Source organism: Cibotium barometz, chromosome 1, assembly GCF_041138505.1.
Source record: "Cibotium barometz isolate CiBa-2024 chromosome 1, ASM4113850v1, whole genome shotgun sequence".
Taxonomy (NCBI): Eukaryota; Viridiplantae; Streptophyta; class Polypodiopsida; order Cyatheales; family Cibotiaceae; genus Cibotium; species Cibotium barometz.
The window spans coordinates 36,930,752-37,002,840 of record NC_141046.1 but is presented as its reverse complement, the minus strand read 5'-3'; the positions used below and the strand labels follow the sequence as shown (position 1 = coordinate 37,002,840).

General features: G+C 38.1%; 1 pseudogene across 1 annotated transcript; it reads left to right on the top strand.

Annotated features, from left to right (window-relative positions):
- Nucleotides 1-34,785: 34,785 nt before the first annotated feature.
- On the top strand, nucleotides 34,786-39,312 carry LOC147641948 (PHD finger protein ALFIN-LIKE 2-like; annotated as a pseudogene). Its single transcript, XR_015266484.1, has 5 exons — nucleotides 34,786-35,009; nucleotides 35,122-35,154; nucleotides 35,673-35,895; nucleotides 38,141-38,272; nucleotides 38,727-39,312. The product of XR_015266484.1 is annotated as a PHD finger protein ALFIN-LIKE 2-like (transcript).
- Nucleotides 39,313-72,089: the final 32,777 nt, after the last annotated feature.

Sequence of the window (72,089 nt, the reverse complement as noted above, 5' to 3'; positions counted from 1 at the left end):
GCCTTCAAATGGAAGTACCGCAATTGTATGGAATCCTTGACTTGCTTGAGGCCTAGACATGATGATATTTACCTTAAATTTTCAAGGATCGTGACTACCCGTATATACCGAGGGTATAACTGTAGCTCTTTACTGGTAGTATATACGAGTAAATCTAACACCTTGAAATTATAAGCAAAAATGCTATCCAAATGATGAATTCGAATGTGGTTGATACGATTTTAAAATTCTAGTTGAGAACTGATGAGTTGATTTGGATTCTGATTGAAAAACGATGATTCTTAAATTTTGGTTGAAAAGCGATAAGCTGAGCAAAACCACAATGAGGATGAATGGGACGAGTCCCTGTGATGATGTTCATAACTAGAATGAGGATAATGACTTCAGCAAATCACTACTATGAGATTAGTGGACTGTGCTGACAAATTGCTACTGTTAACACTTGACCCAGTGGATCAAGTTAAGGGTTGACAAATTAAAAACCTGTATAATTGAAATTCCCATGGAGCAATGTTCAGATGGAAATCTCGATCTACTGGACCATTATGAATGATATGATCTGAATGAATTGTTATCTGATGATGAGATCTATATAAGGGATCTTTATCCCAGGATTCTGTTGGGTTCACCAGACTATAAGGAACCCTAGAATCAATTGGATCTTAAGGGAAAGAGTTGTCCACTAATTTGCGAGATGAGGACATCTCGCATTTTTTAAGTGGGGTAGGATGTAAGATTCCTCCCTCCACCTTTTGAGGTGTGCAGGTATAAGAACCTTCCCTTCTGATCTTATAATTATTCCCCTCTCTGAAATAAAAGAAAGATCCTATTTAACCCTGTTTTAGCTTGGAGAGAGAAAATGTCTAGAGGAAGGTAATTCAAAATTGAGATATTTTTAAATATAAAAATCCTCCTAGTGTCTAAAATGGTTTCCCCTAAAACAGAAATTCAGAACTTTCCAATGTGCAATTGGAATTAATTAAAAATAGGTATAAAGAACCTTAGCCTAAGGGTCCAGATTTTCAGAAAATTTTGGATTATGGTGGTCTAATTAAGGTTCCTATGGACCAATAAGATTAATCCAAATGTAGGGAGGAGATAAATTGAAGAATAAAAGAAAACCCCCCCAAAAATAAGTAAATGCTCACATAAGATGAAGAATGGACTAAGGACCAAAGAAAACAATTAAAAAACTAAAATTTGACACCTCAGTGTGGGGATCTCCCCTCATGGAGTAGGCGCCTTTTTCTTATCATTACCCCCAATTTTTAATTAATAAAATGATATATTTTCATCTCTCCTCTCTCTAAACTAGATCCAAAAAGTAAGCTGAACTGACCCAAAAATGGTCAAAAATTCACTAAATTGATCTAGAAAATTCTAGAATCAGTTTGCTTGGTTAGAGACTCACTTTTTCCTATAAATAGAAGCCTCCCCCTTTGTAAAAGCTTAATAGTTTTTATGCACTGTTACTCTACTCCTGCCCTGAGCCATATATATTGAATTTTTTAATAATTCAATTGTTTTTGGGTCTAATCCTCTCCAAACTGAATTGGTGGCCACTCTTACTTCAAACAAGAGTAGAACACTCAATCCCTAAAGCCAAAGGAGAGCTTACAAGCTCCATGTAAGCTAATTTTTTTACTTGTTTAATGAAAAATCTATGGTTTTCTTAATTTTTATGTTTTGCAAATGTTGAATTAAATTCAAATGCTATTTCTTTCATAAAAAGGCTAGCCCCTTCTCTTTTTACATTCCAACCCTTCTTAATCCTAGAAAGTTTAACTAAGTGAATAATTAAACTCTTCTTACTCTCTTGAATTTAAAAAATTATGTAGATTAGAGTTCTATAAATTTAATTTGGGTTAATTTAAGTTAAATAAAGAATGAAAAAAATGAGAAATGGTCAGCCATACAAAGGAGGTTATGGTAAAATTTTCCATTATTTTTGTGGAAAAGAAAGTTTGTTTTTATGTTATTCCAAAAGAGTAATTCCCATCATTTTTGCATCTAAAAGAAATATTCTAATTACTCCATGTACATATTCACCTATAAATATGCATGGATATCACTGATATTCTTATTAAATTTGATTTTTATGCATAGAGAGATGCATAAAGGAATTTTTTTAATTACAAAAGTATTATTCTCATTAAATTTGATTTTTATGCATAGAGAGATGCATAAAGGAATTTTTTTAATTACAAAAGTGTTATTCTCATTAAATTTGATTTTTATGCATAGAAAGATGCATAAAGATTTTTTTTTAATTACAAAAGTGTTATTCTTATTAAATTTGATTTTTATGCATAGAAAGATGCATAAAGAAATTTATTTTTTTAATGCATAAAAAGATGCATAAAGGGATTTTTTAATTATAAAAGTGTTATTCTTATTAAATTTGATTTTTATGCATAGAAAGATGCATAAAGGAAATTTTTTAATTACAAAAGTGTTATTCTCGTTAAATTTAATTTTTATGCATAGAAAGATGCATAAAGAAATTTTTTTCTTAGAAAAGTGTTATTCTCGTTAAATTTGATTTTTATGCATAGAAAGATGCATAAAGGATTTTTTTTAAATTACAAAAGTGTTATTCTCATTAAATTTGATTTTTATGCATCTGTCATTAAATTTGATTTTTATGCATCTGTCATTAAATTTGATTTTTATGCATAAAAAGATGCATAAAGAAAACATTTTATTACAAAAGTGTTATTCTCATTAAATTTAATTTTTATGCATAGAAAGATGCATAAAGAAAATTTTTTATTACAAAAGTGTTATTCTCATTAAATTTGATTTTTATGCATAGAAAGATGCATAAAGAAATTTTTTTATTACAAAAGTGTTATTCTCATTAAATTTGATTTTTATTCATAGAAAGATACATAAAGGAATTTTTTTAATTACAAAAGTGTTATTCTCGTTAAATTTGATTTGTATGAATAGAAAGATGCATAAAGGAATTTTTTTAATTACAAAAGTGTTATTCTTATTAAATTTAATTTTTATGCATAAAAAGATGCAGAAAGAAAAAATTTTAATTACAAAAGCGTTATTCTTATTAAATTTATTTTTTATGCATAGAAAGATGCATAAAGGAATTTTTTTTTTATAAAAGCGTTATTCTTATAAAAATTAATTTTTATGCATAAATAGATGCATAAAAGGATTTTTTTAAATAAAAGTGTTATTCTCATTGAAGTTGATTTTTATACATAAATAGATGCATAAAGAATTTTTATATCAAAATTAGAAGTCTCTTAAATTCTATATTTAAATTCTATGAGTATTTGATAAATAAATTATTAAATACTCTAAGAGAGAAATTTCTATCGTTTTATATTCACACGGATTGTGAAAAGAGAATTCAGAAAATCTATCGAGATCAAAATATTCAGCTAAATGATTAATCTATTCCTCACTAATTTAGAAATCAGTTAAGTGAATATTCAAAGAAAGAAATTCAGTAAAATAGTAACTGAATTATCAAACCTTTTCGAGAAAGATAGATTAGGAAAAATCTTATCCAACTCGAACCTTGAATCAGACTTTGACCAAGACCAAACTCTTTCGTCAATTTCAAGGAAAGAAGGTGTGACCAGTTTAGAAAAATACACTCAAAACTCCCGCCAAATCTGAAACTAAGTTTGAGACCCTTCGAATTGATCTGTGGTATAGAATTCGAGGAATTCTAGTATGAAATTCAGAATTCCGATCAAAAAGTTTTCGGGATAGTGATTCAAGAAATACTCCTTGTATTCAAAAGAAAATCAAACTGAAAACTTGCATAGATAGATGGAGAGAGGTGAAGAAAGAGAGAGGGAGAAGGATAGATAGAGGTGGAGAGAGCATGCATGAGGGTGTGGGTTGAGAGAGAGAGAGAGAAAGAGAGGGAGGGGGAGAGAGAGAGTGTGTAGAGGGAGAGAGAGAGGGAGAGGGAGAATGAGAGGAAGAAGGAGAGGGAGAGAGAGAGGGCGGAGTTGGTTACAGTGGGTTTAGAAGGGGGAAGGAGGTAGTGAGAAAGTGAGAAATGAGCATAAGATAGGTGGAGAGAGGGAGAAAGAGAGAGAGGGGAAGAGGGAGGGAAGGCATGGAGAGAGAGAGAGAGAGAGAGAGAGAGAGAGAGAGAGAGAGATCAAAGGGAGAGCATATGGTGGCAGTGAGAGAGACAGAGGGAGAAGGATAGATAGAGATGAAGAGTGCATGCATAAGAGTGTTTGAAACAAGGAGGTAGAGAGAGTAGAGGCAGAGGGAGAGAGAAAGTGTGTAAAGAGAGAGGGATAGGGAAGATAGAGACATGAGAGTGGACGAGAGAGGCATTATAGAGAGAAGAGACATGAGAGTAGGACAACAGAGAAATGAGAATAAGATAGGTGGAGAGAGGTGGAGAAAGAGAGAGGGAGAAGGATAGATAGAGGTGGAGAGAGCATGCATGAGGGTGTGGATTGAACGAGAGAGAGAGAGAGAGAGAGAGAGAGAGAGAGAGTTGAGGGAGGGAGAGGGATAGAGAAAGAGGGGGAGGGGGAGAAAGAATTGGTTGCAATGGGTTTAGAAGGGGTGAGGAGGTGGTGAGAAAGTAAGAAATGAGCATAAGATAGGTGGAGAGAGGGAAAAAGAGAGAGAGGGAAAGACAGAGGGAGGACATGGAGCAAGTGAGAGAGAGAGAGGATATGGTTGCAGTGGGAGGAGGGGGATGAGGTGGGATGGGATGGGTAGGACTTAGGCGAGGTGGAGGAGGGGGGAGGAGAGAGAAGACAAGGGTATAGAGAGAGATTGGTTGTGAAAAAAACCCTCTCCAAAGCCTTCTCGGAAAAACCCTCTCCAAAGCCTTCTCGGAAAAACCGCTTGGTACTCACACTTCCATCATAATTAAAATACACTCCACCGCTCATTTATATGTTCCCATGGGACAAGCTGTGATGATGAGTAATTCTCATGTTTTTAGCTCGAGAACCCATTTGATAAACTTAAGTACTTAAATTGACATAAGCTACGCATTAAACTTAAGAACACTCCAAACGGACTTCGTTTGATGCTAAATATCCCATTTCAGCATACTCGTAGCAGCAGTGTCGGCTCATCTTCTGTTTGCCATATACTCCGTATTGCTCCTGTTCCGGAGTTCCCAGAACAATAACATCATGTTGTTCAACAATTGACTCCAACAACTCTTTCTCCTTTTCATATTATTATGCTTGAAATTCCACCACCTCTTTCTCTAGCCTGTTTATGATAAGAGAAAGTCAGTCAATTTCCTTATTGAGCTCAGCTTCTTTGTAAATTATCTTTATCCTGCTGCATCTCTATGTCTTCCAAGCGTACCTCTCCATATTTTCTGCCTCCACTTCATTGAGAATTACAAATATATTAAAAAGCGGGTATATACACAGAGTTATTATTCCGCAAAACCTTATTTTAAGTAAATCCACGCCTTTTTGGGTTTTCACAAATTCTTGAAGGAATATGCGTTGGTGCTCCGCTTGCTCCTCCTCATACGGTATCCAATGTTGACATTTTTATTCAGAAGCCAATAACTCAGTTTAAAACATGACATTTTTATTCTCAACTATGAAGCCAAATAATCAATCTTAAAACCTTGATATACCTTATTGCTATTTTTGTGCTATATAGCTCAATATCAGTACTATATAGCACACAAATGTGCATCAACACAATTATCCTTTATCACTGTTTGTGTGCTATATATCTCAATATCTATACTATATAGCACATAGATGTGTATTAAGATAACCGTTCCTTTATCACTGTCTCCTTTCCCAACAACATCTCCAGGTTTTCAATAAACAATCCCTTAGCAAACAAGTGCTCAACACAACATCCTAAACAATACCTCTCAATAGGTGGAAATTTAGCGTTTATATCTCTTAGTGGCCTTGTGTCTTTTTATTTGGACAATCTCTTGCCCAATGGTCACATCCACATTCAAAACAAGGACCCGATTGTGCTTCATACTTTCTCCCTTAAGTGTTTGGTTTATAACCTGGGTTAGTAACAATGAACATCAATGTGTTGCATCCATGCTAAATTTTCCCAACAAGGGATTCGTTGGATTATCGTAAAATGGTTCCACAGAAATCAAGAATGATATTGAACCCTAGAAAATCTAATCCTACCCTAGTAAATAGTCCAAATCAACCTTCGAGGCCTTGGCACACTGCCAAGGCCAAAAACAGTGTTAAGCATAAAAATTACAAAATGTAGCCCTTACTCACTCATGTGCTTGTGTACCTAAGAACAACTCAAATTTATGTCAAAATCATCATTTTCATGTGCAATTCAACCATGCATACGAATCTTACTTACTCTACTCCTAATGCGTAAATGAAATGGAAAGAATGAGGATGGGGGAGTGGTCTCAACTGCCCAAGTAGAGTGTGAAATTTTGAGCTTCACCCACTACTATCTGCTCAAATCTTGTATGCTCCTAACCTTATCCTAATAAGCCTAGATGTAGCTCTGTTACTCGACATCCTTGTGATCATACACCCATACCCAATCTACTCTATCCCAATGGTTTTGCAATCAAATGGAGCGACTTAATGGTAATAGACTTGGTTATGTGTGTACTTAACTAGTTTAGTTGAATACCTCCCCAACAGTGGTGCCAATGGAAGAGGTTTGTTCCTAACTCATAGCATAATGATAGCAAGATAAAATACACTCAAACCATTTTAGACCTTTCTGGTCCCTCCAACCTTACAAGGACACCCCCTACACATACCCCTCTAGTTCACCCTTCTCCATCTTGAGGAACCCAAAACATATATCTTCCAAGTGTCCTTCCCCTTCCTAGGTGTCACTCTCTTTCCATTCTCTCCCCATCTAGAGACACCCACACTTCCCAATGGCACTCTCTCCCCATGCTCTCCCCGTGTATAGATACTTATACACCCCTACCCGCTCTACGAGCCTCATTTTCAGTCCTCAAAGCTCATGTTAGGCTCTCTTCTTAGAGTGTCCTATAGATTTTCTTCCCCCATGTGAATAGACTTAAAGCCCACCCCCAAAGAGCCTCAACCATGCATAGCCCCTCCTTGTGTGAGAGCCCTTAGGCTAAGTCCACCCTTCTCCAATGCCCTAATGTGAAGAGACTTAAAGGTGAGCATATAGTTTGTTCATACAAAGTAAGGCTTAGGATCTTAGAGTGACCTTTTGACGGGCCAAACAAGCTTTGTTTCAAATTCGTTTGATCCACTAGAATCCTCTCTTTCTCCTAGACTTGATCCCTAGTCTTTCACAAGTATGGCACCAAAGTGCCACCAAAATAAAGAATTGCTCGTCAACCAAGGTGGGAATGATGTGGCTCACATCCATGCAATCAACATCGCTCCTCTCAAAGTGAATCCTAGAGTAAATGACAACCAAGTGTGCCATATTTTTAAGTAATCCATTCTTTTGGGCCATAAAGCTAGGATTTAGCACCACACCTTGCCTTTTGGATTGAATAAATCCTCTACGAGATTAAGATTCCATTATTAGGAATTATTATTCTTATCGCCTAAGTGTCCTTGTAATTTAAACTATGAAATAGTAATGTTGCTTCTAGATTTCCTTATTGAGTAGAGTTGTTAGCTAAGACGATCATTATTGTCTAGTGTTGCTTTTCCCATCACTTCATACGAGAAATTCTCTTCTTCTTTATCAAATGGTTTCGTACAAGTATACTCTTAATGCTCTTCATTCTAAAGTCATAAAAATAGTCAGGTCCTTAGATCATCTATCAAGAAGCATTGAGGTTGCTTGGGAGTTTGGTGCCCCAGTTGTGGAACAATGAGAGAACAATCAACCAAGTTCGTGGATCATCCTTGTTTCGATTATCATTGACTGTCAATCTACTCTACTTATTAAACATAGAATGTTGACTCTAAAAGGTTTGTAGCCTTTTGAAGAAAACTGTTTTACCCTGCACTACCCCCAAGAGTGCTCGTCATGGAATTTTTGTGATAAGACACCTACAAGCAAACAATTGCTAGGTGGAAATATTGTGTCTAATATTTCCATAATCTTGGGAATCCTACCTAAGCTCCATATGAGCACGTGGCAACACCATTTCAAGAATTCATAGGCATCTTTTTGGCTAACTACATAACGTTGGGAGTTAATGGCATAATGAGCCAACTCCTTATTACTGTAAGGAGGAGGCTATTGCCCAAATTGGGTTTCTACAACTTTGAGTCTAAAATAAGAGCCCTGCTTTCATCTATGTTTCACTTTGGAACAAACTATTAAGGCCTAAAATTAAAGCCCTGCTTCATCTATTTTTCACTTTGGAACCCATGTAGGGTGTGACAGCCACCATGAAACTTCAATAACACCCTCAAAGAAATGCATAAAACATAGCTTTGTTTTCATTTCCCTTAAGCAAGCACGATGATGTTTTTCCTTTATTTGAAGGTGCTTATTCTCCCATCCAAGATGATAACATTTGAGTCCTTTGCACTTCTCTTAACTTCACACACAACCATGATTTATTATTACATAGCTTTCATGCTCACTTCATGTCAATCTATAAAGTGATAAATCACCTAGACAATATAACTATTGATTAGAAAAGTTGCTACATTCAAATTTGCCATGTGCAAATTATAAGGTCCGAATGTCCTATCCTCACTTTCTTCCCGAATGATACTAGGTATAGCTAATGGTTTATGGCTCCTGTGAGGCTGAACTTGTGTAGGAAACACTGTGTCTGGAATTTTGATTCTTCTCTAGGGTCTGCTGGCTCCAGTTCTCTTTGTGTTTCTTCCACCAAACCCCTTAAGTGTTGCACTTCTTCAATCTCCTCAACTGGGTTTGGGTAAGTTCCAATCTTTTTCTTGAGGGTTTTTGGCCCACGTGGCTTGTCTTGGGGAGTCTCAGTTAGTTTGGGTGGCCGAGAGGGCATTAGCTGACTTGGTTGTGGGGCCGGGGGAGTTTCCTTTTGTTTCCCTTAATTTATGTATTCGCTTGATTCTCCTTCATTGAGCTCCCGAGTGGGTTCCTCCCTTAAGGTAGTGGCTTTGGTCCCCATGGTTTCTATTGAAACAGAATCATCTTCAGTATCATTCATATACACGAGGTCATCTCTTGTCCTATATTAGTCTTCGAACTAGGTTTGGAGCTTGTGGCATTAAGCAATATCTTCCGCCGTGTTTTCTTTTTCTTTGCTCGAGCAATTGATGCAGTATCCCTCTCTTCAAGAATGTAGTTTGGATTTTGAAGCATTGACTGTGTGACTACATTCGTGGGTACAACAGGTGTGGTTCCTCGTGCCTCATTGGGTGACCTTGACCAAATTCAATGGCATAATCTTGGGTGCACTAGGATTATGTGGACATTGAGCAATCAAATGATCTATGCCACAACGATTACATGTAAGTACCGGCATTCCCGATGTGCTCCCTTGATTTGGTTGCATTTGAGTAGCGATCTTTTGTAGCCTATTAGGGCATTCTGCTACACGATGCGGTCCACCACAACCGTAGCATTGCAGAGGTGGTCCCCTCGCCAAAGTATTAAGGTTTTTCCCTCTTGTGGCGAGAGCAGCAGCTTGATATACAGGCTTGACTTGCCCGAAATGATCCTCCATGTAGTACTGGGGAGTCATTTCAAACGTATCAATCCCATATGAAACAGTGGGGTCTATCTCCTCTTCATAATCCCCACACGCACTATGTGACTCACAACCCATCTGGTTTATAGGGATAATCCTTGGATGTGGAGGTTGTGGTCCTAGCACTGGCAGTGGTAACGACATAGACTGGCCTACATTTGGGTTCCTTGGAACTATGTGTTGTGACGGTTGCTCGATAGGTGGTGCAGGCATGAGTGCGGGTACGTGAGGTGTGTTTGACCAGGCTAGTGGTGCCAGATTTGCTAACATACGCTTAAGTACTAGACAATCCTTAGATTGATGGCCATACTTACCACATGCATTGTAAGTCCCATTGAATTTGACTCTGAATGTGGGACATTCACTCGTACTATGTGGTCCTAAGCAAACCGAACACCATTGTTGCTCTCTTCTTGGATACATATGGCTATTTTGAGGAGCTCGATTATCCCTAAAGTATTCTTGGAGAGTCTTAGTAAGGTCAGTCACACAGACATTTCGGATATCTTGGAGAGCCTTAGTAAGGTCAGTCACACAGACATTTCGGATATCTTGGAGAGCCTTAGTAAGGTCAGTCACACAGACATTTCGGATATCTTGGGCTCCTTGGCAATAGGTTTTACCGTCATTGGCTTGTGCGCCCAGATACTTGGCGAACTAACAGATTTTGTCTCCGAAGACACCTTTTTACCTACAATCATCAAGTTTTCTTCTAACTAGATTGCATTGGCAGTGACTGCTTCCCACGTCGTAAGACCTCTAATGACTAGGCCATTGTATATGTCCTCGTGGCGCAATCCTCGGATGAATCTATCAAGCAGTTGGTTGTTATTGAAGTGCTCATCGGGAGCGCAGCAAGAATTTAGATGCTTTAATCGACTAATAAAGTCTCTCACACTGACTCCCCTTCCTTGCGTTCAGCTTTTTTCGAGTTGAGATGCTACTCCCCAAAGCACACCCTCACGTATGTATTCTTTCAAGAACAATCTCTTGAGAGTGGGATAGTGAGTACGCTCTCATAATGTTTTTGGCCTAATCCTCTCCAAAGTGAATTGGTGGCCACTCTTACTTCAAACAAGAGTAAAACCCTGAATCCCTCAAGCCAAAGGAGAGCTTACAAGCTCCATGTACGCTAATTTTCTTACTTATTTACAAATTTTAAATCTATGGTTTTCTTGATTTTTATGTTTTACAGTTGATTGAATTAAATTCAAATGCTATGTCTTTGAGGAAAAGGCCAACCCGTTCTCTTCTTTACATTCCAGCCTTTCTTAATCCTAGAAATATTAACTAAGAAAGATTAACTAAGGAATTAATTAAACTCTTCTTATTGTTTACTCTCTTGAATTTAGAAAATTGTGTAAATTAGAGTTCTATGAATCTAATTTGGGTTAATTTAAGTTAAATAAAGAATGATAAAAATGAGAAATGGCCAGCCATACAAAGGAGGTTATGGTAAAATTTTCCAGAATTTTATGGAAAAGAAAGTTGTTTTTATGTTATTCCAAAAGAGTAATTCCCACCATTTTTGCATCTAACAGAAATATTCTAATTACTCCATGTACATATTCACCTATAAATATGCATGGATATCACTAATATTAATTATTAAAATTGATTTCTATGCATAGAAAGATGCATAATGAAAAAAAAGTTATTATAAAAGTGTTATTCTCATTAAATTTGATTTCTATGCATAGAAAGATGCATAATGGGAATTTTTTTATTATAAAAGTGTTATTCTCATTAAATTTGATTTTTATGCATAGAAAGATGCATCAAGAAATTTTTTTTATTATAAAAGTGTTATTCTCATTAAATTTGATTTTTATGCATATAGAAAGATGCATGAAGGAATTTTTTTTATTACAAAAGTGTTATTCTTATTAAAATTGATTTTTATGCATAAAAAGATGCATAAAGGAATTTTTTTTATTACAAAACTGTTATTCTTATTAAAATTGATTTTTATGCATAGAAAGATGTATAAAGAATTTTTTTTACTAAAAGTGTTATTCTTATTAAATTTGATTTTTATGCATAAATAGATGCATAAAGAAATTCTTTTTATTTTAAAAGTGTTATTCCTATTAAATTTGATTTTATGCATAAATAGATGCATAAAAGGATTTTCTTTTATATAAAAGTGTTATTCCCATTGAAGTTGATTTTTATGCATAAACAGATGCATAAAGAAAATTTTATATCAAAAGTAAAATTCTCTTAAATTCTATGTTTAAATTCTATGAGAAATTGATAAATGAATAATCAAATACTCTAAGAGAGAAATTTCTATCATTTTATATATTCACACGGATTGTCCTTTGAACACTCCCCTGTTATAACCGAACTTCCCTTAGAAAAAAACATATACCAAATGCTCCCGTGTGAATATATAAAATTCAAGAAATCTATCGAGATCAAAATATTTAGATAAATGATTAATGTACTCCTCATTGGAATTCGTAACTAATTTAGAAATCAGTTAAGTGAATATTCAAAGAAAGAAATTCAATAAAAGAGTAACTGAATTATCAAACCATTTTAACCATACCGAGGAGGCTGGTCAAACCATTTTAATCGTACCGAGGTGTGCTTCTGGTACAATGGATGAGGGCCGACAAAGCGGTCCCTGAGTGAAGTGCAAGGTCACCTAAGGAGGATCCTGGAGGGTTCTGACCAAGCGATGCGCGGGCTCACGGTGCCTAGGACACCCATGCATATGTCGTGGAAGATATGTATGATGGACGAAATGATTATTATAATCTGTTATTAGATCTTGTTTATTGACTAGCTGGTCTCAACAAAGAGTCCAGAGTGACTGTTTTTTGAGAAACAAGGAACCGGATGGAAATTTTGAGTTATGATATCTGTAACCAATAACTGTTTGTCAATGGATTCTTTTATATGTTAAAGTTTTAAAGAGGAGAGTACGCGTATTTGTATTCGAAAGCAAAAGTTAAGAAAGGCATTCAATTATGGGTGGGTGAGTAATTGTCTAGTTCTACCGATTCCAGCGGTTGGGTGGTGGCTAACCCATGGGCCATATGGGGTTAGGCTAGAATCAATGGAGTTTTAATAATTAAATTGAAATAATAGAAAAACGCTTAGAATTCAAGTAGTTAAATAAAACCCTGAAGAATTTCTCAAATGATTAGATCAACGGCTGTGCCTGATTTGGGTTCGAAAAAAAGCGTTAATTTCTTCAAATTAAGTCAGTGATAGTTTTCCTTCTATCTGGTTTAATCAGGTGAAGGATAGTTTAGTCTCTTGACTTGTTAGAAAATTCGTTAAGAAAATCAAAAAGGTGGAATCATCCCCGTTTTCTGGGCAAGGGAAATTTTCCCGATTTCGATTTCGGAATGACCACCAGATTAGTCTCGTGTCTGGACATTCGAGGGGGAGGCCCCGAGTGGGAAACCTTGCCCCGCGCAAGAGGAAGCTACTTCCGTTGCTAGCAACCGAAAATCCGGTGCGCGGAGGGGGCAGAGGGGTCTCACAAGTCACACCACTTACACACCCAATATGAAATTGCCTTTCTCACAAATTCAGCTATCTTTAAAATAATATTTTAATGAAACTATAGTATCACTGATCATAATCCTCTAAAATATCCGGTTAAATCTTAATTTCTAATTTTTCCTTCATCGGTGTACCTATGGCATCATTGGCAACCAGAACGCTCACCACCTGTGTCCACTCAGGGGCCTTTTTGATAGTTCCTAGCTCATAGTACCCGGTAATATATTCACTTATAAAAATCAAAATGGAATCTTAGTTGAAGATTCAGCAAGATCAACCAACAGATCCATATAAAAGAGCCATGGACTCATCCATTGTTGAGGACCAGCAAGGTCTATCAACCAGATCCATGCCCGAATTCAGAAAACAACTCTTACTCCTTGTTCCAATATCTTCCACAATGTGAGTGTGGGTATCTTTGATGACCCAGAGCCCGAGCACCGTATGTTCAGCACCCTCTAGGAACCTTCGTTGGTCAACTAGCGCTTCACTCATAGGTCGTTTCCTTGGTCCCTCATCCACCGTACCAGAAGCTCACCATTTATATCGAACCTAGGCTGGTCAAGACCTCGGCCGACCTTGCTATGCGAGACATCCTCCGTTGACTCTTCGTCCAGCTGTTGCAACTTTATCAGTTAGGTCTCCATGACCTCATTCACAAGATGGTCAAAATGTTTCCCCAACATTCTTGACATAAAACAGTCATTTAAAAACAGGTCATAAATATAGTTTCTATAACGAACTTTCGTCTTTCCACATTGTTCCACATCAATCCTCATTTATTTCATATGTATTCCCATTCTCATCACATCATTTTCCATCTTATCACATCTTTCCTCATTTATCCGCATCAGATCTCATCCACTCGCATCTACCCATATCCACATCTCATCACATCATATTTATTCACATCACATATCATCCATTCACATCTATCCCAATTTACATCACATCTCATTCACTCACATCTCGATTCACATGACATCACATCTCATTCATTCACGTCCCGATTCACATCACATCACATCTATTCACGTCCATCACATTCATTTACATCCATCACATCTATTCACGTCCATCACATTCATTTACATCCATCACATCACATTCATTTACATCCATCACATCACATTCATTCATATCCATCACATTCATTCATTCATATCCACCACATTCATTCTCATAACCGTCCCATCACATACATTCTATCCATAGTATATAACATCACTTCTATCCACATCATATCTCATTCATACACATCTCATCTCATTCATCCACATCCATCCAATCGTTCACATGTACGGCTACTCACATCTATCCATACATTCATATCTATCACTTCACATCCACATATATTCATGTCTCATCACATCACATCTTTAATATACACATCCACATCCATTCTTTAAAGATGTGATGTGATGTGATGTCACATCACATCACATCTTTAATATACACATCCACATCCATTCTTTCACATACATCCACATCCATTCTTTCACATACTCATTCACATCCATTCTTCACATACACATCCATATCCATTCTTCACATACACATTCACATCCATTTTCACGTACACATTCACATCCATTTTCACGTACACATCCATATCCATTCTTCACATACACATTCACATCCATTCTTCACATACACATTCACATCCATTCATTCATTCACATCTATCCTAATTCACATGTCATCACATCTCATTCATTCACATCCCGATTCACATCACATTACATCTCATCCATTCATTCACATCTATCTAATTCACATTGCATCTCATCACATCTATTCACATCACATCTCATTTCTATGCAAGTTTTCAGTTTGATTTTATTTTGAATACAAGGAGTATTTCTTGAATCAGTATCCCCAAACTCAAGAAATACTCCTTGTATTCAAAAAAAAATCAAACTGAAAACTTGCATAAAAACCCTGTTTTCTTAAAGAATTGTCTTACGCCAGAATGCTGGAGGGAGCATTTGGTATATGTTTTTTTCTAAGGGAAGTTTGGGTGTAACAGCTAGCGGGGAATGTTCAAAAGGATAGCTCACACGGCAAAGCCTGCCGAGGTCTTGACCAGCTTTGGTACGGTTAAAATGGTGCGTTTTCGATACAATGGACGAGGGCCAATGAAGCAATCCCTGAGTGAAGTGCAAGGACACCTAAGGAGGATCCTGGAGGGTTCTGACCAGGTGATGTACGGGCTCGCAGTGCCTAGGACACCCATGCATATATCGTGGAAGATATGTATGATGGACGAAATGATTATTGTAATCTGTTACTGGATCTCATTTTGCTGACTAGCTGGTCTCAAACGGAGAGTCCAGAGTGATACTATTTTTTGAGAAACAAGGAACTAGATGAAAATTTTGAGTTATGATATTTGTAACCAATAAATGTTTGTCAAAGGATTATTTTATATGTTAAAGTTTTAAAGAGGACTGCGTGCGTATCTGTATTTGAAAGCAAAAGTTAAGAAAGGCATTCAATTATGGGTGGGTGGGTAATTGTCTGGTTCTACCGATTCCAATGGTGGTTAACCCATGGGCCTAACCCGGGCCTAACCCATGGGCCGGATGGGCTGGAATCAGTGGAGTTTTAATAATTAAATTGAAATAATTGAAATACGCTTAGAATTCGAGCAATTAAATAAAACCCTAAAGAATTTCTCAAATGATTAGATCAACGGTTGTGCCTGATTTCGGTTAGGAAAAAAGCATTGATTTCTTCAAATTTTTGATAGTTTTCCTTTTATCTGGTTTAATCAGGTGAAGGATAGTTTAGTCTCTTGACCCGTTAGAAAACTCGTGTCTCTTGACCCTTTCGAAAACTCGTTAAGAAAATTAAAAAGGTGAAATCGTCCCCGTTTCGCAGGCAAGGGAAATTTTCCTGGTTCCGGTTTCAGAATGACCACCAAATTAGAGTCTCGTGTGCGGACATTCTAGGGGGAGGCCCCAAGTGGGAAACCCTGCCCTGCGCAAGAGGAAGCTACTTCCGCTGCTGCTAGCAACTGGAAATCCGGTGCATGGAGGGGATAGAGGGGTCTCACAACTGGTATCAGAGCACTGTTGTAAACTTACAAAACAGCAGCAGAAATTGCCTAAAATTTTAAAGTAAATCTGGGAAATAATGTTTTCACTTGTTAAGATTATGTTTGAACTGAACTTCATAAATCGAAAACTCATAAATTGAACTGGATTTTTAGATGGATACCCCAAATCTATCTAGCATTCCTAGACTCTCCCCCCAGAGTCAGGACATGATCACCTTTGCCTTCAAAAATCTCATCAACTCCGCTATACAACCCGAGGAAGCAGAGTGAGACTCGCTCGTCACTTTGAGGATCTATACTTTCCTGATCTAGTAGAGCGATGTCAACATATGTGGTTCTCTGAAGGGCGAAGTATTAACGTCAATACCAATCAACGACAAAGACTCAGACAGAATATCTCGCTAGCCATGATCTTGATAAGGCTAGGAATTATTCATTATGTCCAACTCTATAATCATTCACCCCAAAATTTTAGAATTTCTTGCCGTATTTCTAGACTTCTTAGCCGCTTTATTCCAAGGAGAAGAATTATAGCACCTTTACCAGTGATGAATTGTGTATATCATAGCATGTCTCCATCGCAATATCGCCTTTTTATGCGTCGCGATTGAGGCAGTGATTTTTGGAGTTGAGACACTCTATGTATATATCAAAAACTTTTGATAATAATAAATAATGTTTTGCAAAAGATTCCAAATTGTTTTCATGGTTGTGAATATTGGTTAATAAAATTATCAGAGTGAATCTTGTAAGCTAATTTTCTTACTTATTTATAAATTTTAAATCTATGGTTTTCTTGATTTTTATGTTTTACAGTTGACTGAATTAAATTCAAATGCTATGCCTTTGAGAAAAAGGCCACCCCCTTCCCTTCTTTACGTTCCAGCCTTTCTTAATCCTAGAAAGATTAACTAAGGGATTAATTAAACTCTTCTTATTGTTTACCCTCTTGAATTTAGAAAATTGTGTAGATTAGAGTTCTATGAATCTAATTTGGGTTAATTTAATTTAGAGTTCTATGAATCTAATTTGGGTTAATTTAAGTTAAATAAAGAATGATAAAAATGAGAAATGGTCAGCCATACAAAGGAGGTTATGGTAAAATTTTCTAAAATTTTTATTCTTATTAAAATTGATTTTTACGCATAGAAAGATGCATAAAGAAATTTTTTTATTATTAAAGTGTTATTCTTATTAAATTTTATTTTTATGCATAAATAGATGCATAAAGAAATTCTTTTTATTTTAAAAGTGTTATTCCTATTAAATTTGATTTTTTGCATAAATAGATGCATAAAAGGATTTTCTTTTATATAAAAGTGTTATTCCCATTGAAGTTGATTTTTATGCATAAAGAAAATTTTATATCAAAATTAGAATTCTCTTAAATTCTATGTTTGAATTCTATGAGAAATTGATAAATGAATAATTAAATACTCTAAGAGAGAAATTTCTATCATTTTATATTCACATGGATTGTAAAAAGAAAATTCAAGAAATCTATCCAGATCAAAATATTCAGATAAATGATTAATCTATTCCTCATTGGAATTCGTAACTAATTTAGAAATCAGTTAAATGAATATTCAAAGAAAGAAATCAGGAAAAGAGTAACTGAATTATTAAACCTTTTCGAGAAAGATAGTTCAAGAAAAATCTTATCCGACTTGAACCTTGAATCAGACTATGACCAAGTCCAAACTCTTTCGTCAGTTTCGAGGAAAGAAGATGTGACCAGTTTAGAAAAATACACTCAAAACTTCTGCCAAATCTGAGACTAAGTTTTAGACCCTTCGAGTTAATGTGTGGATCAAGGTTACAGAATTCGAGGAATTCTGGTATGAAATTCAGAATACTGATCAAAGAAGTTTTGGGGATACTGATTCAAGAAATACTCCTTGTATTTAAAAGAAAATCAAACTGAAAACTTGCATAAAAACCTTGTTTTCTTAAAGAACTGTCTTACGCCAGAATGCTGGAGGGAGCATTTGGTATATGTTTTTTTCTAAGGGAAGTTCGGTTGTAAAACAGCTAAGCGGGGAGTGTTCAAAGGACAGCTCACGCGGCAAAGCCTATGACCAGCCTTGGTACGGTTAAAATGGTGCGCTTCTGGTACGATGGACGAGGGCCGACAAAGCTGTCCTTGACTGAAGTGCAAGGACACCTAAGGAGCATTCTAGAGGGTTATGACCAGGCGATGCACGGGCTCGCGGGGTGGTGCCTAAGACACCCATGCGTATGTCATGGAAGATATGTATGATGAACAAAATGATTATTGTAATTTGTTACTAGATCTCGTTGTTGCTGACCACCTGGTCTCAACAGAGAGTCCAGAGTGATACTGTTTTTTGAGAAACAAGGAACTGGATGGAAATTTTGAGTTATGATATCTGTAACCAATAACTGTTTGTCAATGGATTCTTTTATATGTTAAAGTTTTAAAGAGGAGTGTATGCGTATTTATATTCGAAAGCAAAAGTTAAGAAGGTATTCAATTATGGATGGGTGAGTAATTGTCTGGTTCTACCAATTCCAGCAGCGGCAGTTGGGTGGTGGCTAACCCATGGGCCATATGGGGTAAGGCTGGAATCAGTGGAGTTTTAATAATTAAATTGAAATAATAGGAATACGTTTAGAATTCGAGTTGTTAAATAAAACCCTGAAGAATTTCTCAAATTATTAGATCAATAGCTGTGCCTGATTTTTTATGCATAGAAAGATGCATAAAGGAATTTTTTTATTACAAAAGTGTTATTCTCATTAAATTTGATTTCTATGCATAGAAAGATGCATAAATGGATTTTTTTAATTACAAAAGTGTTATTCTTATTAAAAATGATTTTTATGCATAGAAAGATGCATAAAGGAATATTTTTTATTACAAAATCGTTATTCTTATTAAAATTGATTTTTACGCATAGAAAGATGCATAAAGGAAATTTTTTTATTATAAAAGTGTTATTCTTATTAAATTTAATTTTTATGCATAAATAGATGCATAAAGAAATTCTTTTTATTCTAAAAGTGTTATTCCTATTAAATTTGATTTTATGCATAAAAGGATTTTCTTTTATATAAAAGAGTTATTCCCATTGAAGCTAATTTTTATGCATAAACAGATGCACAAAGAAAATTTTATATCAAAATTAGAATTCTCTTAAATTCTGTGTTTGAATTCTATGAGAAATTGATAAATGAATAATTAAATACTCTAAGAGAGAAATTTCTATCATTTTATATTCACACGGATTGTAAAAAGAAAATTCAAGAAATCTATCGAGATCAAAATATTTAGATAAATGATTAATCTATTCCTCATTGGAATTCGTAACTAATTTAGAAATCAGTTAAGTGAATATTCAAAGAAAGAAATTCAATAAAAGAGTAACTGAATTATCAAACCTTTTAGAGAAAGATAGTTCAGGAAAAATCTTATCCGGCTCGAACCTTGAATCAGAGTATGACCAAGACCAAACTCTTTCGTCAGTTTCGAGGAAAGAAGATGTGACCAGTTTAGAAAAATACACTCAAAACTTCTGCCAAATCTAAGACTAAGTTTGAGACCCTTCGAATTGATTTGTGGATCAAGGTTACATAATTCAAGGAATTATGGTATGAAATTCAGAATACCTATCAAGAAGTTTTGGGGATACTGATTCAAGAAATACACCTTGTATTCAAAAGAAAATCAAATTGAAAACTTGCATAAGAACCCTGTTTTCTTAAAGAACTATCTTACGCCAGAATGCTGGAGGGAGCATTTGGTATATGTTTTTTTCTAAGGGAAGTTCGGTTTTGTAACAGCTAGCGGGGAGGGGAGTGTTCAAAGAACAGCTCACGCGGCATAGCCAGGTCTTGACTAGCCTCCTCGGTACAGTTAAAATGGTGCGCTTCCGGTACGATGGACGAGGGCCGACAAAGCAGTCCCTGAGTGAAGTGCAAGGACACCTAAGGAGGATCCTAGAGGGTTCTGACCAGGCGATGCACGGGCTCACGGTGCCTAGGACACCCATGCGTATGTCGTGGAAGATATGTATGATGGACGAAATGATTACTGTAATCTATTACTAGATCTCGTTTGCTGACCAGCTGGTCTCAACAAAGAGTCCAGAGTGACTATTTTTTTGAGAAACAAGGAACTGAATGGAAATTGAGTTATGATATCTGTAACCAATAACTGTTTGTCAATGGATTCTTTTATATGTTAAAGTTTTATAGAGGAGGGTATGCGTATTTGTATTCGAAAGCAAAAGTTAAGAAAGGCATTCAATTATGGGTAGGTGAGTAATTGTCTGGTTCTACCGATTGTCTGCCTTAAGGATTTGTAGTATCTTCAGCAGACCAAGTGAAGCATTTATGGCTTTTTGGATGAGCACATAGTGGTCTAGCAGCTTATGCAGTGGTATTGATTGTAACTCCATGGGTGAGAACAACTCAATATAAGGATCATTATCATTTCCTGCCACTACCCCTATAGTGTCACGGGACCCTTTTATACTTCTTGAAGAAAATAATTTAAAATCTCACAAATTACATCAAAATTGAAACAAAGACTTGAATTAAATTGAAAAATAAATAACATAGCATAACACAAGGCAAGAGAATGAGAATAACATCACCATCAAGAGTAAAAGAGTAAAGGATAGAGAGTACCACACAGAAGACAAGATTGGGTGCAATCTCCCCTCTCAAGTGTGTAGCTCCACTTCTACGACTTGAGTATTTAGAGAATTTTTTTCATAAAAATAGCCCAAGGAGCTAATATTAGATGTGCGTACAAATTGGGTTTGCTTTTCCCACTTTTGGGTATTGCTTTGCATATTATTAACCATATGAAGTCTCCTAAGGTTTGTACACATATAAAAACCTTTGCCCAAATATAATTAATGGGCCTTGTTACATAAAATAACTTTGTGCATATTTTCACATATAATAATCTTGTGCACATTCGCACATTCCATTAAGCTGAATCCTGCACAAATTAAATTAAGCATATTTTTCTATGATTATTAATTCATCAAAAATATGATAAATATATACCTATAACAATCCTCACGTCTGAGGAAACAACTATTCTCAATTGTGTAAGAAAAATGTTGAGATAACAAGATTATGCTCACAACAGGTATGTCATAACCTGCAAGGTAAACTCAGAGGTCCGAACATGGCTCAGAGGCACAAAGGCATGGCTCAGAGGTTCTTATGGACATGGAATACCAACAAGACAAACTTGTGCGACACCTAAATTGGTGATCGTCACATTGATCATCAAATTAGAAATAATATGCACAAAATAAGCCATCAACATGAGATGACATAAAATTCTAATACATGATTCACAAAAGAAAAATGATCATCATCTTCACACCACCGCTCAATCCACCAGCCATACAACACCTCAATCGGTACCCTCGTATAGTGAGACACCTCAATCGATACCCTTGCACACCTCATGCAGTGCGACACCTCAATCGGTAGCCTCGCACTTCTCGTTGGCTATACTCATAAACATTGCCCACGTTAGTTAAACAATTAATTGAAGAAGTCAATTAATCCCAACGTCGTCTTGAGATATAGACAACTCACAAGTATTCAAATAATAGCCACGCACATGTTTGCCAGGCGTAAGTAACCCACGAATCACCCCTCCATGCAAACCAATTGAAACAAACAGTGGAGGCCCACAAGAACGCCATATACGATTTTATTTTGAATACAAGGAGTATTTCTTGAATCAGTATCCCCAAAACTTCTTGATCGGAATTCAGAATTTCATACCAGAATTGCTTGAATTCTATAACCTTGATCCACAGATCAATTCGAATGGTCTCAAACTTAGTCTCAGATTTGGCGAAAGTTTTGAGTGTATTTTTCTAAGCTGGTCACATCTTCTTTCCTCGAAACTGACGAAAGAGTTTGGTCTTGGTCATAGTCTAATTCAAGGTTCGAGTCGGATAAGATTTTTCCTGAACTATCTTTCTTGAAAAGGTTTGATAATTCGGTTACTCTTTTACTGAATTTCTTTCTTTGAATATTCACTTAACTGATTTCTAAATTAGTTACAAATTCCAATGAGGAATAAATTAATCATTTATCTGAATATTTCCATCTTGTTAGATTTCTTGAATTTTCTTTTTACAATCCGTGTGAATATAAAATGATAGAAATTTCTCTCTTATAGTATTTAATTATTCATTTATCAATTTCTCATAGAATTCAAACATAGAATTTAAGAGAATTCTAATTTTGATATAAAATTTTCTTTATACATCTGTTTATGCATAAAAATCAACTTCAATGGGAATAACACTTTTATATAAAAGAAAATCCTTTTATGCATCTATTTATGCATAAAATCAAATTTAATAGGAATAACACTTTTAAAATAAAAAGAATTTCTTTATGCATCTATTTATGCATAAAAATCAAATTTAATAAGAATAACACTTTTATAATAAAAAAAACTCCTTTATGCATCTTTCTATGCATAAAAATCAATTTTAATAAGAATAACAGTTTTGTAATAAAAAAATTTCCTTTATGCATCTTTCTATGCATAAAAATCAATTTTATTAAGAATAACACTTTTGTAATAAAAGAAATTCCTTTATGCATCTTTCTATGCATAAAAATTAAATTTAATGATAATAAAACTTTTATAATAAAAAAATCCTTTATGCATCTTTCTATGCATAAAAATTAAATTTAATGAAAATAATACTTTTATAATAAAAAAATTTCCATTATACATCTTTTTATGCATAGAAATTAAATTTAATGAGAATAATACTTTATAATTAAAAAAAATATTTTATGCATCTTTCTATGCATAAAAATCAAATTTAATGAGAATAACACTATTATAATAGAAAAATTAATATCAGTGATATCAATGCATATTCATAGGTGAATATGTACATGGAGTAATTAGAATATTTCTTTTAGATGCAAAAATGGTGGGAATTACTCTTTTGGAATAAAAGGTTTTAGCCAATTCGCTCTAATACCTCCGTGCATTTCCCATGGAATGTTCAGATGGAAATTTTGGTCTAATGGACCATTATTGTGTTAAGGATATGAATGATATGATCTAAATGAATTGTTATTTGATGAATGAGATCTATATAAGGGATCTCTATCCCAAGATTCATTTGGGTTCACCATACTATAAGGAACCCCAGAATCAGTTGGATCTTAAGGGAAAGAGTTGTCTTCTAATTTGTGAGATGAGGACATCTCACGTTTTTTAAGTGGGGTAGGATGTAAGAATCCTCCCTCTAGCTTTTGAGGTGTGCAGGTATAAGAACCTTCCCTTCTGATCTTATAATTATTCCCCTTTCTAAAATAAAAGAAAGATCCTATTTTACCCTGTTTTAGCCTGGAGAGAGAAAATGTCTAGAGGGAGGTAATTCAAAATTGAGATATTTTTGGATATAAAAATCCTCCTAGTGTCTAAAACGGTTTCCCGTGAAATAGAAATTCAAAAAGAACTTTCCAATGTGCAATTGGAATTAATTAAAAATAGGTATAAAGGACCTTAGTCTAAGGGTCCAGATTTTCTAAAAATTTTGGATTATGGTCCAATTAAGGTTCCTCAGTGTGGGGATCTCCCCTCATGAAATAGGCACCTTTTTCTCATTATTACCCCCAATTTTTAATCAATAAAATGAGACATTTTCATCTCTCATCTCTCCTGTTTCAAAACTAGATCCAAAAAGTAAGCTGAACTGACCCAAAAATGGTCAAAAATTGACCAAACTGATCTGGAAAATTCTAGAATTAGTTTGCTTGGTTGGAGGCTCACTTTTTCTTATAAATAGAAGCCTCCCCCTTTGTAAAAGCTTAATAGTGTTTATGCACTGTTACTCTACTCCTGCCCTGAGCCATCTACATTGAAATTTTTAAAAATTCAATTGTTTTTGGTCTAATCCTCTCCAAACTGAATTGGTGGCCACTCTTGCTTCAACACTCAATCCCTCAAGCCAAAGGAGAGCTTACAAGCTCCATGTAAGCTAATTTTCTTACTTGTTTAATGAAAAATCTATGGTTTTCTTAATTTTTATTTTTTGCAAATGTTAAATTAAATTCAACATTTGCTATGCCTTTGTTAAAAAGGCCACCCCCTTCTCGTCTTTACATTCCAACCCTTCTTAATCCTAGAAAGATTAACTAAGTGACTAATTAAACTCGTCTTATTGTTTACTCTCTTGAATTTAGAAAAATATGTAGATTAGAGTTCTATAAATCTAATTTAGGTTATATTAAGTTAAATAAAGAATGAAAAAAATGAGAAATGGTCAATCATACAAAGGAGGTTATAGTAAAATTTTCTAGAATTTTTGTGGAAAAGAAAGTTTGTTTTTATGTTATTCCAAAAGAGTAATTTCCACCATTTTTGCATCTAAAAGAAATATTCTAATTACTCCATGTACATATTCACCTATAAATATGCATGGATATCACTGATATTCTTATTAAATTTGATTTTTATGCATAGAGAGATGCATAAAGGAAATTTTTTTATTACAAAAGTGTTATTCTCATTAAATTTGGTTTTTATGCATAGAAAGATGCATAAAGAAATTTTTTTAAATTACAAAAGTGTTATTCTTATTAAATTTGATTTTTATGCATAGAAAAGATGCATAAAGGAATTTGTTTTACTTTTTATGCATAAAAAGATGCATAAAGGAATTTTTATTATTATAAAAGTGTTATTCTCATTAAATTTGATTTTTATGCATAGAAAGATGCATAAAGGAATTTCTTTTATTACAAAAGTGTTACTCTCCTTAAATTTGATATTTATGCATAGAAAGATGCATAAAGGAATTTTTTTTAATTACAAAAGTGTTATTCTCGTTAAATTTGATTTTTATGCATAGAAAGATGCATAAAGGAAATTTTTTATTACAAAAGTGTTATTCTCGTTAAATTTAATTTTTATGCATAGAAAGATGCATAAAGGAAACTTTTTTATTACAAAAGTGTTGTTCTTGTTAAATTTAATATTTATGTATAGAAAGATGCATAAAGGAAATTTTTTTATTACAAAAGTGTTATTCTCATTAAATTTGCTTTTTTTGCATAAAAAGATGCATAAAGGAAAATTTTTTATTACAAAAGTGTTATTCTCGTTAAATTTGATTTTTATGCATAAAGGAATTTTTTTAATTACAAAAGTGTTATTCTCGTTAAATTTGATTTTCATGCATAGAAAGATGAATAAAGGAATTTTTTACTTTAAAAGTGTTATTCTCGTTAAATTTGATTTTTATGCATAAAAAGATGCATAAAGAAATTTTTTAAATTACAAAAGCGTTATTCTTGTTAAATTTATTTTTTATGCATAGAAAGATGCATAAAGGAATTTTTTAATTATAAAAGCGTTATTCTTATAAATTTTGATTTTTATGCATAAATTGATGCATAAAGAAATTCTTTTTATTTTAAAAGTGTTATTCCTATTGAAATTGATTTTATGCATAATTCCTATTAAAATTGATTTTATGCATAAATAGATATATAAAAGGATTTTTTTAATAAAAGTGTTGTTCCCATTGAAGTTGATTTTTATGCATAAATAGATGCATAAAGAAATTTTATATCAAAATTAGAAGTTTCTTAAATTCTATGTTTAAATTTTTTGAGTATTTGATAAATGAATAATTAAGTACTCTAAGAGAGAATTTTTTATCATTTTATATTCACACGGATTGTAAAAAGAGAATTCAGGAAATCTACCGAGATCGAAATATTCAGCTAAATGATTAGTCTATTCCTCATTAGAATTCGTAACTTAACTAATTTAGAAATCAGTTAAGTGAATATTCAAAGAAAGAAATTCAGTAAAATAGTAACTGAATTATCAAACCTTTTCGAGAAAGATAGATAAGGAAAAATCTTATCCAACCTTGAACCTTGAATCAGACTTTGACCAAGACCAAACTCTTTCGTCATCAGTTTCGAGGAAAGAAGGTGTGACCAGTTTAGAAAAATACACTCAAACCTCCCGCCAAATCTGAAACTAAGTTTGAGACCCTTCGAATTGATCTGTGGATCAAGGTTATAGAATTTGAGGAATTCTGGTATGAAATTCAGAATTCCGATCAAGAAGTTTTGGGGATACTGATTCAAGAAATACTCCTTGTATTCAAAAGAAAATCAAACTGAAAACTTGCATAAAAATGAGATGTGATGTGAATAGATGTGATGAGATGCGATGTGAATCAGATAGATGTGAATGAATGGATGAGATGTAATGTGATGTGAATCGGGATGTGAATGAATGAGATGTAATGTGATGTGAATAAATGAGATGTGACGACATGTGAATTAGGATAGATGTGAATGAAAGAATGGATGTGAATGTGTATGTGAAGAATGGATGTGAATGTGTATGTGAAGAATGGATATGGATGTGTACGTGAAAATAGATGTGAATGTGTATGTGAAGAATGGATATGGATGTATATGTGAAGAATGGATATGAATGAGTATGTGAAAGAATGGATGTGGATGTATGTGAAAGAATGGATGTGGATGTGTATGTTAAAGATGTGATGTGATGTAAAGAGATGTGATGTGATATGAATATATGTGGATGTGAAGTGATAGATATGAATGTATGGATAGATGTGAGTAGCCGTACTGGTAAGCAATTGGATGGATGTGGATGAATGAGATGAGATATGTATGAATGAGATATGATGTGGATAGAAGTGTATGTGATATAATGTATGAGATGAGATATGTATGAATGAGATATGATGTGGATAGAAGTGATGTGATATAATGTGGATAGAATGTATGTGATGGGATGGTTATGAGAATGAATATGGTGGATATGAATGAATGAATGTGATGTGATGGATGTAAATGGATGTGATGGACGTGAATAGATGTGATGTGATGTGAATCGGGACGTGAATGAATGAGATGTGATGTCATGTGAATCGGGATGTGAGTGAATGAGATGTGATGTAAATTGGGATAGATGTGAATGGATGATATGTGATGTGAATGAATATGATGTGATGAGATGTGGATATGGGTAGATGCGAGTGGATGAGATCTGATGCGGATAAATGAGGAAAGATGTGATAAGATGGAAAATGATGTGATGAGAATGGGAATACATATGAAATAAATGAGGATTGATGTGGAACAATGTGGAAAGATGAAAGTTCGTTATAGAAACTGTATTTATGACCTGCTTTTAAATGACTATTTTATGTCAAGAATGCTGGGGAAACATTTTGACCGTCTTGTGAATGAGGTCATGGGGAGATCTAACTCATAAAGTTGCAACAGCTGGACGGAGAGTCAATGGAGGACATCTCACGTAGCAAGGTCGGCCGGTGGATGAGGGACCAAGGAAATGGCCTATGAGTGAAGTGCTAGGTGACCTGCGAAGGATCCTAGAGGGTGCTGACCATACGGTGCTCGAGCTCTAGGTCGCCGAAGATACCTACACTCACGTTGTGGAAGATATTGGAACAAGGAGTAAGAGTTGTTTTCTGAATTCGGGCATGGATCTGGTTGATAGACCTTGTTGGTCCTCAATGGATGAGTCCATGGCTCTTTTATATGGATCTATTGGTTGATCTTGCTGAATCTTCAACCGAGATTCCATTTTGATTTTTATAAGTGATTATATTGCCGGGTACTATGAGCTAGGAACTATCGAAAAGGCCCCTGTGAGTGGACAGGTGGTGAGCGTTCTGGTTGCCAATGATGCCATAGGTACACCGATGAAGGAAAAATTAGAAATTAAGATTTAACAGGATATTTTGGAGGATTATGACTAGTGATAGTATAGTTTCATTAAATTATTGTTTTAAAGATAGCTGAATCTGTGAGAAAGGCAATTCCATATTGGGTGGGTAAGTGCCGAAACCGGGAAAATTTCCCTTGCCCAGAAAATGGGGACGATTCCACCTTTTTGATTTTCTTAACGAATTTTCTAACAGGTCAAGAGACTAACCTATCCTTCACCTGATTAAACCAGATAGAAGGAAAACTATCCTTCACCTGATTAAACCAGATAGAAGGAAAACTATCACTGACTTAATTTGTTAAAGAAATTAACACTTTTTTCCTAACCCAAATCAGGCAGCACAGTCGTTGATCTAATCATTTCAGAAATTCTTCAGGGTTTTATTTAACTCCTCGAATTTTAAGCGTATTCTTATTATTTCAATTTAATTATTAAAACTCCACTGATTCTAGTCTAACCGCTATCGAAGAGGAGTGTAAGAGATCTAATAAAAGAGAAGAGGACATAAGTACAAGCCTAGAAAAGACTACCCAAGAGTTAATGGCCACCCAACAAACGATAGAGGAAACCCCAGCTCCACTAAAGAAGGGAAAATGGGGCGAAAGTGCTAAGAATCTAGCAGACATGAAAAAGGACAGTGACAACTAGCCTGACAAGTCCTTGAAGCTTGAAGCATCAATGGCCAAGAGTAACCTCAAGCAAGATCTACAAGAATGTCTCTCCACAGTCAGATACTTGAAGGACCAACTTCAGAAAGAGCTTCAACATAGAGAAGACTTGAAGAAGGAAAACCGAGAGCTGAAAGAGGAGAAATCCTGTCTGTGAACAAAAGCCTTTGAGAGGTGCGTTTTTGCTGCAGCTCCTTGTTTTTCTCTTGTAAATATTCGAGCGATTTATTAATGTGGCACTCGTAAGAAAAGTTCATCTTGATTTTGTCGGACCCGCCAAAGTGCCCGTGTATTAGTTTCCCCTCTTTCAGTCTGGACCGTACTTTGTTTTGAGGGTACTCGCACTGAAGACTTATTGCTTTTCAATTGCTAAAGTCGTTCTCTCTATCATAAGAGAATTGGGTGTTTATTTATGGGGTTTCAGAAAAGTGTGGAAATTGGTTCACAGAGTTGCATGAAGAGGCAAGGAACTCAAAGCTCTGGACCTCAAAGAAGCTGCATGAGGACACCCAACTCTTTGAGGATCTTCATACTATAATAGAGATATTGAAAGAGCAAGAACGGGCATAACTCAATGCTCAATGGTACCAGGAAGTCAACACTCACCTCAACATTGAGACGAGCATGGGTCAAACCTAGCCGCTCTCCTAATTGGTCAAAACGTGGCAGAAAAGAAAATGTTCAAACTTCTATAGCATCTCATGGTGGATCCTAACCTGACACCAAGACTCTTTGATATGCTTGACCACAGAACACCCATCGATAAAACTGGGCTAGGAGGCAATTCACAATCGTGCAGGGAAAGCCATTCCACAATTTTTGTTAAAGGTAGCTATGTCCTTCCAAATAAAGAGGGGGAAACCCCTACAAAGGTGGTCCACCAAAAAAAAGCAACCACCACCCAACAAAACGTTCTAGAATGGTCAGAGTTCCAAAGTCCATTACAATATAGCCCTTAACATTCGGCAAAACAGAATGACCAGGTGGCCTTGAAAGAGCTGCTAGGTGATCAAAACAGGGAAATGGCACAACAACAGTACAATCTCTTCTGTAAAGAATTCCCCATTAAACCTGGATACACAAGTGGAAGAGAGGATCCAGCAGTTACATGAACTATTTGTGGATAACCACATTGACAAGAAGGAGAGACGGATCTTAAAGCTAAAAGCAAAGCATGGTGAGAACTAGAATCTACCTAATGATCCATTTCTCCTTCGCGAAAGACCTAAAAAGATCAGCCTAATTTCGTATACAAGTTGGCCCAATAAATAAAAATTTAAAATATATCCATACGGCATATTTCACTGCATCGCGACAAATCCCAAAGAGCAGATTACGGCAGGAAGGATTCAGCTAGGCTTGGGTTAGATTTAAAGAATATGGATTTGTAGCTCAATATTTGATAGATTTCTTAGAAATCTGAATTGTAATTGCAGAGCTACAATAAATACTTCAACACCAGTCTTCCTGGAGGCACATGTATTTAGAAAAAGAAGCATTGTACTACATTTACAAGTGATCCCCAAGTAAAGTACACACCAATCCACTATTCTACCCTATGGAGAGAAGATGGACTTGGGAGCAATGGGAGAAGCTTCACGCAAAGGATAACTGCATCTCCTGCAATTTTCCATTCTTCTGGTAGAGGAGTATCAAACACTCAGATTTTCAAGGAGCTATGATAAATCTGTTTGAAGCCTGGAATCTAATTCCAGATTCGGTGATGGTGGCCACTTGCAGATTTTTAAAGCTGATACTACTCCTCACACCAAACTTAAAAACTATTAGGCACTCGAATGCACTTCGATGAGACAAGTATATAACTTATCATAAGGCCCATAGCTTCAACAAATCTACCACTACTATAACAAAATGAAGTACTTCCCAGCAGGTAACTATTTAGTTACCTTTGAGGATATGTTCAACACAAGATTCTGGGATACACATGAAGAGCTTCATTTCACAAGGCATACACCTAGCCTGGTTGCTCGATATGATGCCAATTTTGTTGACAAGACTCATCATCGATCCCAAGCTTCCACCAGAGGTGCTTTCACATGTAGCTAATGCCAAGGACGGCATCAGAAATAGGAAGGGAGAGATGTTAACCAATCTAAATGCCGGCAAGCTTCAGAGTCTTCAGGACGCAAAAGAATTCTCTACCAATCCTTTAGAAAATCACAAACCCCATCATGTATCAATTTTCTAATTTTCCCATGTAATCATATAATTTTTCAAGACCGGCCATCGTTTTCAGTTCCAACACCAATTGGGTCTTTTGTAAGAGCATTAGAACACTAGTTGATTAAGAGAATTCTCTATTGACAATTGTCACCTCATCTAGAGCAAGGTCCTCTTGTTGCATTGTTTGAAACAATATAGGGTTTAGCAAGAGTGCCACACTTGGTAAATATATCTACCATCACATCTCCAAGCACAACTTAATGTTTTGACAAACCCTATCTACCAATCTTTTTATGGATTTGATCCCCTTTGTCAGCTTGCTCCTCCTATGGTGCCATGGCTTTTAAGAAGAAAGCAAACATGAACTATCTTAAAAGAAGGTTCATACATCCAAACATGTTCAAATAGATCTTGTAACAAGGACACACCATTTTGAAAAGGGAGCTCCTTCTTCCAAAGCACACATAATGCAAAAGGGTTGCTATTGATAGTCATACCAAGATCATGACCAACAAAATAACATCACCCAACAACCAATCTCATCATAGATGCCCTCAAATTGCATTTATTTACAATATTTAGTACTTGCTAGCCTTGGATTTAGAGCATATATTCCAAATAGTGCAAACATCCTAAAAAGAAATTTAGTCACGATTATATTGTGCTTATGCAAGAGTGAACAATTTTGAGCACTTACTACCAGAGTAATATCATCCACCATATTATTTCCAAACAACCCATATCAAGCAATCTTGTCACAAACTTGCTGTTGTAGCCATTTGTATGCTACCACAAGCCGTTAAGATGCAAGTAAAAGGTCATTGCTCTTGGAGAGAGGCAATGTGAAAATTATTGTAGACCCAAAGTAATCAAGTGCTCCAAATGAAGCTCCTTCAAAACCATCAATTGGTGGAGTGAAAGCACAACAATTCCTGTCTCTCAAAGGGAAATGAAGCAAAATTGATAAGAAGGTAGGATCATTTACTATCAAATATGGAGCATGGAAAACTTTACAAATGCACTCAAGTGTCATGCAAACAAATGACTTGTAAGGACCAAAAGGTAGAAGTGTCGAGAGCACTAGATAAAATGTTTGCATATTGTGACAAGTCTGAAAAGAAGAATACAATGATGCACTAAAGCAAGCCCTTATTAACTTTGGCAGAGCAATGACAAATGCATGGACAAGTCAAAGCAATATCCCTACAGGGTAAACTTTCTACTCAACAAAATTATATAACTTTTAATTCTAAATGTGATCATCTACTTCTTTTCTCTCTTTTCAATAGCACATTCTCGAAAGTCACTTGCCTTCGTTTGCAAAAGAATATGGCTATTTAGGTATTTGGTCAACTCAAGGCCTTGAAAATTCACATAGCAAGCTTGCAGAGCCTTCTTTAGGCATGGAGTAGGTAGACACAGGGCTGATGGTATGAGAGAAGTGGTTGCGTGATTCAATAGATAAACATTAATCAACTTCATGAAACAAGATGCAACAAATAATAATTGAAGCATAACATTATGACGTCACGTTCAAAATGCACTGCCTCAACTTTAAAACAACCCACACACACACACACACTCTCTCTCTCTTTCAACACATGGACAATTCAAGTAAAAAAAAGTGATGAATATAGGATATTGAAGGCACTAAAAGTTGTAAGCCTAAAAAAAAACCTTGCCTAAACTCAAGAGAACTTAAGAGACCTACCTAGATAAGATTTTGAAGGAAATCCTATCATGACTTTTCTTTAGAGAATCAAGAAAGAGAATCAAGAAAAAGTAATCACCTCAAACATAGCCCACCTAAACTAATAACATCAAGGAGAGAGAGAGAGATGTCGGGAGGTGCACTACTAAGAAACCTTATGCTTATGTATCACTTGCATTCAAGGGGTATTAAAAAAACCCCTTACTTTGTAAAATTTTCATGAATTTTTAAAATGACCCCTTTTTCTTTATGGACTTACGGTTTTTTTTTTCAAAATCGATTAAAAAAACCCCTTTTGTAAATGTATTTCTGTAAATTTATCTTAAAATTTTGAATTAAAAACCCCCTTCATTTGAACTTACATGGTATACTTACATATTTTTAGGTGAACCCCCTGAGAGAGATACGATTTGACATACAGAGAGAGAGACTAGTGTATGAAAAAATGATGCAAAATTTGAATGTCATACCCATCATAAGATTTACTATTAAAAGCCCTTCAAAAGTGATGATGGTTTTGCCTAAGAAAAAGAGAAAACACCCCAAATGCATAGTTCTTGGTAGGCCAAAAAGAAGAAATTTCACTTGTCACTACAAGACATGGGAGGGTGGAGAGGCGGGGATAGGCACCCAACAATGGTGCTTCAGAAGACAACTACACTAAAAGGCTGCACACTAAAGCCCTTTCCAAGACTTATGATGTAAAGAGCAAATAGAAGACAATTTAGTGCCCCCGAATGCCACGTTTTTTTCTTTGGCTCCTCGATGTCATGGCAACAAATAAATAAAAAGTAATTGTAGATTTTTTTTGAAGTAGTATTATCCCAACTATATATATGTTAGAAATGCCAAACTAGCAATATTGGATTGTCGAGACACATAGACTCCCTTCATCGAGCTACTTGATTGACATTTCTTATGATCAAAGCCATCCTTAAGTACACACAAATGGAGGAAGGGAAAAAACTTGATACACGCTCTACCTCAGTTGCTCACAAAGTGTTGCTAATGCTTCAACTGCCTATGCATCGGCAAGTTGCAGTAGAATAATGAACGTATTCATGCTTTGCCTCAATGCCCAAATGCTTCTTATGAGCTTAATTTGTGATACTTTGCGAGACAATTTGTGATAAAATGAGATCGAGGCAAAGGGCTACCATGAGAGGCGGTGACAAGGCACTAAGAGAGGGCATCGATCATCCTTGGCAGAGCAAGCTTGAAAATGCATTACTTGAGAGTGAGACAACCACGAAATGGGAAGGACTCGGTTACATTGCCAAGATAGCCCTAGCTCCACATCAAATACGTGGGAGCCCCACTCTAGGTTAAAGGGGTCAAAAATGCAAAAAGTGGCGCATGACGCCCCATTTTGGGGCATCAACTAGGTAGTGCCGAGAAGCTTTTTGAAGTAATTGACAAGTGGTGATCTCTAATGGGAGGTCCGGTATAGTGTGTGCTTTAACTGGCTTAAGAGTGTCTCTCAATGTATTGCATGACTGAGTTTACTTTCCCAAAAAGAGGTCATGAGTTTGATCTTGGATTACCAGACTTGAATCAAGAGAGTGCCTTAAGAGGGTCTCTTGATGTATTGCATGAATGAGTTTACTTTCCCAAAAAGAGGTCATGAGTTCGATGTTGGATTACTAGACTTGAATCAAGAGAGTGCCTAGCCATGGTCCCTAGTGCGTGGTATAATTGCAACCACCTTGTATCGAAAATAATTGGCTCTTGTAGTCTAGCCCAAACGGTTGAGTTTACTTTCCCAAAAAGAGGTCATGAGTTCATACTAGACTTGAATCAAGAGAGTGCCTACCCATGGTCCCCGGAGCGTGGTAGAATTGCAACCACCTTTTATCCAAACGCATTGGCTCTTGCAGTCTAGCCCAAACGAATGAGTTTACTGTCCCAAAAAGAGGTCATGAGTTCATACTATTCTTGAATGAGTTTACTACCCCAAACGAATGAGTTTGCTTTCCCAAAAAGAGGTCAAGAGTTCAAACTAAATGCGTGATAGAATTGCAAACACCTTTTATCAAAATGCATTCGCTCTTGTGGTCTAGCCCAAACGAATGAGTTTACTTTCCCAAAAAAATGCATTACATGATAAAATTTTGAAGGTAATTTCCAAAATCTTTTGGTGTATTTAATTAAATAAAAACGGAGTAAGGTTTTTTTTAAGAGTAATTTTGAAGGAAAAATAATGTAATAAAATCTGCTCATTACACAAAACCAAGCTATTGCAGAGGAACGTTTAGGCAAGAACCTCTCTCTCTCTCTCTCTCACACGCGCGCGCGCGGGGGAGGGGGGGCGCGCGCTCACATATATACAGACAGCCGGAATCGGGCTTCTCGGTTTCTCCGTCCTTATGCAGATATGGGGGCTTCAACAATGCCCAACTCAGTGGAAGAGGTTTTTGAAGATTATCAAGGCCGCCGCGCAGGTTTGATCAAAGCCCTCACCGCCGGTGAGTTCCTCTCTGCTCTTTTTTTGCCTGCACAATTTCATTTCATACATTTCCTGCTCATCATTCTTCCTTTTGCGGTTCTCTTCCTCCTCTTTTCTTTCTTCCTCTGCAGAAGTTCGAGATTTCTACAACCGGTGCGATCCAGGTATGCATTGAGTCGCCCTTTGTCGTTGTTCTCTCCTTCTCTCTTTTTTCTACACACACACACACATACACATAAGCGCGTGCACTCACGCACTCACATATGGAGTCTTGACAATCCAGAGTCTCTCCCTCTCTCATACACAAAGGCACGTGCGCACACGCAGATACTCACATACAGTCTTGACAGGTCAGAGCTCCTGTTCAGACCCAAGCTGGCTACGCCTGCAACTTCATGCCCACAAGGTGCGTGTGGGTGGGGGCGTCGAGATTCTGCCCTAGGTAGATGTTCTCTACGCCTTATCAACAATGCCCCCCCCCCCCCCCCCCCCCCCCCCCCACCCCCCCACCCCCAAAAAAAAAAAGGAAAAAAAAAAGGGGGAATCAGTTCAAACATTCTTAAGGAATAACATGGTTTGAGAAAGAAAAGAGCATAGTCACAAACTACCTCTTGTTGAGTTAAAAATGATGTTTTTTTACAAGTGAAATCAGAGTGGTCACATCAAAGCCTCGTTCTTACAGAAAAGGAAAATTTGTGCCTGTATGGCTATCCAAAGGGAATCTGGGAAGTCACACTCCCAGCAGAGGAGGTGCCGCCAGAGCTTCCAGAGCCCGCTCCCGGCATCAACTTTGCCAGAGATGGGATGGAGCATAGAGATTGGGTCTCGTTGATTGCGGTCCACAGTGATTCTTGGCTCTATGCTGTCGCTTTCTACTACTGTGCTCGTTTCAACAAACAGGAACGGTCTGTGTTTTTGCTTTTTCTTTCTAGATATAGTTATCAATATGCTTAGATGTTTGCAATGTATACCAAATGCACTCCGAAGTAAATGGACACAAAAAAAGGATTAATAGCCTTAATCAATAAGGCACTGAAAGAGTTCAGGGGATTTTGAATTGATTTGGGTTAGTACATTAAGAATGACAACAAGCAAGGTACATTAAGAACGAAGGAAGCAGATGGTAAAAAAATCATATTTCTAGCATGAAACACCTTAACATGTACGTAGCACATTAAGATAGTGCCTGTGGTGTTAATTATGTTTTTGGAAAGCTATTGAAGGCAAGCATTAAACCTTCACATAGATAGTAGTCTCAATCATGCCTTTATGAGTAATTGTTTAGAATGTTTTGGTTTTAATGTTATTATTTTTTCAACCAAAAATTTTCTTTTATGCTTTAATGTTTTTTCTTTTGATTTGTTTGTTTGAGTCTCCTTCTCTTTGTTAATTGTTACTTTATTTCTCTTTGTCTCTCTCATCATCTAATTTGTAAGTTCAGATTTTTTCTGACCTTATGAAGGGATATATATTAAACCTTCACATCCATGACCCATGTGTAGAGAGAAATGAGTTAGAGAAACAAGAATGACAGAGAAATCAGGAGAAGCTAGTATAGTAAAAGAAAGAGATGTGGGAGAATCCAGGAAACGCTAGTAGAGAGAGGAGATAAGATGGTCATTCCTTGTCTGAACTTTATACATTTTTCTTAGCCATGGACAAGCTGTGGGACAAAGTGGAAGAGAGTTGCTTGGTCGAAGTGAGTGAGCGCCTTGCCTATCTTAGACATCCATACTTGGTATATAGCATCCTTGCAGGGTGAGCCCTTTATGCTGTGAAATTCTTTACAGGTGTAGCGATATTTCTGCAGGTGGGACAAGTCCAGTGGCATTTATTTTTGATGTCCAGGCTGCTGTTGTTTTTTATTTTAATGGTAAGCTTGAAGGTCAAGGTGGGCGTGCGCTGCTATTGAAATGGATCAATGCTAATTCATGTTTTCAATTGTAGCTCGGCCCAGAGGAAGGGGTTGGAAGCATGGTCCCTTGTATACGGCATATTCCTGGATTTCTTTTCTAGATGTCGTTATGTGATTTGAGGAAGAGCCTCCAATCATCTTTACACAGGAAATAAAATTATGCGATGAATTTGAGCTCATTTTCTTACAGGTGAGTAGCATTTCTTCTCGAGATGTCATCATGTGATTTGTGGAAGAGCCTGCAATCATCTTTACGCAGGAAATAAAATTATGCGAAGAACTTGAGCTCATTTTCCCTCAGGTAAGTAGCGTGCCATTTGGGTGGAGGGGGAAAAGGTGTTTTGATGACATTTTCAAGGCATGCACTATGTTCCACCAATTTCCCTAGTCATGATGGGCTTGGAATTCTGCCATGTGGCACAGTTCTCCCTTGTGTTATCTTCCCACAAAATAAGCACATCGTCAAAAGGACTGTAGTGGCACGGGAGGTGGCCATGTTTACTGTGCCTACTGCGTTGATGCAAGTAAGAGTTGTGTAGCAGAGAGGATGGAAGTGAGTTGTGTAGCAAAGATGATGGAAGTAAGAGTTGTGTAGCAAAGAGGATGTCAGTAAGAGTTGTGCAGCAAAGAGGCCAAATTTCAAAAAATGCGACTCTGCTCTCAAGGCAAATTAACAAAAGGGAGGGCAGAGTATGCTTGTCCTCATGTATCGAGGTACCCCAAAAGGCCCAAAAGCAACCAATGGGCCTTACAATTAAATATAGGTTGGACTCATCACTGTGTTTTCATCGAGTGTATCTAAAATCTTCATGGGTTTGTTAGTGTGGAAATTCCCCTTAAAATTTATCAGTTTGAGTTATATAAAACATGACAGTCCCACCATCCTCGTTCTCTTCATCCAAGTTTTGAGGCATACTCAAATTTTCTCAGTGCATCAAATCATCTTCTGGAAGTGCTTTTGTAATGTGATGGTAATTTATGTCCCTTATTTTCTACAAGTGTTGGTATCCAACATAGGCTCTTAATTCTCTCTCTCTCTCTCTCTCTCTCTCTCTCTCTCAAATGGAAGAGCAAGAATGTTAGTTTATATTGAGAAGACACACATAAGTGGCTCCCTTGGATGAAATTGTGTTAGATAGCACATGTGCTTTTGCACAGAATAATGTGTTGTCCCAAGCTAATGGTGACAATGGCACCTGTAGGCTTACATTTTGAAATCCTGTGCGAATGTGCAGGAAACGGTTGTTTGGCATGATCTCAACAAACTTCCAACTGTGTACGAGGTGGTGAGTGGGAGAAAGTCTATGAAAGAGAAACCTACAACCACTAATGGCAATAACAAGGCCAAATCAGGCATGATTAAAAAGGTAAATTTTGTTTGGGTTCATTTGTTGGAAAGCAAGCTTGCTAAAATTAAACATTTCTGTGGTATGAACGTTTATATTTTGTTGGAAGTTTCTGTGTTTAGTCTAGACAAGGAATTTATATGTTGAAGAGGCAAGGTCCTTCCACATAGCCAACCCTTGATTCAATGGGAAGAGATTAAAGCAGGCATTGTCCTCATTTTTGTTTTAACACACAGTAATACCTGAAAAGAGAATGAGGAGAAAGGGTTTTTTTCTACTTTTTTGGCATAAGCTGTTCCACAAGTGTAGCTACACCACGTAAGGCTTTCGTTTTCGTGTAGTGATTGTTCAATAGCGCCATACTGAAAGCTGTTGTATGTGTACATTATGCCTCTGCATTAAATTATGTTGTATGTGTACATTATGCCTCTGTATTAAATTAGACGATTAGGCAAGATATATTCATGTTTGGCAGGACAAGCCTGCAATGCAAGCTTCCCGGCCCAAGGAGGAAGATGAGAGCTATCAGGATGACAAGGAAGAGAATGAGACCTTTTGTGGCATATGCGGAGGTCTCTATTCAGGAGCAGAATTCTGGATTGCATGTGATGTTTGTGAGAAGTGGTTCCATGGTAAATGTGTGAAGATGACCCTGCAAAAGCTGAACATATAAAACAATACAAGTGCCCCCCTTGCATCAACAAGCAGCGAACGTGCCCGTAATGAAGGAACACTATGTGAGTTATTCTCTTTGATTAATCTTTAGTGTGGTATTCTATCTGTAGCAGGTTGTCATTACTTGCTAATGTGGATAGTGTGTTGATGAGCCACTGGGTTTTGCAAACTGTCTGCATTACAAGGCACTTCAGAAGATAGTATGAACTTGTAAGGCTGCAAGCCATTTCAGTGTGTATTAGCGTTTAGGATTGGGGATATCTAACACAGGATATTAACCTCAATTTTTCTCAATGTTCTCCTTTGTTTATATGGAACCTCTACTGAGTGGAGCTTTGAAAATTTGATGCTTGAAGTACAAAAAGTTGGAAGGTTTTTTTAGGTCTTATGGATGTTGATATCGGCTATACAGTAAATGTATCCGTGCTGTCGATTCATTGGCAGCGTCGATCAGAGAAGAACATTTTGGTGGGAAGACTCAGTCAAGTTCTCGTTGCTCGTCTTGCTTTGCTGAGGTTTTTGAAGAAGAGAGCTCACAAGTAGCTTATTTTGTTGCCTGGTAGTTCTGAACAAGTTAGATGTAACAATAGCACTCCAGTGTCAGCTCTCTTAATGACCCAGGGATTGAAGTAAATCTCTCTTTAACCAAGGCAGGTTTGGTTTAGCATAATGAAGGGTTTTGCAAAATTCGCGCAAGCCCTGTGAAGATGTGCAAAAGAATTTCAACTCATCTAGAAAGTTAATTTACTCGTTTGAGTAAACTGATGAATTGAAGAAAGATGCATTGTTTCTTGTTGAATAAGTAAATGAATGCTCAGAAAAACTTCACTCTCCCATAACTCAACTGCTGTTGAGGCATCAAGTAACTTTTGTGGGATGTGTAGGGCGCTGAATGTGAGTGGCTCAAAGCTTTTCAAACTTCATTTTTTCTGCTTCACAGTCATGGTTATTTCGGGGACTCCTGCCTGTGTGGTCTCCTCGGAAAGCAAATCAGTGAGGGAGAATAGACTACATGATGAGAGAGAGAGAGAGAGAGAGGGGGGGTGGGGTCAGAATATGCAGCTGAGATGATGACAAAATCTGAGAACACGAGCAAGTGCACTGCAGAAAAATACAGCAATGGAGAAGGAGAGAGAGAGGCGTGTAACTCTGCTCTATATACACATGAAAATCCCGAAAATATGATACAACAAGTGGGGGGCCATGGGGCCATTTTATATGGTCCCACATGTGCAGTCGGCCAGCAGTAGGACAGCCGACAGCTTGCTGAAGGCCCATGACCAGCACCAGCTCCAGTCGGCCAGCCTCAGAGAGTTGGTCCTCACACGTGTGGAGTCGGCCAACATCTGCACCAAGTCGGCCAGCTACAGCAGCAGACTATCTGGGGGCAGCAGACTCCGTTGGCCACCATAAGGATCAGCCAGGAGCCAAAAACAGCCTCCCACATCTGGTAAAAAATAGGGAAAAATATGGAGAGTGGGAAAAATGAGAAAACATCTAATCCAGGCGGGCACACCCACAACAGAGGCCCTGGTGTAAATGTACAGACAGGAGATGACTTCTAACACCCCGTCTCAGCTCCTGGATGTGAAACCAACCCCAGGGAGCTGGAATGCTGCCGGAGCATAGCCCGAGATAGAGACTTTGTGAAGAGGTCCACCAGACTGTCCTCCGTCGAACAGAACTCTAGCAAGATGTCATCAGCAACGATCTTTTCACGAACAAAATGCCTCTGGATGACCGTGGGTTCCTTCAGTGGAAACCCAATCCTGCCAAGTAACCTCTGCAGCCTCACCATTGCACAAGCCGCAACACAAGCAGCCCGGCACTCTACCTCTGTCGACAACAAGGCAATAGATGGCTGCCTCGTGCTCCATAAAACTGCTCCTGATGTCAAGGTCCTCGTGTTTGGCTCTCCTCCCCAATCTGAGTTACTCCGACCATGGAGTCTGACTCCATCCATCAATTCCCGTGCTGTGTAAAAGAGTCCAAGATCCTTCGCATGCTGTAGAAACCACAAGATACGCAATCTTGCCTCCAAAAGAGTCCTCTGCAAACATGAGCTCAACAGCCTCATCAAGAAGCTCCCGTCCAAATTGGTAATCAGTAACCAAATCAATGAACCATTTTGCTTCCGAGTCAAGAAGGCATCATACTGCTCACAAGGATCAACAATTGTTACGGTGGGATGCCAAGTCCTGGAAACTTGCTGAAGACCACGCAAGGCCTTCGGAAACCTGTAAACCACTCCCTCTAATTCCGAAACCACAAAGCCTGGAGAATGTGCAACATCCATCCCCTTCTGCAAGTAAGCAATTGTCACTTGCCTGGCTTTCCAATAGGTCCTTGTGGAGAGAACTTCCTCATCTACAGGAGTTTCTTTGTCCCGAATAGTACGAGACATCAGAGCATAGGTTACCTATAAAGTTTCCTTTGACTGACGAACACAAGAACTACCAACATCTATATTGGAAAGTTCCTACCAATTGCTGTCATCAACTGGCAAGCTATTCACCATCTGGTCCGAGAAAGCGTGCACCTGCAACGTATCCACACTTAAGTGGCCATTATTAGACTGCCACTCATCACAAAACTGAGGACCTGGGAGAGAAAGTGCTAAGATTGTAAACTCCATTCTCCACTCCGTCTTTCCAAACTACCTGGCTTGTTGCCTAGTCCTGGAGAGAGACAAAATGCTCATCAAATTCCACCCGTACGCCAGTCTTGCAAACTTGATGCACTGACAATAGATGAAAACCAAGTGACGGAACATACAACACCTGGGAGGAATGCTTCTTGCCTCTGCCATTGGGAACTATCTCCAACCTGCCCTCACTGTGAACTGGGATAGAGGATGTATCCCCAGTAAGAATGTGACCAGAATACCTGCAAAGTTCCTGTAAAGCTGAACGGGAAGGAGTCATGTGCTTGGAAGCACCACTGTCTAGAATCCACTCCTGAGTATCCGTAGGCGGAGAGTCCTCCAACCTCCTCCCTGCCTGAAGAAAATGAAACATTGGTGTCCATCACCTCCAAGTGCACAAAAGCTGGAGTCTATACGGTTGCTTTTGAGGATTTCGCACCCTTCTTGGTGTTCCGCTTGGGATATTGCCGCCAATAGTGGCCTTTCTTGCCACAATCATTATAGGTCATCTTTATCTCTACCTTTAGTTTCTTACAGTCCGAGTCGGACTTCTTCTCAGAAGACTTCTCCGATGAAGCCTTCCCTTTGGCCTTGTTATGGCCTTTCAATCGTTGGCTAGTTAAGGCCTCCGAACCTCCGCCATGTGGAGGGTTCGTGAATCTTTCCTCTTGGTCCAAGACCATGGGCACAAGCTCCTCCCACGTGATGGTGCTGAGCCTGCCGCTTGTAATCAAAGAAGAGTAGAAAGTTGAGTACTGAGAAGGCAAATGTGACAGCAATGTGATGGCCGTATCCTTTGATGATATCTCCTTCCCAGCCTGAAGAACTTCCTGCTGAAGAGCCTGCAGCTTAGCTTGTTAATGTGCTCGCGCATCGTCGATGACTTTGCAGGATTCATCCTGCATCCGTACTTCCAAGGAAATCCTCTTCATGGGCGATACCCTGTTATAAAGAGAAGCCAAATGCTGCCATATACCTTTGGCCAGCGTCATATGCTTGATATGATTGATTACTTGCGGTGTGCAGTTGAGGAAGATGAAAGAGCAGACCTTGGCATTGACACGATCCCACAACTGTGCCTGTGCCTCGTAATCCAGATGCCGTAGTTATTCCCGTCCAATTGACCTTTGGGAATGGGGGATTATCCTAGAATACAAAGGACCACACTCCTAAAATTTAGGAGAGTTGCTATTTTTGGCTCGACTCCGATGGAAATTCTGTTCGCGTCATTACATCTGGAATTGAGGAGATACCAAGAGTTGGCAAAGTGCCTATGATAGAATGTCTACCAGTTGGGATATTTTAGAGATAAAGTTTATGGAAGGACCCATCTCTTAGATTGGGACATGTGGCAAGAAAGTGGATCAAAGTGAGACAAGTGGCCTCATACTTGTCAGAAAGTGGATCAAAGTGAGACAAGTGGCCTCACACTTGTCACTTCAGCTATTGTGTGGCTCTCCACTTGTCATTGTAGCCTTCTCTTGCCATTTTAGCTCATGGGAGGCCCAAATCTATAAATTGGAGCCCTCTCTCTTCATTAATGGAGGCTCTCTTCCTGCACACTAACCTCTACCACCGTTACAGGCTGCCCTAATGATGGCTACTCTCTTTCTCTCTCTCTTGAAGGCTGCCCAAGAAGAATACCGGCTGTTGGGGACTGTTTTGGAGGCTTCCATCGCGAAGAAATATTGAAGGCAAGGGTATTCAATCATTTATTATGATTTCCAGCCATTGTACTTGTTGTACCAACATTTGTACTTGTTGTACCTATTGTACCAGCCATTGTATCGGTTGTACTAGCCACTGTCTTGGCTGTACCAGTCATTGTACTTGCTGTACTAGCCATCGTACTTATTGTATTAGCCATTGTACTTATTGTACTAGTCATTGTACTTGTTGTACCAGCAATTGTACTTGTTGTACCAGCCATCGTATCGATTGTACCAACCATTGTACCTGTTGTACTAGTCATTGTACCTAATGTACCAACATTTGTACTTGTTGTACTTACTATACCAGCCACCGTACCTGTTGTATCGACTGAATGGAGAGTTGTACTTGCTGTACCAGCTCTATTGCATGAAGATCCGTGGTTTTTGGGGAAGAATCAGTACCCACACGGAGGTATATGGATTATATTGTTGGCTCGGCATTTCTACAACCTATGTTCTGGCTTGGTAGTCTTGTGTTGGGCTGTGTTATGGCATTTGTATAGGGATAATCCGGCATCTCCCGTGGGGAGAGTAAGGCCCTCAAAGCTTGTACATGATATTATTCTCCTTGGGTAATAAAATACTCCAAGGGGGGGGGGGTCGGCCCATTCCGGCCTCTATACGGTGTCACACGTGCAAGCTCCATTTTCAGCATTTGTGGATGTTTTGTCTAGCTTTATGTTTTATGCAAAGTGATGATGGATATGTGTTAAGGCTGTGGCCATGTTTAAATGTTTTAATATGCATTGATGGTATCAACAAGTGTGTCAAAGGCCCTAGTCCCTTGGGCACCCGCCGCGAGTTTCATTGGTATCAGAGCATAGGCTTTCTTGGAAGCAGAGGCTTCCTTCTATCAATAAGGAAGAGAAAAGATCTCAAGTGGGGACCACACTTACCAGCATTGCTGTTAAGCATGGCCAGCCGCTTCATAGCTTATGAAGCAAGAGCATGAGCAGTAGACAGCTTGTTGATCTAAGGATTTATGAATTCACAGAATTTTATCGTGGAAGTGTGAAGTTGGCTTTATGTGCACACGTTTAGAACTCTTTCCATATGGATATTGTGGATTATATTATCAAGCTTATAGGCAAGCTATATGGAGATATATCTCAGGATATCTTATGGATATGGTGACGAGATATTTCTTTTGGCTTCATGACCAACCTGGCAAAGAAAAGCTAAGTATACTTTGAGTTTGCAAAGTTGGTGCTTTGGCTATTTACTATGAAGTGTTTTTTATGTTCACTAATCCTTGTATAGCTATGCAAGGAGAAAGGTGGTGTTGTTTGTCTTGAGATGGTTTCAGGAAAACATTGTTTATGGCTCCCTTTAATGGGATGAATTCTTTTCATGGCTCCCTTTATTGGGATGGATTATATCCATGGAGATTTCTTTCTTGGACAAGATTTATATAGATATTGGGCTTCACAAGCAATTTCTATGGACGAATCTATCCGAGTTTATAGAGAAGAAATCTTTGGATATCTCATGGATATGATGCTTTTATGGATAAAGTCCACTCCAAGGTGTGTGGTTAGCACAGAGTATGTGGTAAGAGTTATGGTATACAAGGATTATGGTATACAGGTCTATGGATTCTTGGACTTCTTTTCTAGGAATTTGGATCCATCCTCAGGTTTATGGATTATGTTTATGGCTCCCTTTTACTGGGATGGATTATTCTTTTTGGCTTCCTTTATTTGGGATGCATTGGACTTATGAAACTCATGATTCACATACCTTGTGTAGTGTTCTCTTGTCCTACGTGCTTTCTTGAAGATTGTTTCTACCACGTGTGGGTGGAACAATAGAGAGCAGATGGAAGGGAACATGGGCACTTCAAAGGGTAGTGACAAGCACAACATACCCTGTGTAGTGTTCTCTTGTCCTTCTTGCTCTCTTGAAGATTGTTTCTACCATGTGTGGGCCATGGGCACTTGAGAGGGTAGTGTGAGTTGGTGGCCGAAATGCCTAAAAACTATGTGTAGCAGAAATGCTTATGGAACACCAGGTTATCTATGCGTGCTAGTGATTGTTTTATCTTGTTACTTGAGCCCACCTCTCATCCAAGGTGTGTGGTCAGAGTACCAACACGGAGTGCAAGTGGTAAAGTGGACATGACAGGACTTATGTCTATGCCAAGGGTCATGTGGACCGATGTCTTGTTGGCAGGAGACTTATTTTGTCTCGCCCACTTACTTGGGACATGGATTATAATATCTGGACTTATGGGACTGTTTTGTCTCGCCCATTTACTTGGGACATGGATTATGATATCTGGACTTATGGGACTGATTTGTCTCGTCCATTTACTTGGGACATGATTATGATATCTGGACTTATGGGACTGTTTTTGTCTCGTCCATTTATCTTGGGACATGATTTTCATATTGGTATTATGGAGACTTATTTAGTCTCGCCCATTTGATTGAGACATGGATTCTTCAGTTATATTGGATTTTTGAGACTGTCTCGTCTCGCCCAATCAATGGGACATCATTATATCTCGAATATATGGCTTGAAGCTTAAAGTTGCGGACAACTTTTAAGAAGCTGGGGAGGATGTCACTAGCTTGGACATTTCCCAGTCGAAAGGGGTCTGGTGGACTCCAAGATGTTTAAATATTTGAAAAGTACAAGCTTTGGGAATGGGGGATTATCCTAGAATACAAAGGACCACACTCCTAAAATTTAGGAGAGTTGCTATTTTTGGCCCGACTCCGATGGAAATTCTGTTCGCGTCATTACATTTGGAATTGAGGAGTAGCCTATGACAGAATGTCTACCAGTTGGGATATTTTAGAGATAAAGTTTATGGAAGGACCCATCTCTTTGATTGGGACATGTGGCAAGAAAGTGGATCAAAGTGAGACAAGTGGCCTCATACTTGTCAGAAAGTGGATCAAAGTGAAACAAGTAGCCTCACACTTGTCACTTCAGCTATTGTGTGGCTCTCCACTTGTCATTGTAGCCTTCTCTTGCCATTTAAGCTCATGAGAGACCCAAATCTATAAATTGGAGCCCTCTCTCCTCATTAATGGAGGCTCTCTTGCTGCACACTAACCTCTACCACCATTATAGGTTGCCCTAATGATGGCTACTCTCTTTCTCTCTCTCTTGAAGGCTGCCCAAAAAGAATACCGGCTGTTGGGGATTGTTTTGGAGGCTTCCATCGCGAAGAAATACTGAAGGCAAGGGTATTCAATCATTTAATATGATTTTTAGCCATTGTACTACTTGTATCAGCATTTGTACTTGTTGTACCAACCATCGTATCGATTGTACCAGTCATCGTATCGGTTGTACCAATCATTGTACTTGCTATATTAGCAATTGTACTTGTTGTACCTATTGTACCAGCCATCGTATCGATTGTACCAGTCATTGTACATGTTGTACTAGTCATTGTATCTAATGTACCAACATTTGTACTTGTTGTACTTGTTGTACCAGCCACTGTACCGGTTGAATGGAGAGTTGTACTTGCTGTACCAGCTCTATTGCATGAAGATCCATGGTTTTTGGGGAAGAATCAGTACCCACACGGAGGTATATGGATTCTATTGTTGGCTCCGCATTTCTACAGCCTATGTTCCGGCTTGGTAGCCTTGTGTTGGGCTGTGTTATGGCATTTGTATAGGGATAATCCAGCATCTCCTGTGGGGAGAGTAAGGCCCTCAAAGCTTGTACATGATATTATTCTCCTTGGGTAATAAAATACTCCAAGGGGGGGGGGTCGGCCCATTCCGGCCTCTATACGGTGTCACACGTGCAAGCTCCATTTTCAGCATTTATGGATGTTTTGTCCAGCTTTATGTTTTATGCAAAGTGATGATGGATATGTGTTATGGCTGTGGCCATGTTTAAATGTTTTAATATGCATTGATGGTATCAACAAGTGTGTCAAAGGCCCTAGTCCCCTGGGCACCTGTCGCGAGTTTCATAACAGTCCACCAATCAGCAACAACAAAACAGCCCCCTCCTCTTGCTCACATAGTTCCCAAGATCTATCAAGAGCCTAGAGCTTTGATACCATGTTAGAATATGCAGCGGAGATGATGGCAAAATCTGAGAACATGAGGAAGTGCACTGCAGAAAAATACAGCAATGGAGAAGGAGAGAGAGAGGCGTGTAACTCTGCTCTATATACACATAAAAATCCTAAAAATATGATGCAACAAGTGGGGGGCCATGGGGCCATTTTATATGGCCCCACGTGCAGTCAGCCAGCAGCAGTAGGACAGTCGACAGCATGCTGATGGCCCACGACCAGCGCCAGCTCCAGTCGGCCAGCCGTAGAGAGTCGGTCCTCACGTGTGGAGTCGGCCAGCATTTGCACCAAGTTGGCCAGCTATATGAGACTATCTGGGGGCAGCAGACAGAGTCGGCCACCATATGGATCAGCCAGGAGCCAAAAACAACCTCCCACATTTGGTAAAAAATAGGAAAAAATATGGAGAGTGGGAAAAATGAGAAAACACCTAATCGAGGCGGGCACACCCACAACAGAGGCCCTGGTGTAAATGTACAGACAGGAGATGACTTCTAACAGGGGGCCGCGGGGGGGGGGGGGGGGGTGCTCAAGGGATTGCACGTTTTTTAAATGCTGTACTTTTAGGATCTTTGCATTGTGCATATTCTGTCTATCATACTATCACTGGACAAGTGTATCCAAGAGTATTACGTCATAATGTGGATCTATTGCATGTATGTTCTTGAATGATACACATGCAGGTTCTTTTTAAATATCCTTTCTGCCAATTTAATGGTCAATACACTCTTTTACCACAAAGGGGAATTATGTCGTAGACACTTATAAGATCCAAGTATCGTTGCTTGTAACTTCACAAGAGGAATTTAGTATTTTGCTACATATACTCACTCACAAGAGGAATCGCTGTTGCTGAGCTTTGTCAGTGTTCATGCCTAGATAGCACTGTCATTGATTGTATATGGAGCATGATTGTTGAACAATTCTTGAACCAATGTTGTAAGAAGTTGCCGATGTATCCCAAATGGTGAGATTCAAAGGCTCTCTAAGAAGAGGTAGTCGGATCGATCCTCTTCTGGGCCATCTAATGATGGGCATCATGTGTGTGCGTGGCATAATTGCACCTGGGGTCAGAATGCAGCCTCGACCTCACGCTTGAAGGTACACTTGTTGAGTTTTTATTTTTTTGAAAAAAGTTGCCAACGAGGTTTTTAATGGAAAGATTGAGCCTCTCTTAGTGATGCATCAGTGTTACTCTTTGGCCCCTATTTTCGTAGGCATTGTGTGTATATGTGTGACATCCATGTAATGTGTGCTTTGTGTTTACACCAAATTAAAGTAATGTGCAAATCCTCATGAAGTGGATTGGACCCTATTAACATCTTTCTTTCTCTTTGAAGGTTGGTGTTATACTTGAGTTTAATGAGGACATTAAAGAAGTCTTTTTTAATGTTAAGGTCCTTGTTTTGAGCCAAAAAAGACTTCCGACTCAGAATGGATGGGTGGACATGGAGAGAGAGAGAGAGTTGAATTGACAACTAGAGGCCAAATTGGCCTATGAGACAACTTGTATATAGAATGTGTCCATTGAGAGAGAGAGAGAGAGAGAGAGAGAGAGAGAGAGAGCAGTTTTTTTGTCTTAGGAACAATTCCAAGAGACCACTTGATGGGAGAGATAGATATATAATATTATTGTCCTCAGAGTTTGGCCAAATGGAGGCACAGGTGCTATGATACTAGAATTGTTATACCAGTAAGGTAGTATAAGTGCAATGATACAAATCACCTTCATTTTCATGAATAGTGTTTTTGGTACTACTTGGTAGCACTAGCATTTCTTGCACTCTTTTGAACATTTTAGGTCACCTTTTTCTTTCTCCTCTTCTTAGAAATTTATGTTTCATATCAATAACATCTCAAAACCAAAGCTCTTAGGTAGCATATCAATATTTCATGCCGGCGCCTTCATATATATCCTTTTATAGTAGTACTTCCAAACCATTGCTAGTTTTCTTAGGTATCTTATTGGCTATATTATTCTATGTCTTGGTTAAATGTTGGTTCAATTAATGTCCTGTCATGTTTTGATTGCTTATTTAGGGGTTTATACGATTTTAGGTGGATCCTTAAAGACCACACAATAGTTATTTGCTAGTGCTTTACATGGTTATATTGAAAATGACCTTGAGCATATGGCTTATTTAAAACTTCTATACCAATTGTATACCTTATCATACCAAACAATGAACTAGTTTGTAGCCTACTTATAAGTGCTTCCTAACCAATAACATAGATTATAAACACTAGGGATTAGAACTATTATTTTTGGGGTAGCACTTGGTTTCTTGATCAACTTATGGGTAGCTATCTAATAGGTAGTCACTCCCATGATCAAGGAGGTACGTGTGTGGTGAGCATGTTTACACTGTAGTGCAATAATGTGGTGACATTGTTAGTGTCCTCAAAGCCAATTGCACATGACCCATAATTAGCATAGCTATCACAAAAATTCTTAATGGTCGTGGATTAATGAGTGTGCACATGACCCACAATTAGCATAGCTTTCACACTTACTATTCTTTTGGCTAAATTAATGTAGCAGGCTGCTCCATGAGTACATATCCATACTCATGCACTGGAGAACATTTGTACCAAAGCCTCGCCATCGACAACTTCCAAGTACATCTCGTGATGGAGGGGCCATGGTGGATGAAAGCCTGGTCAATGGTACAACCCATCTCCTAGAATTTTCTTTCAAATTATAAACCTCTCCAAACGACACCACAATCTTCACAACTCAATGATTTTCAATCCCTAGTAAAGATCTCTATATTAGCCTCACAAGTCGGCGTAATTCTTTCAATCCTCACCAAAACAAGTGGCTACTTCAACACAAAGCAGTTCAATAAGAGTCTATATGACTCAATTCTTGTACTTCATGTAAATCTGCTTTTAAGAGCACTTAAATATGCATAAAAACATAAAAAGCACATGGACAGAAGAAGACTCAGGTCCTGCTCAATAAAATTTGACAAGAATCCTGCCCTACACAAAGGGACATCATCACAAGCCAATTACTTCAAATGATGAATGTCGCGTTCAATGAATCAAATGAGGAACTAAGAATTACCCTCTCGTTCAATGATTAAGTCTACGTTCCTCCGGATCCTTCTCTCTCTTCTCTCCCATTATTAACATCTCTTAGTGTCCCCCACTACTAACAAAAATCACATATAACCTTGCCGATTATTGCCAAAAACAAAGTGAGCCCAAAAAAAAAAAGAAACTCACATAAATATAAAAATGCAATCATTCGCAAAACATTCCACCCCCTTTGGAATTCCCAATACACAACTAACCTCTTCATTCATTAACTAGCTTTTCTTATTTTCTCTAGGGAACAAAGACCATTGAACGTCATTCAACATCAAAGTCATCAACAAGCTTGTTCATTCTCCCCACACAAAGGTCTTCAACACGAGATCACGCAGACGCAATCGTCATCAGGAAGAAGGGGGGAATGTTAATCCAATTCTAGGATGAACAAGAGATACCGCCATTATCTTACATCAAGGAGTCATGGTAGATACACCAAAGGGTCATACATTCAAGATCTGAAGCAATAGTGTCCAAAGCTACAACTTGGACAGGCGCCCGTAATGGTGTGATGGTAGATACACCAAAGGGTCATACATTCAAGATCTGAAGCAATAGTGTCCAAAGCTATAACTTGGACATGCGCCCGTAATGGTGTGATGGAGTATTTATGGCGATTCCCGCTTCAAGAGTATGTGGTAACAAGTTAGGAGGATGAAGTCCTAAGTGATGTACTTCATGGACATATATGGCCATGTATATAAGTGAATTTCTCTCATAATACAAGATACTCTCCCATTGTGCAATTGAGTCTTGCTCTTGCTAATCCTCTTCCTAATCTCTCGCTAATGCATGCTAGTGAGTGTGTGTGAAGTCCTAAGTGATGTACTTCATGGACATTATGAGAGTAGTCATTGTAATAGCATTAGGCCTCTTATGGGCCTAAAGTGCCCGGTCGGCCACAGTTTAAGTGAGTGTGAACACTTATAGCCATGTATATAAGTGAGTTTCTCTCATAATACAAGATGCTCTCCCATTGTGCAATTGAGTCTTGCTCTTGCTAATCCTCTGGCTAATCTCTCGCTAATGCATGCTAGTGAGTGTGTGTGATTGAAGTGAGGTGAGAGGAGGGACGAGGACCCGTAGTGCAACTTGGCGGTGTGACAATGCTCGCGGGAGATGTTGTGGAATTGCTTCTCAAGGAGTTGTAGAGCTTGGAGACCTCAAGGGTTACGAGCTCGGCCATTGGAAAGATCCTCTCATGACAGTTGCGGTTCACCAGGTAATCTCTTTTTGGAGGTGTTTTAAGGAGGGTTAGGGTGAGCCATAAAAATGTTATGGCTCACCCTAACCCTCCTTGAAACACCTCCAAAAAGAGATTACCTGGTGAACCGCAACTGTCGTGAGGATCTTTCCAATGGCCGAGCTCGTAACCCTTGAGGTCTCCAAGCTCTACAACTGCTTGAGAAGCAATTCCACCGCGTCTCCCGCGTTTTTTTTTAACACCGCTGCGTTGCACTAAACGGGTCCTCGTCCCTCCTCTCACCTCACTTCACTCACACACACACTCACTAGCATGGCATTAAGGAGAGAGATTAGCAAGAGCAAGACTCAATTGCACAATGGGAGAGTATCTTGTATTATGAGAGTAGTCATTGTAATAGCATTAGGCCTCTTATGAGCCTAAAGTGCCCGGTCGGCCACAATTTAAGTGTGTGAACACTTATGGTCACATATATAAGTGAATTTAGGCCCTTTGTTTCATGCTTGCACAAAGAAAATTGGGATACAAAATCACTATATGTGAAAGCTCATTGAGGATAAGATTTTTGAGCTAGAGTAATGACCTATGGACCAAAATTAGGCCAATATCTTTACAAAGGCTCTTGGTAAGGATCAATTAACTTGACATCTTTAGCATCTTTGAATCGAGAAAAGAACAACTAGTGTATGTGGTCATCTAGTCGTAGTTTGAATACACGAGCAGTGCGCAGCGAGCTAATAAAGCATAGCTGCCCATGGTTTAAACATACCACCTGCATCACTATCTAGAGAGGTAGTTGTTACTATATGAGACATCAATGGTAGAGAGCATCCACACCTTCTACTTAGATCCATCCAACGTCTATCTATCTAAATTGCCATCTAACCTCTACTTGAGAGCGCACACATAGACAACACCATCATATTGTACTTTGCTACTTAAGAGCACACATGTAGATAACACCATCACATTGTACTTTGCTACTTGATGACAAAATTAAAACTCTCTTCATTTTGTACTTCTCATTTTCTTAGTATTTGTTTTTCCACTATCTCATCTACGTTTGTCTATATTCTTAAAAAACTAGCTAGTTCTTGAGTAGGAAAGAAGTTTGTGTGCAATTTTGTGTATTCACGGGTAGATGAGGTAGTCACAAAGGTTTCATGTAAGGGCCATTTAGAAAGATATTTTGGACAATGGATGTTGGAGAGCCATCACCATTTGAAAGGCACTCCAACATGGATGTTGGAGAGCCATCACCATTTGAAAGGCACTCCAAGCGTCATAACCACTATGTTATAAGAGCACCATCAATGCATGATCTTGCACATGATTTGCATGCAAGTGTTATTGATATAGTGGACTATTTTGTAGATAATGTGGTTGTTGAGATGGACAGACAACTTTGAACCAAATTTCTTGAGTGTTTTAAAGTTGCCAGCATTGTGGAAAATAACAAGACTCGAGCATATTGGAATGAAGAAAATCTTGAGTCTATGAAAATACATTATGCAAGTATGGCCACATATGCAGACACTCAAAGTTTGATGCAAACCAAACTAGAAAATGTGCAGACTATACTTAAGAAGCACAAGTAAGTTTTGAACTTGCTAGAGACACTCACACCTCAAGTATCATGTGATCATTTATATCGTCTTATTTGTTTAACACGCAGAATTAGAACAAAGTTTTGCACACTTAAATGAAAGCAACCTCCATATGTATTTTGATAAGCAAATCAATAGGAGTTATTCATTGTGCACACTCATTAATCCATGATCATTAAGAGGGGTTGAAGTCGGTGGGTGTGGTGAGGTTTTCTTCACATTGTTCGATTTTGGCAACCATTTGATAGAATTACCATCATAGTATTTTTGTTGTTGAAGCACATGCATAGGCACCCATCTTTGATGAACACTGTAATTTGATGAACATTGTAATTTGGTTGCCGATGTGCTTGTTGGTGTTGAGGCTTTCTTCTTTGTGCAAGCTTAGGGGACTTTGTGATGCGCTTGGGGACCCAAGCTTTGGTATTTCTTTGGTAGTACCCTTGTGCTTGCAACAATGTTTTTGGTACCCACACTTGTTACATTGGTGGAGTTCTTTGAGGAACTCGCATAGGCTCTTGTGGACGGTGTTGTGGAGTATTCTTCTTCCTTGGCTTTCGAGTGCTTTGTTGAGGAAGAGTTTTTGACTGTCGAGACACCTAAATTTGATCGACATCTTCATAGTAGCCTTGAGCTATAAGTAACTGCTTCTCCACCCACATTTTGATACTATTAAGATATCGTGATTGTGGGAATCTTGGTGGAGTTTTCTTTTGGATTGGTGTGGAAAGTTTGGGGCCCTCCGTGACTTGGGTTGGCACTAAGGCTGCAGGTTTGAGACTCATTGGCATTGTTGATGATGAGGTTAGAGTCTCTTATGGAGTGGCTGTTGATGTGACAAGGCCATTGAGCATTTGGTTGTCTCCTTTGGTGAGGTTTGTTAATGGAGATGCATAGGAGCCGGGGCCTCTCCTATCTAGAGATGTACCTGGAAGTTGTCGATGGTGGTGAGGCTTTGGTGCAAATGTTCTCCAGTGCATGAGTATGGATATGTACTCATGGAGCAGCTGTTACATTAATTTAGCCAAAAGAATAGTAAGTAATAAGAAATAAATATATAGTGGGTGCTATTGCGTGATATGGCTTATCCGTGATGGGGCTTAAATCATGAAAGTGCAGGTTCTTAAGCCGTGAGATGGAACTCCTTGATTTTGCAGATTTTGACCTAGAGGTTTTGTTTTTTTATTTATTTTTGGTCTTCTAGGTGATGACTTGCAAGCAATAGCTTCTTGTGCGCTCATTTCTCACCACCAGAGGGGTGACAAGAGCATTGTTATTCTGTTGTTCTTGATGTGCTCCTAAGTCTCCATGATTCTTGAATTTGTTTGCTGAAATGATGTTGTGGCAGTAGGGAAGACTGGTGATTGTTTGCCTAACAGACAAGCTCTTGTGTTGGTGCTGGATGCAGAGTGGTTGAGTGATTTGCTTGCTATTGCTTGGGATTCATTCTTGTCGAACTATAGGTGAAGTTGTTGGGTTTGAGGTTGGTGGTGAGGTTTTCTTCACATTGTTTGATTGTGGCAACTATATGATTGAGTTACCATCCTAGTATCCTTGTTGTTCAAGTATATGCACAGGCACCCATCTTTGATGAACATTGTAATTTGGTGGCCGTTGTGCGTGGGGTTGAGGATTTCTTCTTTGTGCAAGCTTAGGGGACTTTGTGATGCGCTTGGGGACCCAAGCTTTGGTATTATTTTGGTAGTACCCTTGTGCTTGCAGCAGTGTTTTTGGTACCCACACTTATTGCATTGGTGGAGTTCTTTGTGAGGAACTCGCATAGGCTCTTGTGGACAGTGTTGTGTACTCTTCTTCTTCCTTGGCTTTTGAGTGATTCGTTTGAGGAAGATTTTTTGACTGTCGAGGCACCCAAATTTGATTGGCACCTTCATAGTAACCTTGAGCTACTAGTAGCTGCTTCTCCACCCACATTTTGATACTATTAAGATATCGTGATTGTGGGAATCTTGGTGGAGTTTTCTTTTGGGGTGATGTGGAAGGTTTGGGGCCCTCCTTGACTTTGGTTGGCGCTGAGGCTACAGGTTTGAGACTCATTGGCATTGTTAATGATGAGGTTAGAGTCTCTTGTGGAGTGGCTGTGTCGAGATGACGAGGTCTTTGAGCATGTGGTTATCTTGTTTGTTGAGGTTTGTCGATGAAAATGCATAGTCTTCGGGGTCTTTCCTTTTAGTTCTCTATTAGAGATAAATGGTTGGGTTGTGGGAACTTCTTTAGGAATAGCTACTGATGCGAGGTTTTGGCATCAAACTTTGTAGGTGGTGAGGATGGGGTTGAAGGAGTAGAGGCTTTATCGAAGTTAGTTGTTGATGCAGATGGTAGGTCATTGTGTAGAGGGACTTTTATGGAAGAGGCTTGTATCCTTTTGCGTTCAGCATCATAGATATCCATTAAAGTTGGATCCTCTTCTTGGCAGTATGGTATTGTCAACTTTTTGTCATTGATCGACATGATGACTCTATCGCTAGCAAAGCATAGTGGTTCTTGGGTACAACAGCAGTCCATTTATGCCCCAAGATTAAATCTGCTTCCAACACATACTCAACCACAAAAAACTTGCAAGAAGTGAGGGGGCTAGTTTCAATATACATTGTATGTTCAAAGTACCCCAGACATGGCATGTTCAAGTCATGTGTAAAGTGTATTCTTTCATGATGTGCCGTTGAGTGTTGGTTGACCTAACAAATCCCATAGCTCGAGAGTCATGAGATTGTGTTCTCGTGTTGGATAAAGCTGTGCTTGAGCTGTGGTGATTTTATTTGCAATTTTCAATCCAACCAAAATCTTAGGGATCTTTTCAGTAAGATATGTTGGAAGTTCTAGCTCTTGCATCAGGGGAAATTTGGGCTCATTTTGGGCCCTCTAATAAGGGATTTTTTGCCACCTTTACCTTGAAAATAGGGGCCATGGGTGAACATTTCTTACCTTATGTTAAAATCCCATCATATGATGACATATCATTAGAAAGATCATGAAAAGTAGATCTTATAATTTTAAACTCCGAAACATTTGGAGTTGCTAAGCTCAAGATATACCCCATCATATGATGACATATCATTAAAAAGATCATGAAAAGTAGATCTTATAATTTTAAACTCCGAAACATTTGGAGTTGCTAAGCTCAAGATATACCATTTTCCTCAAAATCAAGTTTAAAGGCTACAATAACGGTCCACATCATCACTTTTGACCCTACTTTTTGTACATCTTCCATGGGTCATGTCCAAACTCCATCATGTTATATATCAATGGAAAGATCTTGAAGAGTAGATTCTATATATGCAACCTCCGCAAAAATTGGAGTTGATTTACAAAAAAATTACCGTGGTCCCATTTTTGATGATGTGGCATTCCTTAGAGAGCTAAAAAATGAGCCCAAATTTTTCCTAATGCAAGGTTTCTTCCTCCCGTAGTAATAGCAATTGTACATTGCATGCAAGAGTGTTCAAGGTGACTATTTGCATGGATTCATCTAGCTCATGGCAACCATGTCCATATATATTACTGTAGGCAATGTGGTAGTCGCCTATACAACGAGGGTGGTTACACTGCATAGACACGATCAGCCCGCGTATCAAGAACGCGGCCTACCGACCACCGACCACTTCCCACCAATGATGGACCTGGTATCCGAGGAAATATTCTAGGGAATATTCCTTATACTACCACCTCAGGGGCTCGCACCCCCGAACCCTCGTTAGGAGTGCTACTAGATCCCTTGGGACCCCCCCCAGCTGGGGTGATGCCTCAGACTCCAGCTTATGCTCATACCCCTGACCATCTCCTAATCATCATCAATGGTCATGATAATGACCATTAATCACCCCCAACTGGGGTGATGCCTCAGACTCCAGCTTATGCTCATACCCCTGACCATCTCCTAACCATCATCAATGGTCATAATAATGACCCCATCGGTGTCTAAGATGAGGTTCCCACTAAAGACATTGCACCATGGCTACTCCTCATAATGGGGGCCTAACAAATGTGCATTATACATCAAAGTGAGATGCATGCTAAGAGGTGGGCATTGAGTGTATACTAACACCCCCCCTCAATGTCCACCTAAAGATGAACCAGGTTTTTGGCCCAATGCCAAGTCGATGAAGATGCAGAGTGAGCTGGTCCTTCCTAAGAGCCTTGGTGAAGATGTCAGCGCAGTTTTGCTCTATAGAGCAATACTCTAGCTCCACTATCTCATCCTCTATCAACTCTCGCACATAATAATACTGAATCTCAATGTGCTTCGTGTGAGCATGAAACACATGGTTCTTAGAGATTGTTGCACCTCAAGACTGTAGCCTCCCTGAAATGAGCTCCCATGTCAACCAAGATTCTCCTCAGCCATACTACCTCACATGCAGCAAAGCAAGCTGCCTTAAACTCAGCCTTTGTGGAAGAAAGTGCCATTGTAGGTTGCTTTTTGTTGGTCCAAGAGAAAGCACCGAAACCAAGCGAAAAACAATATCGAGAAACTAATTTTCTAGAATCACAACCTCCTGCCCAATCTAAGTCTCAATAACCTGTTAGAGTGTAACCCATGCTGTAAGTGATGCCATACTCAAGAGTACCCTCATCCCTTTGTTCCAATGACTCTCATGGCTTGTTTTGGAAAACCTACTCAACACACCAACTGTGAAGCTGATATCAGGTCTAGTGTTAGTGAAGAAAATCAAACTCCCCACCAACTTCATGTACTTCCTAATGTCAACAAATGATGGAGAATCCTTTGTAAAAAGCTTCATGTTCACTTCCATTGGCGTAGACATAGGCTTGCATTTTGTCATCCCAAATGCTATGAGAATCTCCTAAGCATACTTTTGCTACGAAATGAAGATTTTACCTGACTCTTGCCAGACCCCAATCCCCAAACAGAAATGCATGACCCAAGTCTGTCACCTCGAACTCATGGCTCAGCATATCCATTGTCTTTTGGATCATCTCTTCATTGTCACTTAAAATGTTTAAGTCATCTACATACAAGGCAACCAAAACAATCTTGCCATGCCTTTTTAGAACATATAAGTTAGCATCAGAAGCACTTCTTATAAACCCAAACTTTTTAAAAAATTGGTCTATCCTGTGATACCATGCCCTTGTGGCCTGTTTCAGCTCGTACAATGCCTTCTTCAGCCTGCAAACTTTGTTTTCTAATCTGGGCATCTCAAAACTTGGTGGTTGAGCTACATATACCTCCTCCTTGAGATGGCTGTTCAAAAATGCTGATTTGACATCCATGTGAAAGATTGGCTACTTTTTGTGTGTGTAGGAACAATCCCTTAGCAAAAAGAGGCTGTAAAAGAGAGTCTGTAAATGTGAGAGAAGCTGTGAAAAGGTGAGAAGTATCTACTAGGAGAGAATAAAGGGTAGCATGAGAAGATTTAGGATGTGTGGAGATATTCTGGGAAGAGGTGTAGAGAATCAAGAAAAAGAGGTGGAGTGAATCAAGGAGAGATCAGTGGGATTAGATAACTCTATAAATTGAGGCATTGGCCTAATGAGAATTTGCTGGTTTTTGATTATCCATGCCTACATTAAGCTATTAGTAATTGCTCACTAATCATGTCTTAATTATCATCTAAGCTCTTTTCTAATGATGTTGATTCTAGCATTTGATCGACCATAGCTCATCACATTGTTGCAAATTTAACATGGTATCAGAGCCTAGCTTAGAATCCATCAAATTTATGAGCCCATTATCTTGCTAATCACCTAGTTAATCAAGATTAGTAGATAATCAAGTTTTTTTACCCTCTTTTTCAAAGAGCTTATGTACCCCCAGCTGGTGGAGGGGCTTGATCTCCCTCCATGCTTAACAATAGGCTTCAAGCCTTTAGCCACACATAGCCATACCCCTTGTGCTTCAGCCCATCTAAACAAAATGCCAAACTGCCAATGCATACTGCCAATTTTTGCTAAAAAGCCAACATCATTTTGGAGATCTTGTCTGCACCAGATACAATGGCTCTAATTCCTCTTGGCCCTAGGGGTTTTCAAGGGTGCTCTACAAGCTGGTGAAGACAAATTTTGATTTCATCAAGTCTGCAGTGAGATCCAAGCTCTCCATCAAATCTCCAGGTGACTTTGGTAAAATAGAGATTAAGCATTCAATGTTTGGTTAAATCTTGTGTTTCTTAGCTTAATCCTCTACTAGACTAACTGCTATTGATGGCCTTGAAAGGGGTTGAGCTCATTTGAACTCTAAGGCCCCAGATCTGGACTCCCCGCATACTCTGTTTTCTACACACAAAACAGAGGATTATTTTGCTAATCAGTGAGATTAATCAGCACTAATCACTATATTTTGGTGCAATTGAGGGTTCAAATTAACCATTGGGTATCTGATGATCCCTATAACTTAAGATTGTGATTCGGAGATGGTTTCATACTCCAACCATTCAGTACAAATTTGTTACCCTTTGTTTTATGTAATTTCTGGAATTTATGCTGATAAATCTGTTGTAGTCATCACTTAAACACTAGATTGAGTTATAAAAGGGTAGACACTGCCCTTGAATCTTGAAATTGGATCAAGAGGTAAGAACCCCTTCACATCATCATGAGTACGGTACAAGAGATAGATAAATTTAATGGGGAGCAGTTTTATACATGGCAAACAAAAACCATTTTGCTCATGAGGAAAAATCTGTGGGGGCTAGCTGAAGGAAGAGATGAATGCCCAAAGGTGAATGGGAAAAATGAAAGGAAGAGCAAGAATGAGAAAGCATTAGGACTAATCGCACTTAGTTTAAATGATGAAATCATTCATCACATCATAGGGATACAATGGGCAAAAGATGCATGGGATGAACTCAATAAATTATTTGGCACTCAAGCAAAAAATTGAAAGATAAATCTGTTAATGCAATTCTACAAACTCGATATGAAGGAAAGTGAACCTTTAATCACACACTTGAACAAATATAAAAGAATTAAGCAACAATTGGCAGCCATTGGCAAGAAGAAAGAAGATGATAAGGCACTAGCAGTGCTTCTGAAGAGTGTGGACAAAGGTGAATATGAAAGCATTGTAGCAACATTAAAGAATGTACCTGAATTGAAGCTGCACGAGATAGAAGGAGATCTACTAGAGAAAGAGACCAGAGTCAAAGAGAAGAAATGGCTGGACTCAACAGCAGGAGAAGAAAAAGCATTCTTCACCCGAGGAGGATTCTCTTGAGGATGAGGATGAGAAAGAGGCAAAGTAGGAGGAAGGACCTTCACTTGCCACAACTGTGGAAAGCCAGGACACATGGGAAGAGACTGCTACAACAAACCCAGTGGAGAAGGAACGACATCGGCAAACTTCATGGGAGGCTCCTAAGAAGGAAGTGGAGTCAGATCATCTTTTCTGAGAGAGAGAGAGAGAAATCCCACAACCCAATATAACCTTCCCCAACAGAGTAAAACCACCTCTGAGCCACCAATGATGTAGGCCATGTGGTAGATGTATGTGTGAGCCCTTTAGTCAAGGTCACGGGCACTTGTAGTAGCCTTGGACACATAGAGAGAGAGAGCATTAAGGACTATGATTTTAGGGACTTGAGGCACTGGTCACGGACTACCAAGTAAGAGGGAAACTTGGTATAGGGTCCAGGTGTGTGCGGGAATAAGCCCTTAGCAAGAGGCTGTAAAAGAGAATCTGTAAATGTGAGAGAAGCTGTGAAAAGGTGAGAAGTATCTACTGGGAGAGAATAAAGGGTAGCATGAGAAGATTTAGGATGTGTGGAGATATTCTGGGAAGAGGTGGAGAGAATCAAGCAAAAGAGGTGGAGTGAATCAAGGAGAGATCAATGGGATTAGATGCTTGATGTAAACTCTATAAATTAAGGCATTGGCCTAATGAGAATTTGCTAGTTTTTGATTATCCATGGCTACATTAAGCTATCAATTAATTGCTCACATCTTAATTATCATCTAATCTCTTTTCTAATGATGTTGATTCTAGCATTTGATCCACCATAGCTCATCACATTGCTGCAAATTTAACAATAGTTGTCATACGAGCTGTGGGAGCAAAGGTTTCATCAAAGTCAAAACCCTCTACCTGTGAAAATCCCTATGCAACCAACCTAGCTTTGTATTTTTCAAGTGAGCCATCAGCCTTATACTTAGCTTTCCAAACTCATTTGGTACCAATTACCTTTCTGATTGGTGGTCGGTCAACTAGCTCCTAGGTGTTGTTCTTTATGATGCTGTCATACTCAGATTGCATCACAGCTTTCCACTTTGGATTTTCTAAGGCTTCATCCAAGGTGGCTGGCTCCTTCACTGTTCCCATTATCTCAGCCACATCAAGGCCATATTGATAATTATATCAAATGCTCCTCTATTCTCCTTGATCTGCATGGTCCATCTGCTAAAGATTCTGGCTTCTCAGGTAGTGGATTACGTTCATCAAGGAGCTGTTGTGCCCACTTTGGAAGTGGCTTTCCTTGTGGTGAAGAAGCAGGCTGTTGTGATGTGTGAGAGTCTTCATCGTTCTGAAAACTCCTCCTCCTTGAGAGGAAATCTAACTGGTGGGTTGGATGGTGGACTATTTCTTCGGCGGCGCTGATGATAGAGTGGACAGACCTCCTTCCTCCACTGGGTGTGACTGTTCTGCAAATACCACATCTCGGCTGGCCACAATCTTCTTTGCCTCTATATCATAGAGCCGATATGCCTTCGACTCTTGACTATATCCAAGAAATATACACTTCTTGATTTTGGCATCTAGCTTGGTCCTGGATGCATTTGGAATATGCACATAACATTCACAGCCAAATGTTCTAAAATGAGAAACTGAAGGCTTCTTACCAAAGTAGGCCTCTTAAGGTGTAACATCCTTGAGTGCCTTTGTGTAGCTGAGATTGAGGACATAAATTGTTGTGTTGACTGCTTCAGCCCAAAATGTATTGGGCGAACCCTTTGCCTTCAACATACATCGAGCCATCTCCATGAGAGTTCGATTGTGACATTCTACAACACCATTTTGGTGAGGTTGTGTGAGCAGTGGGGTGAGTTGGCATTTGATGCCATTCTCATAGCTGTCAAATTACATTGAAAGGAATTATCATCCTCAATTTGTACGAAACTTCTTCACCTTCTTTCCTGTCTCATTTTCCACAAGCTTATGCCATTGTTTGAACTTGTCAAAAGCTTGGCCTTATCCTGAAGGAAATAAACCCACATCTTCCTACTGTAATCGTTGACTATACATCATAAAGTAAGAAGATCCCCCTAATGCAGTAGTAGATATTTTACCACAAAGATCAGCATGTAGTAGCTCTAGAGGAGTCTTTGCCCGATTGCTGCTTTCCTGTGGAAATGCCTTGCCTTGTTGCTTGCCCATCATACAAGCTTCACATGGTTCCTGCAATTCTGAAAATGCAGGCAAATTAGCTTACCATACATTTTTTCTGCATCTCCTTTAGCATGACAAATCCAATGTGACCAAATCGCTCGTGCCAAAGCTTGCTTGTGCTCTTATCTGCAGACATTGTAAGGGCACTCAGCTCTTGTAGAGATTGTTGCGCCTTAATCCTTACCTTGCCAACAACAACATCTAGAATTTCTATTTCGTTTTCTTGAAGTGTACTTCAAGCCCACGATCTGTCATCACAGCACAACTGATAGTAGACTTCTCTTTATCTGGGGTACATAGAGCACATCTGACAGCTTCTTCTCTTCACCTGTAACTACCATAAAAGATATGGTTCTAGACCCTTCGACTAGACATTTAGCATTATTCCCAACAACAACACTGATGGGTTCCTATAGAGGCTTCCAGGAACTATACCAGCCCTTCTTATTGGTCATGTGTTGGGATGCTCCACTATCCAAAATCCATGAATCATCAACTAGAGCCTGAGCAGATGAACATACCTCTTCAATGGTGGTGACCCAAAGTTCAAGCTCGGTCTCCGCATTGTTGACTACTCCTTTCCCTTCCTTGAAGACTTCAAGGTGCCATTCTCCTCATCAGCCTACTTCTTTCTAAAGTCTTTGACAATATGGTCCTTCTTGTCATAGTAATAACACTCCCTTGAAACTTCTTCTTCTTTAGCTTCTTCTTCATCTCATCAGAAGATGTTGCCCCTTTGTCTTTAGCATTGGCCAAAAATGTAGCATCACTACCATCACGGGTCTTTAGCCGCATCTCCTCCTCAAGTAGCATAGCACTAAATTCTTCAAATGATAAAGATGGTACTCTAACCTAAGTGTTTAGTGATGTAGCCAAGCCATCATACTTCTGCGGAAGAATTTGGATGCACCTTCGACCAACTCCTCACTAGTGTGTGTAATCCCTACAGCAGCCATTTGATCACGTAGATTTTTGATCTGCGAGATAAATGCTTCAGTAGCTTCTCCTTCAACAAAATTTTCAGTAGTAAGCTGATTCTCTAGGTTCAAAATCTTGGTCTGATTGTGCAAGTCTCATAATGATTTCTCAATATGATCCAAGCCTCTATAGCCTTGGTAGTATGTTGAATCAGAGTGAGAATAGAATCACTTATGCCTGACGATGGCACGAAGTGCATCAATATTGCGCCTTCTCCATGGCCGAAGAAGTGTAGCATTTGGCAGAAGCATGTTTGCATGTGGTTGTTAGGGTTAGGATTTCCCACTGGTTCTGCATCCATTCCAGAACAGTTTCTAGGAGCTCATAAGAGTCTAGAATGGTATTGATTTTGAATTTCCAAAGAGGACACCTGCCTTCTGTGAAGGCAGGTGGATGAATGCGCAAGACTGGTGCAGCAGCAGCAGAGTAGAAGCCATCACTCCTAGGGTTCTATGCAAAGAAAGACTAAACTTTATGCACTATTCCTACTAAGAGTACCTAAGCTCTGATACTATATAAGAATATGGCACAGTAGAAAGAGATAGCAAGACAAAGCACAATAGATAATGCAGTAGATGAAGAGAATTTAAAATTTTGATTATACCATAGAGGTACAAGTGATGGTGTTGTCTACTCGTGTGTTCTTAAGTAGAGCTTAGATGGTAATCTAGACAAACTTTGGATGGAGTATGCACAAAGTGTAGAAGGGGTTGGATATTCACAAGCATTGGATGCCTTAGCTCTCATGGCAACCATGTCCATATATAGTATTGTAGGTGGTGTGGTAGACGCGTATACAACGAGGGCGGTTACATTGTATAGACACGATCATCGCCCGTGTATTAAGAACGTAGCCCACCGACCACCAACCACCGCCCACTTATAATGGACATGGTATCCGAGGGATTATTTTAGGGAATACTTCTTATAATGTCGCCTCGGGGGATCCCGCCCCCGAATCCCAGCCAATGCTTGTACCCTTGACCATCTCCTAGCCATCATCAATGGTCACAATAATGACCCCATCGGCATCTAAGCCAGGGTTCCCCCACTAAAGACATATGCACCATGGCTACTCCTCATAATGGGGGCCTAACAAATGTGCATTATACATCAAAGTGAGATACATGCTGAAAGGCGGGCATTGAGTGTATACTAACAAAAAGTTCACTGCCCGCGGGCAATGAGAATGCCAACAAAATTTTGCTGCTATTTTTGTTGCTTAGTAAAAAATTTTATTTTGCTAAGCAATGGTTATAATAGCAAAATTTCACTGCTACACTGTGATTTTGCGTTGCTGAGTAGTAAGTATAGAAGTAAAATTTCACTGCTATACTTTGCTATACTTTATAAAAAATTCCAGAGAGTTGTTGAAGATTGAAATTAGGTTATACATGTCACATATATACAGAAAATGATAATAGTTTTAAAAAACATCCATTGGAACCCTTAAAGCTGTGTTTGGAAAAAAAAATAAAGATAGTTGAAAACTTTAGAAGGAAAATTACAAAAACAATGTCAAGATTATAAATCTTTCCCATCTTGTAATAGATCCATATGTGTTGCTTTATCAATCTCCATATCTAATGGAAGCTCAATGAGAAGATGGGGTTCCATATCAATATCACTATCATTATTCAATAAAGTGATCGATATGTGACTCATCATCTTCTTTGGATTGCTATTACTCATGCTCTTGATTGGCCTCCTCTAAATTGTTTTCTTAATTGTCATCATTGTCTTCTTCCAATGAGTCCATTTAAGGTAGTACATGCACCTCCTCAGAGATTTGGCTTCAACATCTTGATCTTGAAAGATATGTTTTGAATGAGGAAAAACTTGTATAACATACCACCACATTGGATCAATTCGATAGCATGAAACAAAATCTAAAATCACAAAGAAAAGGGGTTACACTTTCATCAAGATTTACTGTTAATTGGTTGGGTTACTAACCTATTAACAGTGTTGAGGTTGTATGAGAACAATGTTGACATTCTATGAAAGTATCTTTCTCATCATTCCAAAACTTGGTGGAATAAATTTAAAAAAACCTATTTGGATGTTTCTTCACAGATTCTTGAGCACCTCTATAAATCACCTTGAATCATTTGACACCAAAGATAAATAGACTAAATTCTCTAAACCCAACCTCAAGAATATCTTGAATAGTTCCACAATACTCAAGATTGTTCTCTATGACATTGGTATCATATCTACTAGCTCGACTTTCTTGCTCAGAAGTTACTAACACACCACAATCAAATGTTTTTAATTTACACTTCGGTGCAAAAGTGCCTTCCCTCTGACCATATTGCATTATATAGTTTGTACTAACATTAAACAAAAGCATGATATTTAGTATAGTGCATTAAACAAGGTATATAACAATCAAAGCATGAGACAAAGATGAAGAATATACTTACTTGAGGATCACAACCTCGTACATACTCATTCTTTTCTCTTGTGATCATCACTCCATTCTCCTCGTACATACTCTCATATACAATTGGCCATGCACTTTGAAGGCATCCAATATTTTATGTCATCCCTTGTACCCTTGGTATCTTTTTTACCAAATATTTGTTGCCACATTCTTGAAGATATGCATGGGGTCTAAGAGATGATTGATATTCAACTCACACTAATATGGAAGTCAAAAGAAGATTGAGTGTCTTGACATCCCATTAGATGGTGGATTTGGGGTGCTTCTCCTTGCCTCAAACTAATCTCTACCTCTCATCATAAGTGGTGAGACATCATGTGGTACATACTTGAGATGTGAAGGAGGGAGAAATTGATGATGTTTGTCATACACCACCTTCTTTAGTGTAAAGGGTCTTTCCAAAACAAGTGATGGTCCACAAATCGGACGTACATGATGTTTGGAGGTTGCCAAACCTATTGTAAAATTGAGATGATTTTGAGAGGTAGAGTAAGACAAGTTTAAAGTTATAAAGTTTAAGTGTGTACTTGAGAACTTTGAGAACCTGGGATAGTCATGCATCATCTAAAGAAAAACTCCTTTCACCTTTATATCATACCTATTTATTGGCCTTGAGATATCATGCACTTTGATACCTTGCCATAGTGTCTCGTGGATTCTCACTCAAAGGCTCAAGGTACACATCCATGTTCGCCACCTTATACTTGCTTGGTACAAGGAGAGTAAGCATGATATAATCTTTCTTGATTTTTACCCATGGAGGGAGGTTGTAATTCAACACCAATACAATAGGCTAAGTAGACCATGATGTGTACTTGATGCCAAATGGGTTAACACCATCCATGCCGAAGCGAAGACGTAAGTGATGGGGCTCATCTTTAAATTCAAGACATTGATGCTCCCACATGTTGCAATGCCAGTCACATCAGCTACTATGATCTTCATGATGCCATTGGTTGAGCAATGAGTTGCACGGCATGTCATGAGTTTTGAAATCCCCTTACATTTAAACATTTATTAGATGCAAGGAATAATAGGAAAGTGTCTCAACACCTTTCGGAGAATTTTGTCGGGGAATTTTGTCTCCTTACAAATCATCTCTATATTGGCTCTCTCTACATTTCAGACATTGTGTTGCATCTTTATTGACCCCTATAAATAGCATGCAATCATTGGGACATGCATGTATTTTTGTATAATCCGTACCTAACATAGAGAGAAATTTACGAGGCCCATCTCATGAGTCTGGCAATAGATTTTTAGGGGGAAGAATATTCTTGAGAAGCCTACAACATAACATAAGAAATAATATGTCAAAATATCTACAAAGAGAGTATATAAAATAAGAGACATTTTTTATTTAAGAGAATATATTGATTGGATCTTACCTAAGAAGACTTATGGCACTTGTATCACTCCATTTGCAAGTTTAATATCTACAAAGAGAGTATATAAAATAAGAGACATTTTCTTTTTAAGAGAATATATTGATTGGATCTTACCTAAGAAGACTTGTGACACTTGTATCACTCCATCCATAAGTTGTTTGCAAGTTTAATAGCGCCAAGTTTGCTCGGAGTGTAGAGTATGAGAATCCCTCATACGAAGGGGTTCTTGCCTCTCTACGTAAGGTTTTCTCCTCTTGTGACATTGGAGCTAAGTGCTCTCTATTATCTACTATGACCTCCCGTTCAAAGAAATCATTCACCATGTCTTCCATGATGAGATCCTCTTCCTCCTCATGTGGCAATGGTGGAGGCACCTCATTCATTGGATGGAGAAGATGATTCTCAATCATGACTTTCCTATGAAGCATTGCTACCTTTCACAATCTACCTGATGGAGGCACCTCATTCATTGGATGGAGAAGATGATTCTCAATCATGACTTTCCTATGAAGCATTGCTACCTTTCACAATCTACCCGATGTCATGGAATGGTGTGACATATTGCATAACACTCTCCTATGGTTATCCTCCATGTCATCATCCGCACTTGGTCGTGCCAATGCCTCATAATGAAGCCCATATGTATGGACATGATCAATTGTTATACGACATTGTCATATATATTGGCCCTTGCATCGATCAAATATACATCATATCTTTTCTCTCAACCATGATTTGGAACCAACATCCAACCCTTGATCACTATCGGACATCTATAATCAGACTACAAGTAAATATATATTAGCATAAAAATACATATGCTATCCAGAACTGCCAAGTGGAAAGTGGCCCAGGGATTTGTTGCTATGCAACATTTTTAGCAACAAAACTAGCAGGCAAAATTTTGCTGCTTAGCACCAACCTGCAAAAAGTACTCCCGCCTAAATCATTGTTGCGCCGTGTTTCTACCTACCCCCCAAGGAGGCACATGGCTAGGTGACAGTTGATTGATTGTAGCGGCTCTTCCTCCCACCCAAGTCATTTCCATCCCTTCCAACTCTCCCTCCATCAAAGCACATCCTCCTCCAAGGTATGTGCTATTGCCTCTCTTCTATGCTCTCAAGCTTTCACGAAAAGCTTCATTCCTTTCTTTTTTACTCTCAAGATTTCATGGAAAGCTTCATCCATGCTTGAGATGAGATTTTCTCTTCCTTCCTCTCTCTTTCATTTCTCTTTTTCCTCTCCCTTTACCTTCCCATAACCCTAGCTTCTACATAGAAGTGCCAATATGGAGCTTTAATTGGAGAGCTCTCCATCAAAGCTCTCTCTTATGCTTTGTATTTAGAAGCAAGGGTTAGGGTTTCATAAACCATAAGCTTTCTGTTAAGTTTGTATTAGGTTTAGGGTTAAAGAGACTCACCTTGTTTTTCTCCTCTTCTTCTTCTTCTCTTTCACTTCTCCTCTTACTTTCTCATGTTTTAAAATGTAGTATACTTTTTAACTTTTTGTTGATATTTTATATGCTTATTCAAGTCAATAATCCTAGCTTCTTAAGATAAGAGCTTACTCCTTTCTATTATGCTTTTAGGTATTTTTAGGGTTTTATGCTTTTAGGGTTAGCTCTATGCATGCATTGAGAGATCTCAATGCATGCATAGAGCTCCCAATGCATACATAGGCTCCCAATGCATGCATAGATCTCTTAATGCTCTCAATGCATGCATAAGCTCTCAATGAATGCATAGAGCTCTCAATGCATGCATAGAGTTGTCAATGTTCTCAATGCATGCATAGAGTTCGCAATGCTCTCAATGCATAGAGCTCTCAATGCATGCATAGAGTTTGCAATGCTCTCAATGCATGCATAGAGCTCTTTAGGCTTTATTAAATATGCTACTAATCACTTTATTTAATCTTATATTTTGTACCTCTTGCACTAATCCTCTCCTTTGGCTTCACTAAAAAGAGATAATCCCTCTTTTTATTTTAATCATTCATGAAAGATCTATGTTTATTTTACCCTTGGGTGCCAGGTTTAAGTTTATTTTTATTACACCCTTTATGAAAAGGCTTGCAAGCTTTATGCATAGGCTTGCATAAATCTTATGCATAAAGTTTATGCAAAAAGCCTACTACTGTAAGATTCCTCCCTCCAGCTTTTGAGGTGTTGTACAGGTGTAAGAACCTCCCCTTCTGATCTTGTAATTATTCCCCTCTTTGAAATAAAAGGAAGATTCTGTTTTACCTTGTTTTGACCTAGAGAGAGAAAATATCTAGAGAGAGATAATCCAAAATTGAGACATTTTTGGATATAAAAATCCTCCTAGTGTCTAATGGGTTCTCGTGAAACAGAAATTCAAAACAATGTGCAATTGGAATTAATTGAAAAGAAGTATAAAGGACCTAAGCCTAAGGGTCTAGATTTTCAGAAATTTTTGGATTATGGTCCAACTAAGGTTCCTAATATTATGGACCAATTGGATCAATACAAGTGTGGGGAGGAGATAAATCTAATTTATAAAAGAAAAACCCCCAAAAATGAGTAAATGCTCACATAAGATGAAGAGTTGACTAAGGACAAGGTTTATTAGTAAAAAACTATGAGTATTACTAAAAAAAATGAGATATTTTGGGTATAATGATTCAATTTTGACACCTTGGTAATAATGAGAAGGGAGCTCTTTAAGGAGGTGCCTATTTCACTTGTGTGGTGGAGTTTTAAACTCAAAAATATTGTGATATTTTTATCTCTCCTCTCTCCTAGATCAAACCAAATCAAAAGGGAGCCAAACTAGGTCCAAATCTTGTCCAAATTCAGCCAAACTGAACTTGGAAAATTCTAGAAACTAGTTGGACTTGGTTAGAGGCCTCCCTCACCTATAAATAGATCCTTAGCCCTTTGTAAAAAAATATGAGAACCATACCATGCCAGTATTATAATGAAATAATGATATTTTCTATTATCCTCTAAAAGTCCTCTACAAATTGAAGAGATTTGAGCTTCTCTCTCTCTCTCTTCAATCTTCCTTGTTGGTGACTCCAACAACATACCAAACCAATTGATTGGTTGGGGGCCTCTACTGTGAGATCAAAGAATCAAATAATTTAGGAGGTAAAGTGTGGATTATTGTCTTCTTTTTCTTAAATCTCCAAATGTTTCTCTTCTCAACTCCTCTCAAGCTTGAGAAGCATTATTTTGAATGGCTTTTGAATACTATTGAAGTTCTTTAATGTATTGTAATGAAGAAATACATAAATTTACATTTATGCTTAATTTATAATGTTTTTAAAGCATTTCTCTCTCTCCCCCCCAAAGAATGGTCATTCCTATGACCTATTCTCAATTCAAATGAAGCTTCTCATGAAGCATTTCTCTAATCTAAAAGTAATTTCTATGCTTGTCTAATTGGAGGCCAAAATAATGACTTTTAATACTTTTATGCTATTAAATTTATGGTAAAATTAATAATCAATCCATAGTTGGATAATGATCCAATTAGTGGTTATTCTAATCACATGAATAATACCAAACTTTATTCTTTCAAATTTATTAAGAATTATCAATAATAGAGCGATGGTAAAATTTTTAAAAATAAACACATAAATCATTTTCATTTATATTATGAAAAGAGGACTTCCTACCATATTCTAGGATTAATCATCCTAGATTAATTGAATGATTCTCATTATAATCAAGGAAAATTTAATTTTTATGTTTATGCATAAATAGTAATTAGCAAAAGAGAAATTTATAGTAATTCATTTTTAATGTTAAAAGAGGAATTCCTATGACATTTGAAATTCCATCATTGAGATGGGAAAAGAGAAATTCCTAGCATATTGGAATTATTGGATGATTCATTTAAATTCAAAGATGAATTTTAGATAAGTTTATTTTATCTATAAGAAATATTTAAATGTTAAAAGAGAAATTCCCATGACATTTGGAATTCCATCATTGAGATGGGAGAAGAGAAATTCCTAGCATATTGGAATTATTGGATAATTTATTTAAATTCAAAGATGAATTTTAGATAAATTTATTTTATCTATAAGAAATATTTAAATGTTAAAAGAGAAACTCCTATGACATTTGGAATTCCATCATTGAGATGGGAAAAGAGAAATTCCTAGCATATTGAAAATATTGGATAATTCATTTAAATTCAAAGATGAATTTTAGAAAAATTTATTTTATCTATGAGAAATATTTAAATGTTAAAAGAGGAATTCCTATGACATTTCAAATTCCATCATTTAGATGGGAAAAGAGAAATTCCTAGCATATTGAAATAATGGATATTTTATTTTAGACGAATTTATTTTATGAGAAATAATGTCCCAAAATTCTTCCAGTTAAACAAATGAAAGGATTGCTTTCTTGTGGTGTAGCAAAAGGTTTGATTGAAGAAAAAAAATACAAAACAATCAAACGCAATGTTGTAGATGACTTTATATCCAATAATCAAGTTGATGGTACTACAATCCAAGAGGCTCTTGATGTTAGTGGAGTTAGCAAGAAGGAATATAGTTCGATTTTCCATGCGATATCCTCAACTTTGAGAGATCAAAGGATTAAACGAGTTTTACTGCCAAATCCAGCAACCGTGTGGAGGATAAGAGGTCATTTGAATGAAAGTATAGATGAGTTTATTGGACAATATATCCATATT